This window comes from Somniosus microcephalus, chromosome 9 (genome assembly GCF_052327205.1).
Source record: "Somniosus microcephalus isolate GS21.2 chromosome 9, FLI_Smic_1.0, whole genome shotgun sequence".
Taxonomy (NCBI): Eukaryota; Metazoa; Chordata; class Chondrichthyes; order Squaliformes; family Somniosidae; genus Somniosus; species Somniosus microcephalus.
In genome coordinates this window covers 132,201,683-132,273,771 of record NC_140995.1, presented here as the reverse complement: position 1 = coordinate 132,273,771, position 72,089 = coordinate 132,201,683, and positions in this window count along the sequence as shown.

The following is a 72,089-nucleotide window of genomic DNA, read 5'->3' as shown; positions in this document are numbered from 1 at the left end:
ATCATTGGTTCTTTGGGGTCCTGAGGACATATTGCTGGCAGTCATTATTTTACATAATAGTTTCAAAATGGAGCATCATAAAATCTTATTTGCAATGCTCAGCAAACTTTTTATTCTGTTACGTTTTTGGGGGTAGTTTCTGTCCCTCTTCCGCTACTTTGGCTTCTGCATGTTAGATTACTTTTTAAAACAAAGTATTTTTGACTAGTTCTTGTCAAAAATAGCTACCAGTCATACACATAACTGAGCAAATCACACAGTGTGGGGGGAATTTTAACATGGGTGAGCGGGTAGAGGGTTAAATCGGGAAAAATTCCGTGCGTGCGGGAAGCCGGCTCCAACCTGCCGACTTACAGGTTTTACAGAGGTGGGACAAGGGACGGGCAGCCAACCTGCTCCCAGGAGATGGATTGGCATTTTAAATATGTTAATGAGGCTGGCAGCCTCTGATTTAACCTGTTTTACAGTGGGCGGCCAGGTCTTCCAGGCCTCGGGAAACCTGGCAGCTGAAGGGAGGTGAGAACAGCTTCAGAGAGTCTTTACCGCACTGCTTGTGGGTCAGGAGGAGCAGGAGTACTTCCCCTGACCCCCCCCAATCAGACACCCCCCATCCAAAGGTCCTTGGGGTGAGGGATTGGACCTACCTGCTCCTGCAGCCTGCTCCAGAGTGCTCCCCTTCGACTAGAAGCTAAGTCTGTTGACCAGGCTGACTTCCGGGGGGGAACCTGTCAGGGCCAAAAGACGCACAACTCCACATCATGCAGGGAAACCCACTTCCAGGTTTCCCGTCCGAAGCGCTGCCCCCTTTCCCCATCTACGTAACCCACCCCGTTACTATCCAGGCCTGTGTGTTTGTCTGAATGTGGCTCGGATCCTCCCTGAAGATTGCTGTCATTTTGCAGACAGTTGACAAACACTGACATTTGTGTTGAGTTTTCCTGGGGGTGTGATGTGCCTCAATTATTCCGAGACTCGAAGTTAGCAGAACAAAAGTAAGGCTTTTATTAACTCAGAACATAACACGTAAAATAGAGAGATGTCTACCTTCAGGAGGCTGATGCCGGACTGAAGTTAGATTACAAAGGAGCCAGGTATGGGCGGAGCCCTGCACACAACCAGTTCCAGCACATTCCAATACATAATACATGAGGACTGGGGGAAGGGAAAAGACACAGAAAGCAGGCAGTTACAAGACACAGAAAACAGGCAGTGATGAATGGAATATATTTCATCACAGGGTGTTTCTAGTTGCAGCCAGTTTTAAACTCTTTGGCCCCGATATTTACTGGGGCGGGATTTCTAAGCTGGGGGAGGAGTTCTGGTCCTCCGGGTTGCCTGAAAACCATAGGGTTTGTTTGTTTTAACAGGTTCCCCATCCGGAAGCCAGCATGATTGACAGGCTTGTCTCGCTGTTGGGCGGGGAACGTTGCAGAACAGTCCAGGAGCAGTTGGGTTTCTGACCCAAACCCACCCGTTTTTGGGGGGGTTAAAATTACCCCCTTTGGGCCCGAATACCCGTGATTCCATTCACCACAGTAACTATGGAGATAGCGGGAGTTCCGACCCAATGGTGACTCAATTGTCTGACTGACCCTGTCAAATTTCCCAGGGTCAGGCAATCTTGGCGGGTGTTTGCGCCAGTATCAGCACACCTTGGTGCAGCAGCATACGGCACTGGCCGTCACTGGTGGGCAAAGCTGACAGGCTCAGCTGAAGAAGCAAATAAATACGAGAAATCAGCCCCTTTTCAGAGGCGGCCGACCCCATTGAAAGAAGAATCTTCTGAATGTCCCAGGCCATGGGCTCTTGTCGACCCCACTTCTGCTGCAGAAATATACAGTGCACCTGCATCGTGGGGCAGTACGCTGAGAGCACAAGAGGCGGAGCGAGTGGAAATTCTAGCGGGTGATTGCCTCCGCCAGTCCTGCCTCCATTTGTTATGCCAGCCTGCAAGGGGGCGGACACAACAGCCAGCCGCCTACCCCTGCACCCACAGGGCAACTGCCAATGGGATAGAAACCCAGTGTAGCTGGGTGCTGCCGCAATACCTGCCTCTGAAACTCTCCTCCCTGGATCCATCGTCAATCTTCTAGTGATTTTAGTGGCCCTTATGTCTTGTGACTAGGTTAAAGTTAAGACTACAAAATATACTTTATTTTTGTCATGTTATACAGTGATACATTACTGTTTACATTTCACAAGATCACTCAGATTTGAAATGAATTGCAGATAGTTTTAGAAAGACACTTGCAATCCCAAAGGCTTAGTGGGTAACTGCACCACCTAGTGTGGTATAAAGACATGCAGATCAAGAACGTGCCATTCTCAAACTCTGTGCTGAGTTAGCTGATCTTTGATGGGCTAGTGGGGGAAAGGGGAGGAGCTGAATGATTATACTCAGTGTCCCCAGTCTAGGGCAAGGAAAATCAGCCCCAGTTGCCCCTCACCCCATCTCTTGAAGCTATCCAGTGAACCCCTCCTACTGGAAGTGTGGTTACCGACTGAGGAGAAGGTCAGGCTGTAATGCCATGAACAGTACAATAGCCTACCAACACTCTGTCTAGGCTACTGGACTGCTGAGAGAGATGAAAATCAATGGCCAAGTCAACCTAGGGCACATCTGCAGCCGGTGACTCAGTGGTGACATAGCATGATACAGCATTATATGGAATTACACCATAGAAACATGCCATTTGACCTAACCAGGCCATGTTGGTGTTTATCCTCCACACAAGCAGCAGTCCTAATCCCATGTGCCCACCCTGTTCCCATATTGCCGCATTACCTCCCTTTCCTTAAACTACGTATCTAACCTATTCTTAATTGTTGACATGCTTCAATTGCGAACTCCAATAGTGCATATCACAGCCTCACAACCATGTGTGTAAAAAATGTTCTCCCGCTCGCTGTCCTAAATCTCTTACATTTCATCTTATTGTGCCCTCTTTCTAATTTTAAACACCGCTATCGGATCAGCTCGTAACCTCCTCTAACAAAAACAGTCCCAAATTTCAAGAAAGACCACCATCTCAAATCTACACTATATCTGAGGAGCGAAAGAGAAGATGACAATTATAAAAGAAGAAAAATATGATTCCTGTGAATCCAGTAGATATATATTAGCAACAAAAAACATGAGTTCAATTTTTATTAAAGGTAGCTATTGTGTAATAAATAGATTTGCACATGCAAGGTGGACTATTCTATTGTGTGAGGGGAGTATTTTATTTTTTAATAACAAATTTCAGGCTGAAAGAGTTCTGGAAATATTCTCTGTTCACATGCTACAGTAATCAAAGCTTGGATTTTACAGATTGAATAAAATAAATAGGTGTAAGCTTCACCTCGAGCTTTACAAGTTATATGTGCTGCTTATTTGTCACACCTATAACTGATTGGTATGGGCAGATTTATCGCTGTGAGGAACTTTATTATCATAATCAATTATTTACTGTCTGCCCTGCCATAGGGTGCTGGACTTGAAACATTCTTGGGCATTGTGGTGATTTGTATTGCAGCCAAGAGACCTTGCCATATTTACACATAGTGGAGGGCACAATGACACGATCACATGAAGTTGTGGTAAAACCACCAAGGAACTCCTGTACAAGTGAATAACTGTCTTTAAAGCAATGTTACAGCACCTAGGTCCGTTTGCTGAGAGTAAACAAGCTTTCTGTAAAAACCCTGAAATAACGCGATGACGTCATCACGTTGGTCACGTGGTGCCCTGAGTGGCGGGAAACGTGACGACGTCATGACGTCAGAGGTGGGCGGTTCTAAGTTCAGTCCTCATGGAACTAGCTACTGTACAGACCTGTTTGTGATTTCTCCTGCATATTTTGTTTTGTTCATCAGTTTAATTAAATTCGGTTAATTTACTGAACTGACTCGACCTCAGTGATTTAGATAGGAATCCGCAGATTCCTACAAGGTAATCATGTCACATTCGTGCAACCCAACAGACTTATTGTTTTACCTTAACTTTACAGGAACCAAATAAAACTTTTTTTTTAAAACATGCCCAAGCAGCCTGCGCCTACTCCGTAAGGTGAACCTGCCGTGTCTAACCTGCAGGCTAGGCTGAGGAGTTTTGTGACCCTTGGTGATGCAACCACTCCACCCTGTGACTTAGGAAGACCACTCATTACAATCCTAGTCATGAAGCTCTTTGAAAATGCAAATGGACCTGTGGTTGGGTTGGGTACAGATGCTATAGGAGATGTTGCATTATTGTCACTGTCATGGGAAATTGTTTATACTCCTGCACCTTTGAAGCTGCAGTCGGACAGGAGGTTTTTTCCCAAAATAGTTACATGAAGTAAGCAGAGTTTGATTCTTGTGCGAGTTTGGTGCTCATGGGAGTTCAGACTCACACTATCTATGTTTTAAGTTAGACAGTGCAATGAACCCTTGTGATGTGTGTAGTGTATGATATATGGGATATCAGTGGATCCTCAATGTATCCAGAGGTAACACATTTACACTAAGTGTTTGAAAATTGAGTCTCTCGACCAGAGGATCTTTATGCTTGAGCAGCAAGTAATCGCACTCTGCAGAATTGGAGAGGATGAGGAGTTTCTGGATCATAGGGCTGGATTTTGCCAATGGGGAGCTTTTGGAGGTGGGACTCCCACTTGTCGGGTTTTAGTCTCGCCCCCATCAACTTGTGGCCAACCCACGCTATTTTCCCTTGATTGACCTTGTTAAGCCCATCCAGTGGGCTTAGCAGGCCAATTAAGGGAAAGCCGGTTATAGAGAACGTCAACTATTGACGTTTCACCTGTCAAAAAGTGTTGACAGATGAATTGTCATCGTTTGACAGCTCTGTGAAGCTGTCAAACACTGACATTCTCTGTAGTTTGATGAGTTCTTGAATTCAAGACTCATCAAACCTCTTTCTTTAGCATAAATTAGATGGTTGCTGCATTGGAGAATGCAGCGGCCATCTGTCATCGCTGCTGCGGAGGTGCGAGACTCTCCACATCCCCAACTCGTGAAGCCTGCAGGAAGAAACAAAGGTAAGTAAACTTTTTCTAACACTTTCCACTCACCTCACACACTCACCTCTCCACACTTGCACCCATCACTTACCTTCACAGCGCACTTTTGCACCCCGCAGACCCCCGCTGACCCACTACTCACCTCGGTGACCTTGGCGGGGTTTGGAGCCTTCGGGAAGCCCGCACTTGTGTGGGTAAAATGGGGATAATCCTCTTATCTGCCTGTTAACTACCTGTTAACAGGCAGATAAGTGGCACTAATCCCATTTCCACCTCCAAGGAGATGGGACCCGGCGCGGGTCGGCTACCCGCCTCCTGGCAAGATGGCACAGAGGCGGGTTGGGGGCGGGTTGGACACCCACCCCCAAATTCTGCCATTTTCCCAGCAGTCCGGCCACTATACCCGACTCCCCAAGGCTGGCAAGATCACGCCCATACTCTCCAGAATGTAGTTGTTCAAGAGGGAGTGCCAGACAGCTCAGGATGCAGGTATAATGTAGAGAGAGAGAAGTGACACAGGGCAGCAGAGCGACACAGGACTCCCAGGTGCAGGGAGTTGCTGCTCCCGAGTTAGTGGAACTGTCCACAGATACAAAGGGTAATTTTCACTTTCAGAGGGGGTGAAAACTGGGTGGGTAGGCTTAAAATCAGCCCTTGAGAATCTAAAATGTGAGAGAGAATTAGCAAACGTTTATAAATGCCTGGGTTGATTGAGGACAGCCAGTATGGATTTGTTAAAAGAAAATCATTTTGTCAAATTTAATGTTTCTTTTGGAAAAAGTGACTGATTGGATACTGGTAATATAATGGTGCATATGAATTTTCAGAGGCTTTTGATAAGGTATCTCATAAGAGGAGAGAAGTTAGCAGAAATTTCTTTTCATAGCAGGTTATTGGGGTTTTGCCACAGGGAGTGGTTGAGGCAGAGATTAAAGAAAGAAAGACAAACTTGCTACAAATAAAAAGATTGCGACTCTAATCTGTAGCTCCTTCCATGGCCACCGGATGTCCCGAAGCAATTTCCAGCCAATTAAGTACTTTTTGAAGTGTAGCCACTGTTGTAATGTAGGAAACACGGCAGCCAATTTGTGCACAGCAAGCTCCCACAAACAGCAATGTGATAATGACCGGATAATGTTTTTATTTTAGTGATGTTGATTGAGTGATTAATATTGGCTTGGACACCAGGGATAACTCCCCAGCTCGTCTTCGGAATAGTGCCATGGGATCTGTTACATATTGTAAAGGAAAATTGGATGTATTTGAAGCAGAGCAAGATATAGGGCTATGGGGAGAGAACAGGGAGACAAGCAGAATAAAGCATGAGCTTCGAAGTGTGAAGACCCACAAAACAACCAGATAACAGGGTGCTTTGTTTTTGAGATTTTTCTAACTTTCTTACTGTAGATTATTTCAGCTCTAATTTCTTAGATCACTCCTTGATCCATCCTTGTTTTGACATCCAGGTTAGCTTCTGGTAAAGTGCACAGGAGTATGAACAGTAGGCCCTGTCTGGTCTGTGCTTTCAGCTACTAGACTTATCTTTAGTCTCAATCGAGTCTTCAAAAGCAGTAGAGCATTGTTATGTATTTTGTGTTCTCCTCCCACCTGTGGTGGCGCTGTCACAGGAGATAAATGGTTGGGTGTTCTCTGTTAAGTTTAGCTCTCTTTGTTCGGAACTTACCAGAACTTCCTTTCCTTCCAATAAAGCACTTCATGTTTGAATCTCTGAGTTCTGAGTCCTAAATTGTGTCTAGGTAGAAAGGTACCGACACAACAAGTGGCAACGACGAGCGGATGAATCTGTGTACGTTACGGGTGCAGTGAGTAAACAGAAATTTTAATTTGAAACGTGAGATGGCTACTATATTAGGAAACATTGGTGATTTTGATGAAAATGTGGAGCAATGGAGCGCTTATACGGAACGTTTTGACTATTTTGTATTGGCGAATGCGGTGGCAAATGAAAAGGTCGTGCCTACCTTTTTGAGTGTAATCGGGCCAAAGACATTCAATTTACTTCGCAGCCTCGTGCAGCCAGATAAGCCAGGAACTAAAACATATAAGCAACTAGTGGAAATTCTTGGAGCGCATTTTTCACCAAAACCTCTGGTTATTGCTGAGAGATTTAGATTTCACAAACGGAATCAAGAGGAGGGGGAATCAGTGACGATGTTTATTGCTGCTTTAAAAAGGTTATCAGAACACTGCGAGTTCAAGGAGGTGCTGAAGGACACCATTAGAGACCGACTCATGTGTGGTCTGCAAAATGCAGCCACACAGAAGCGCCTTCTTACTGAGGACAACCTTACTCTTGAAAAGGCCATTGAAGTTAGTGTCTCCATGGAGATGGCGGAAAAGGAGGCTCACCAGTTGAGTTCAACAGGGAGAGTTCACAAGGTGTCGTCTGAGCCTAAAGGTGCGCGGAACGGCACATGTTACCATTGTGGGAAAACGTGCCATCACGCTAATGACTGCTGGTGTACGGAGCTGGAATGCCGAAATTGTGGCAAAAAGGGTCACATTGAACGCGCCTGTAGAGGTAAAAAAAAGAACAGACAGAGCTGGGAAGCATGGAAGCAAAATGTCTGTATTTGGACAAGAGAGGAAAAAGAGTGTTCATTCAGTGCAGTATGATGGAACAAGCAAAACAGAGGGGAGCGACACCTCTGAGGAGGAAGAGGTGCACATACTGACGGTTGCAGGTTATTCAAATGGCTACTGGGTGTCACCACTGGTGGAGGGACAATCAGTGCGGATGGAGGTGGACACAGGCGCAGCTGTGTCCCTTGTTTCAGACACTGTCTACAACAAAATGCTAAAGCATCTTACCCTTCAGCCAACAAACATTGTGCTAAAGACGTATACCGGTGAACCTGTGGCCATGAGAGGCGTCATTGAGGTGACAGTTAAATTGAACGGACAGACTGCAAAACTGCCACTATATGTGGTAAAGGGAAATTACCCATCGCTACTGGGACGTGCGTGGCTAGAGAAAATCACGCTGGACTGGCCTGCAGTCCGCATGATGTCAAAAGGGGAGTCAGGTCTGACTGCAGTGTTAAACAAACATGCAGAACTCTTCAATGGGGAACTTGGGAGCATGAAAAAGATCAGTGTGAGACTGGACATTAAACCTGACAGCAAGCCGAAGTTTCACAAAGCCCGACCTGTACCCTATGCAACTAGGCCAAAAGTTGAGGCTAACTTGGAGGCCTTAGTCGAGAATGGAGTCCTGGAGCCTGTGAGCATGAGCAAATGGGCCACACCCATTGTTCCTGTCCTGAAAAAGGATGGATCTGTTCGAATCTGCGGGGATTTTAAAGTGACTATTAACCCGGTGCTGTCTGCGGAACAGTACCCTCTTCCCCTCATTGATGATCTTTTTACGGGCCTGGCCGGAGGGCAAAAGTTCAGCAAAATAGACTTATGCCAGGCTTATCTACAAATGCATGTCGATGACAAATCAAAGGAGCTGCTGACAATTGTGACACACAAGGGGCTATACAGGTACTGTCGCCTTCCGTTTGGAATTATGTCAGCCCCTGCTCTATTCCAAAGGGCAATGGATCAGATTTTGAGTGGACTGCCAGGAGTCCAGTGCTACCTGGACGACATCCTTGTCACTGGGACAAATGAGGAGGATCATCTTCTGAACTTGGATGCGACATTACAACGACTGAAAGAGTACGGACTCCGAGTTCGTAAAGACAAATGTGAATTCTTTCAGTCTTCAGTTGAGTACCTGGGGCATGTGATTGACGCTACTGGCCTGCATAAGGTGCCGTCAAAGGTCAAGGCGATCGTGGAGGCCTCGGCACCCCAGAATGTGAGCCAGTTACGTTCATTTCTGGGGCTACTTAACTACTATGGGAAGTTTATTCCAGACTTAGCAACATTGCTGAAGCCGTTACATCAGTTGCTATGTCAAGGCAAAACATGGAAATGGACTGAACTGTGCAACGAAGCTTTCGCCCAAGCAAAGAAAGCATTGCTGAAATCGGAGGTCCTGACACACTTCGACCCAAAGCTACCCATGCAGCTAGCATGTGATGCATCACCATATGGTGTGGGAGCAGTCATATCCCACATCATGCCTTCGGGTGAAGAGAAACCTATCGCCTTCGCATCACGTACCTTGAACAAGGCCGAGAGTAACTATGCGCAGATCGAGCGCGAGGCCTTGGGAATCGTTTTTGGAATTCGAAAATTTCATCAGTACCTGTTTGGGAGAAGGTTCACACTCCTGACAGACCACCGTCCATTGACTTCAATCTTTGGGCCCCACACCGGAATTCCGTCTCTCGCTGCAAGCAGGATGCAAAGGTAGGCTTTACTGTTGTCAGGACACACATATGACATCAAATATCGCAAATCAGACTTGCACGGCAAAGCAGACGGTCTCTCGAGTCTACCCTTGCCTTTTACTCTCCCAGAGCCTCGTCAGATAGACATCTTCTACTTTAGACAAGTGGAGGGAGCACCTGTCACTGCAGTTCAGGTGCGAAGGTACACCCGCAACGATCCAGTCCTGTCTGAGGTAATGGACGATGTCATTCGAGGGAGAGCTATAGGAGATTCTCCTAGTTTGAAACCTTACGTTTCAAAAAGAAATGAGCTCTCCGTCCAGGCAGGTTGTCTTCTTTGGGGACGCCGTGTCATCATTCCGCCACCTCTGAGGGAACCTATACTGCAACAACTTCATACAGGCCACAGTGGGATGGTTCGGATGAAGGAAATGGCAAGAAGCTACTTCTGGTGGCCAGGTCTCGATGGGAATATTGAGGAGAAAGCCAAAACATGTTCCCCATGTCAAAGGGTCCGGAATGTTCCACAGCTGGCAACCCTACACCCCTGGGATTGGCCTGCAGAAGTGTGGCAGCGAGTACATGTGGACTTCGCTGGTCCTTTCGAAGAGAAGATGTTTATGGTGGTTGTGGACGCTCGTAGCAAGTGGCCGGAGGTCGCTGTGATGAGGTCTACCACGGCAGAGAAAACAATTGAGAAACTTGGTGAGATGTTCAGCCGTTATGGCTCACCGGAACAACTCGTAAGTGACAACGGTCCACAATTTGTATCACAGGAGTTTGCAACCTTCCTGCATGTGAATGGTGTCCAACACATCAGGTTTGCGCCCTATCATCCCTCTACTAACGGCCAGGCAGAAAGGTTTGTGCAAACTTTGAAGCACGCCTTGAAGGCATCGCAAGGTGAGGGCTCAATCCACCAATGTCTGAACAGCTTCCTGTTGTCCTACAGGAACGAGCCGCATGCCACAGCCAAAACTTCCCCCGCTTCGCTCATGATGAAGAGGCAGTTGCGGACAAGTTTTGACTTACTCAAACCTCCAAGGGCAGAACAGGTTGTCCATTGTCAACAACAAGCTCAAGTTGAAAAGAGTGAGAAAAGAGCCAAGGAGAGACGGTTTCATCCGGGAGAGCACGTCCTAGCTCGAAACTACAACACTGGACCAAAATGGGTTCCTGCTACGGTGATCGCGCAGACGGGCCCTGTGTCTTACACGGTTGAGACTGCTGAGGACGTCGTCTGGAGAAGACACACAGATCAACTGTTGCTAGGAGTAGAGACAGCCACATAGGCTCCAACAGCTGGTTGGCCTGAACTGTTTCCGGATGATACCGCAAACCAGCATCCTTTGCCACAGTGCTCTTCTCCAACACAGGAAGTCAAAGAGACTGTTCCACCTGTGCAAACTCCTGACTTTCGACTGACACAGGCACCTTCTCCATCCAGGCCTGTGTCAATGCCTACTGCTGTGGAAGCCAGCGATGACCGCCGGTATCCTGTCAGAGAGCGGCGGCCTCCAAGACGCTTGGATCTGTAGGCTTAGTGACTTACCCACAAGACTGGGACAGAATAAACCCCAGGGTAAAGTCAGGGGATGAGACAGTCTACCTCTACCCTAGGTTCGTTGAGTGCATTGAAAGTAACTTACCTGTTGAGGAATAATGTGGACCTTCCATTTAAGAGGGGAGGAAATGTTATGTATTTTGTGTTCTCCTCCCACCTGTGGTGGCGCTGTCACAGGAGATAAATGGTTGGGTGTTCTCTGTTAAGTTTAACTCTCTTTGTTCGGAACTTGTGTGGTAAACCACTTTTATCGTTCACTATCGTTACACTATAGTTATCACTGTTCACACTGTTGTATCACTATACGAGGTCGCCTCTTGTCACGCTGCTATACCTGGGCTGACCACTGCTGACTCCGCCCATGACTCCACCTACCTGCCCAGGTATAAAGGTAGTCGACTGGTTGGCATTCCTCCTTGTTGTATCCGATCACCCACGAGGGTGGGCTCTGTTATTTAGCCAATAAAAACCTATAGTTACTTTCTTAACTCGTCGCTTTTCATTGGATGAATTGATAGGTATATCAATTTTATTGGCTAAATTTTAAAATGTCGACACCTGAGCAGTCAAACGACCAGCCAAGCGACCAGCCAGACGCCCAGCTACAACAGCCACAGCAGCCGGCCTGGCTGCGAGCCCTCAGACCACCGTACCTGGATCTAAACCCACAGGCAGCAAACTCAGCCCTCGACTTCGAACACTGGCTGAGCTGCTTCGAAGCCTACCTGGGAGAATCCGGCGTGCCTCAGAAATCCATGCTAAGAGTTCTGAACGCCCAAGTGAGCCCTAAAGTATTCGCACTCATCCGGGACCTTAAAACATACGAGGACGCCATCAACCGGCTGAAAAGACAGTACCAAACCCCGGTAAATTCCATGTATGCCAGACACCTCCTAAGATCCCGCCCGCAACAGCCAGGAGAGCCCGTGGAGGAATTTTTACGGGTGCTACAAGCACTCGGCAGAGACTGTAACTTTAAAGCGGTAACGGCGGCAGAAAATACTGAAGACAATGTCCGCGATGCCTTCGTGAAAGGCCTGCGGTCCGACTACTCACGGCAAAGACTACTGGAAGCAAGGGACCTCGACCTGGACAAAGCTGCAGCCCTCGCTCTCTCTCTAGAGGTGGCCCATCGGGACCTCGAGGCATACTCAAGGTACTGTAACTCGCAACCCTGGGACTTGGGACCGACCCCGACCGCGATACCCCCCGCAGCAACCCCCCTGGGACCTACCTCAGCGTCGGCGTCCCGGACCCGATCGAGACCGCCACCCCCGGTACCGGCTCCGACATCGGACCCCCGCGATCGGGCCGCCGGCTGCTTCTTCTGCGGCCAGGCGAAACACCCGAGGTCGCGCTGCCCAGCCAGGAACTCTACCTGCTCAAACTGCATGAAGAAAGGCCACTTCGCTAAGGCCTGCAGAGGTGGATCATCAGAGGCCAGCAGTGCCTCATGCGAGCTGTGGGGGCGGCCATCTTCCTTCAAGGCAACAGAGGCCAGCATCCCCACATGTGAGTCATGGGGCGGCCATCTTTGATACAGGCAACCGACACCAGCAGTGCCTCATGTGAGTTATGGGGGCAGCCATCTTCTCCGCCATTTTGTCCAACCTCGTGGGAGACGCCATTTTACCCACCACGCCCGACCGCCACCGTGCCTCTAGACCCGACTACCGCCTCAACCGCAGACTACAACAACTCGCTCAGCTATACACTAGCCTCCGTCACACTGGACCAGGCCCGCCCGCATCACCTGTCCAAGTCGATGATGGACATCAAAGTAAACGGCCACGCCACGACCTGCCTGTTCGACAGCGGAAGCACGGAGAGCTTCATCCACCCAGACACGGTGAGCCACTACTCCCTCCCTGTCCTGCCAACGCGCAACCGGATCTCGATGCCATCGAGGTCACACGCCACAGACATCAGCGGCTACTGTGTTGTGACCCTGTCGGTTAAGGGTACGGAGTATAAAAATTTTAAACTCCTCGTCCTGCCCCAGCTATGCGCTGCCGTCCTACTAGGCCTAGACTTCCAATCCCACCTCCAAAGCGTCACGCTAGCATACGGCGGACCCCTCCCCCCACTCACAGTCGACAACCAGCAGATTTTAAACCGCCCACCGCGTAACACCTGCGGCCTATCCACCCTCAAGGTCCCGCCACCTTCCCTGTTCGCTAACCTCACCCCCGACTGCAAACCCGTCGCTACCAAGAGCAGGCGGTACAGCGCCGGGGACAGAGCTTTCATTAGCTCTGAGGTGCAGCGTCTCCTGAAGGAGGGCATCATCGAGGGGAGCACCAGCCCCTGGCGTGCCCAGGTCGTGGTCGTTAAGACCGGCAATAAAAACCGCCTGGTCATCGACTACAGCCAGACCATAAACAGGTACACCCAGCTGGACGCATACCCCCTTCCCTGCGTATCTGATATGGTCAATCAGATTGCGCAGTACCGGGTATTCTCCACCATCGACCTTAAGTCGGCCTATCACCAACTCCCTATCCGCCCTGAGGACCGCCAGTATACAGCCTTCGAGGCGAACGGCCGCCTCTACCACTTCCTTAGGGTTCCCTTCGGCGTCACCAACGGGGTTTCGGTCTTCCAAAGGGAGATGGACCGGATGGTTGACCAGAACGGGCTGCATGCCACGTTCCCCTATCTAGATAATGTCACCATCTGCGGCCGCGACCGGCAGGACCACGATGTTAATCTGGAGAGATTCCTCCGTACGGCCCAACGGCTGAACCTCACCGACAATAAGGATAAATGTGTGTTTAACACCTCGCGCCTTGCCATCCTCGGCTGTGTAGTAGAGAACGGAGTCATCGGCCCCGACCCCGAAAGAATGCGCCCCCTCATGGAGCTACCCCTCCCCCACTGTCCAAAGGCACTGAAGAGAACCCTGGGGCTCTTCGCCTACTATGCCCAATGGGTGCCCAATTATGCGGACAAAGCCAGACCCCTCATGAAGTCCACATCCTTCCCCCTTACGGAGGAAGCGTGCGCAGCCTTCTCCCTCATTAAGGGAGACATTGCCAAGGCCACTATGCACGCAGTGGATGAGTCCATCCCCTTCCAAGTCGAGAGCGATGCATCCGACTTCGCCCTAGCCGCCACCCTTAACCAGGAGGGGAGACCGGTGGCCTTCTTCTCAAGGACCCTACAGGGCCCTGAGATCCGACACTCGTCGGTCGAGAAGGAGGCCCAGGCGATTGTGGAGGCGGTACGACGCTGGAGGCACTACCTGGCAGGCAAACGATTTACCCTCCTTACCGACCAACGTTCGGTCGCTTTTATGTTTAATAACAAGCTGAGGGGCAAAATCAAGAATGACAAGATCTTGAGGTGGAGAATCGAGCTCTCCACCTACGATTATGATATCTTGTACCGGCCAGGTAAGCTGAACGAACCCCCCAATGCTCTGTCACGAATTACATGCGCCAGCGCGCAAAGTGATAGACTTCAGACCCTCCACAACAACCTCTGCCACCCCGGGGTCACCAGACTTTACCACTTCATTAAGGCCCGCAACCTGCCCTACTCCATCGAGGAGGTCAGGACCATGACCAGGAACTGCCAGACCTGTGCCAAGTGCAAACCGCACTTCTTTAGGCCGGACAGAGCAAGCCTGATCAAGGCCACCCGCCCCTTCGAGCGCCTGAGCATCGACTTTAAGGGGCCCCTCCCGTCCTCTGACCGTAATGTGTACTTCCTCAACATTGTTGATGAGTACTCCCGTTTCCCCTTTGCCTTCCCCTGCCCAGACATGACCAGTACCACGGTCATTAAATGCCTGAACGACCTCTTCGCCTTGTTCGGGTTCCCAAACTATATACATAGTGACCGGGGCTCCTCCTTCATGAGCGAGGAACTCCGTCAGTTCCTACTAGCGAGAGGTATTGCTGCAAGCAGGACCACCAGCTACAACCCCCGAGGGAACGGCCAGGTAGAAAGAGAGAACGCGACGGTATGGAAGGCCGTCCTCTTAGCCTTAAAGTCTAAGGGCCTCCCAACCTCCCGCTGGCAGGAAGTCCTCCCGGCAGCGCTGCATTCCACCCGGTCACTACTTTGCACTGCCATCAACGCCACCCCCCATGAACGAATGTTTGCTTTCCCCAGGAAGTCGACTACGGGAACCACGCTACCAGCCTGGCTGACCTCTCCGGGGCCCGTCTTGCTGCGAAAGCACGTGAGGGCCCATAAAACGGACCCCCTGGTCGAGAGGGTGGACCTCCTGCACGCCAACCCCCAGTACGCCTATGTGGCATACCCAGACGGGCGGGAGGACACAGTCTCCTTACGAGACCTCGCACCCTCGGGCACTCCGGAGACACCACCTTCACCACCCCCCCACCACCCCCCCCAATTCCAGACCAGGTAGACGGCATGCCGGAACCCCACGAGCCTTCGCCGACCACGCAGACACCAGCATTAACACCGGATAATGCAACACCGCCGCTGCGACGATCAGAAAGGCTTACGAGGCCTCCGGACAGACTGACATACCAGAACTGGTAGTACACTTCACCCCGCCGGACTCAAATCTAAACAAGGGGTGAATGTGGTAAACCACTTTTATCGTTCACTATCGTTACACTATAGTTATCACTGTTCACACTGTTGTATCACTATATACGAGGTCGCCTCTTGTCACGCTGCTATACCTGGGCTGACCACTGCTGACTCCGCCCATGACTCCACCTACCTGCCCAGGTATAAAGGTAGTCGACTGGCTGGCATTCCTCCTTGTTGTATCCGATCACCCACGAGGGTGGGCTCTGTTATTTAGCCAATAAAAACCTATAGTTACTTTCTTAACTCGTCGCTTTTCATTGGATGAATTGATAGGTATATCAACTTGCCAGAACTTCCTTTCCTTTCCTTCCAATAAAGCACTTCATGTTTGAATCTCTGAGTTCTGAGTCCTAAATTGTGTCTAGGTAGAAAGGTACCGACACAACAAGCATCACATCAAACCTTGTTTTAAGTTTAAAGTGCCAAGCAACTTTATTTTACAAAAGATAAACCGGCGCATAAATATCAATCATTTAATAAAGTAAAACATCTTTCAATCCTCACTCATCAAGTGGACAAAATAATAAAAAGATTGTGACTCTCTAATCTGTAGCTTTGTAAATAACTTTTAAATAAGTGTTTATTTTCCATGAATTTCTTACGACTATGGAAGCCTAATTAATCTATACCATTGCTTTGAAATTCAAACCAATTTTTCTCTATTTCTGGCAGTTTTCAACTGATCAGTTCTTTTCTAATTGAGATTTCGAACAGACTCCCAATTCAAACATAATCAAGGGGGAATTTTACCTCCGCCCAGCAGTAACTGGGAGGAACAGATCTTAAAATCGAGCAGCTCTACTTGTTGCTCCATTCCCACCTCGCAGCAGCTTTAACCTTTAACCCGGCTGTTGTTGCCGGCAGCTGAGGCGTCCACCTGGTTGCCTGCTCAATAAACCTATCGGGGAAGAGGCGGAGGCTTTAAAAGGTAAGCTTTAAACTTACCTTTGTGGATGCAGGACGAGTGGGAATGCTCCTCTGGGACTCTGCTGCCCAGCACTCCCCCACCCTTCCCGCCCATGTGACCCAGTCGAATTTTTCCCCCTTCAAGACACCTGAATGCCAGCGGGTGGTCTTCAGGCTGCCCGATCTTTGTTTGGCAGAAGCTGGTCAGCTGCCGCATTACGCCTGTCTCTAGGATGTAAATGTGACCCAGCAGTTAATATTGGCAGAGCTCCCCATGGAAACTCCCACGTCCCACCAGCTTTCTGACTGGGAGTTACAACTTCCCCTTTAGTCCTTTTTATTTTCAAGAAAAGCATTACCAGGACTTCCTGAATTTTGAATATCTGATCAGTCAAAATGAAAAAGGAGCTATCAGTTATATAAAAACTGAACCAATCACAAGGCATTATTTAATTTTGAATTATAGCTCTCTCCAAATTGTAACCACCAAAGTTTGCAACACTGTATTCATACAGGGTTGGTATCGGAATCCGAACTGTACTATTTTTAAAATGCTTATATAAAAGAAAGAATTTGTATTTATATAGAGCCTTTCACAACCTCAGGACATTTTACAGTCAATGTACCTTTGAAGTGTAGTCACTGTTGTAATGCAAGCAGCCAATTTGTGTATAGCAAGGTCCCACAAACAGCAATGTGATAATGACCAGATAATTTGTTTAATTAGCGATGCTGGTTGAGGGATAAAGATTGGCCAGGCCACTGGGGAGAACTTCCCTGCTCTTCTTCAAAATATTGCCATGGGATCTTTTACGCCCACCTGAGAGAGCAGACGGGACCTCGGTTTAACATCACATCCGAACGACAGCACCTCCGACAGTGCAGCACTCCCTCAACACTGCACTAGAGTGTCAGCCTAGATTTTGTGCTCATGTCTCTGGGTGAGACTTGAACCCACAACCTTTGCTATCACTGAACCACGGCTGACACATCATGTACTGTGACTGGATTTAAAAGGATAGCAACTAAATCAAAATTACCTAATTTAGGTCACGCAGGGATTTCAGTTTCTTCCAGGCAAAACTCCAAAAATTATTATGTATATAGTACAGAGTGTATTAAATAATAATTGATGATAATGATACAATGGTAACAGGACTTCACATCTCTCTCTCTCTCGGGGTAATTTTGACTTTGGGTGATGGTGTAAAATGGGCGAATCAGCTGCCCATTAAACATCTCTCCTGATTTTCATTTCCATTGAAATAATTCATTCATAAAGCTCTAATTTATCCACTCTCATTGTAAGTCTCAAGGGACTATCATTTTTATTTCCTGTCATGGTAGCTGAGGTTAGTTCTCTTGTCCTGCAAGCTGCTTCACATTGTACTATACCTGTGTGTTGGGGGGATTAGCACTGTTTGATTTAAACTGTATGTTACCGCTGTATATGCCTTCTGAGTTGGACGTCAGCTTATGAACGAGTTTTACCATTTCAGGCCTGCTCTCAATCCCTTTTCATGCCATCTGGTCCTAATGTTGTGCAACCTATTACAATACGCCACGGCAGCCTTTGGCTACAGTGGATTTCACTGAAAAATGTTGTTGGCTTTGGCCTGATATTATCTAATGAGTTGGTGAGCTCTGTTCCATGGTAGTCCAATTAGTCACAAAAACAGATGGCCCTTTACCAGGGGCTGAGATGATTGGCCTCTAATAACTACAACCTCTTCCTTTGTGCCAGGTATGACTCCAGCCACTGGAGAATTTTCTTCTTGATCTCTATTGACCTCAGTTTTACTAGGATTCCTTGGTTCCACACTTGGTCGAATGCTGCCTTTATGTCAAGGGTAGCCACTCTCACCTCACCTCACCTCTGGAATTCAGCTCTTGTATCCATGTTTGGACCAAGGCTGTAATGAGGTCTGGAATTGCGTGGTCCTGGTGGAACCCAAATTGAGTACCGATGAGCAGGTTATTGGTGAGTAAGTACCATTTGTTAGCACTGTCAACGACTCTTTCCATCACTTTAGTGATGATTGAGAGTAGGCTGATGGGGCGGTAATTGGCTGGGTTGGATTTATGCTGCCTTTTGTGGACAGAACATATCTGGGCAATTTTCCACTTTGTTGGGTAGGTGCCAGTGTTGCAACTGTACTGGAATAGCTTGGTTAGAGGTGTGGCCATTTCTGGAGCACAAGTCTTCAGCAATACAGCCAGGATGTTGTCAGGGCCCACAGCCTTTGCTGTATCCAGTGCTGCCAGACCCCAACATTGTGGAAAATTGGAATGGGTCTTTGACCAGTGGCGATTCAGCACTAGGCCTCCCCAACCCATTTTCCTTCATGGTCAACCCTGAATCTACCACAAAACAAGCAGCAAATGATAGGGAAATCTAGGGCCCTGATTTTAATTCTGGACAAGTGGGTGGCAGCTTAGTTAGAAACTCCACCAGAGAAAACAGGCCCAGGCTATTTTAACTCATAGGCCTCATTAACATATCGCCAGTCCACTTCCAGGAACAGGTGGGAAATGGGTGGGAAGCAGCTGCCAGCCTCTGTAAAATGGGGCAGCACTCCGGTAAGTGTAGTTCTGGGGTGGGGGGGGGGGGTGGTCTGGCGGTAGGGAAAGGAGGGGGGTGGAGTCTGGGGTAGAGAATGTGACGGACATGCCTGCTTCTCCTGGCCCCACAAGGGAAAGTGTAAAACTTACTTTTTATGGCCTTTACTTCTTCCCAGCAGGTCCTGACTGTCTGTCACCAGGTGGGAAAGCTTAGGCATCTTCACTGCTCAGGCCAGAATTAAAATTGCAGTCAGGGCTCGATGATGTCATTAGACCCCAACCTGCACATTTAAAGAAGGACTCCAAAGGAAAAAAAAATCAGGGATGCTGTAAAACGGGCTGCCGATTTGCTACCGTATATTTTGTGCTTTCACCAAAGACTAATTTCACCCAAGGGAGTGAGGCCACTTATGAGAGTAGCCTGAGATACAGAAGCCAAAATTATATCACGAGGATTAAAAGGCAAAAAGACCTAAAAATGTGATGGAAGAGCACCAGTTTGAATTGAGGGAGAAGAGTGCCTGTGTGAATTAGGAGGAGTGGAGGAGAAGAGAGAGAGAGTCTCTGTGAAAGGGTGGGGAGTTGGTTGAGGAGTTGCATAGGGTGCAATGTCTCTGTGATACCTCAGAGAGTGACTGTTGAGGTAACTTTTGGGGAAGTGATGGTCTGGTTAGTCTGTGAAAATTCAACATGTCTGTTATTTTCCTACATTAGAAGTAAAGGAATGTTGGGTATACCTACAGCTTGGGTTACAAATGCATTGTAACTACTTGTTCTATAGGTTTATAAACAGAGCCATTCATGAGTTGTCATATTTTAGGGGTGTGTGTCATTTTATTTTTGAAAGGGTTGGTCAGCTTTCGCTAATTTTCTAGGCTGGCACGGATGCCCACACACCATTAATCCAAACTCGTCTACTCACTCCTGCTTTCGTTCAGTTTCTTCTGGATGATCTCAGGGCTGATTCCTATAGGTTGGAGCTAGTTTCAATCAATACCCCTCTATTTTCAACATGCAGTACATGTCATAGCAGCAGCTTCAGAAACAATTGAAGAGCATCAGATTCAATGACAGTTAGTCCCCTGAATAATGCGTAATGGAAGTTTTGGCAATTTCATATAAAGATATTGGCCTTAAGAATCCACAGGCCTTTGATCCCAGCGTAAATGCCAGAATTTGCCCACTGGTGACCCTCGGCACTGACAACCCCAAGGTTTTCAGGTTCAGGGTGAGGTCACCCAATTTAAATAACAGTGGTGGGCACCTAAGCCACTAGGGGGTGCATCTCAGACACTCACCTGCCAAAAGATGCTGGGAATGCTGGCAGAACATGTCAGCTCCAAAAGGACCTTTGCAGGTGTGTGCCCATCACCCACCTTTATAAGGGGGCCAATATATCCTAAGTGAACTTTCAACCCTTCGGGAGTCCATGCTATGATCCAGGATCCCAAGGTGAGCCCCACTTCCGAAATTGGCAGGCACTTGCTTTTTCTACTCGTGTAAGCCTGCTGATGTCCAGCCAGACTGAGGACACAGAATACCTCTCTCCTGGGGATCCCCGCCCCATCTTACATAGGTGTCCTTGTTTGGGGCAAAGGAGGGCTCCAACCCCCGCCAACCCTCACCAGAAGCTGTCAGGGAAGGCAAGAGCCCGGCATATTCAGTCCCAGTTTAATTAATGGTTGTTCCACTGCACTCCTGCCTAACTTACGGTGAAAGTGCACAGGATGGACTGCCGATTTTTGGCCCTATTGTATTTAACAATTAAGGCTGAAGGATTCAAAGTATCTACCTCATAAGGCATCACAAAGTGTAAGACTGCCCACGCCACCACCACCCAACCCCACCTCCCCACCCCAGTTACTGTCACTTCCCTCCTAGAGCAACATTGAAAGGAAAATTAGACATCAAGATAGTGAAAGGACACATCACTCATTTTAATTAAAAAATGTAACCTATTTTGTCTTCAAAATTTATTTTTGTCTTAAAATACTCCTGTGAAGCACCTTGGCACGTTTTACTACGTTAAAGGCCCTATATAAATACAAGTTGTTGGTGTTGTTGTAAAATAAACATTAGTTCAAAGGGTAAATTAAACAATCTCACACTCCCAGCAGGAAGCTGCACTGGAAGGGATTGAGAGTTGGAGAATCGGCACTACAGTGTTGTAGCCCTGCAGTCTTCACACTCATTCCATTCACCTCCCCCCCCCCCACCGCTCACGCCTCAAATACTGAAATGCTGTGATGTATGAGCGTGCCTGGGGATATGCAGCAGATATATCCAGCTTGCTAACAATTTACTCGCAGCCATATACATGAGTAATTACTGGTTACATTCAAAGAATGGTTTGTTTTAGATTACACATCATCACCAACAAGTGGCTAAGCCTCAGCAGATCAAGACAATTATGTGTCTGTGTCAAACATTGTTAACGTAAAGCAGGTAGAAGAACCTACAGGTCTTGTCAACTTTACACAACACCAGTTGTGACATTATCAGCTCCCAGTAATGCAATGGACCTGTTATCAATGTAAGACCAGGACATAAGCCCCACCTTAGAAAGAAAGAAAAAAGACTTGCATTTATATAGCGCCTTTCACGACCACCGGACGTCTCAAAGCGCTTTACAGCCAATGAAGCACTTTTGAAGTGGAGTCACTGTTGTAATGTAGAAAATGAAAGTTCCAATGAAAGGTCTCTACCTGAAACTTAATCCATCTTTTGTCTTTTTCAGGTGCTGAAGGACCTGCTGTGCATTTCCAGCATTTTTATTTTTATTTCCCATCTTAGTTTACTGGAGACTGTTACATTTTTTTGAAAATAACTAACACCTTGCTATCATCTTCCGCTCTGTGTCTGTGGATTATCTGTTAGTGTGGAGAAAAATGTTGTCAACTCTGCAGATGTCAAGTCCTAGTTTGAATATACTTCATGCATGCCTTCATGCTCTCATCACCTTTACTCGCATTCTGCTCCATTGGGGATTTGGGTCCATGTCCGTCTTGATTTCTCCATCAGACATAATCGTGAATTGAAGGCATAACTGCTCCACCCTTACTTCCTGTGTGGAATGGACTTATTGACGGAATAATGTTGCCAGCACTTGACATGCCACACATGTTTGAATGGCAGTGCCACCTCCACTGTGCGGATCCACAGTTGCATTTCTAAAAGCCAGAATTAGAATAGGTTCCCTGGAGGAAATCTTGCATCTGAACTACATGCTGCTATGGTTACCTGGCAGCCAGCACCCTTTCAGTTCTGTTCATAAAGTTATTGGAGCTGTACCTCTCACTTTAAACTTACTTCAGCAACACTTCATAATGGATACAACATTGTCCATACCAGAAAGTGCCAACAAGTGTGAGTCTATTAATGATTAAAAGTCTCCTAAAGTAACATTTTTATTGAAGAATTTGCTTGATGTGTATTCAGAAAGATTTAAATAAAAAAATGGTCTCATGCTTAAAACATTAGACAGCGTTCAAACAGACACATTCCCATTGGCTAGAATAATAGAACAAAATAAGGTGTTAAGAGAATATTTCTCTTCCAACTGGCAAGCTGTGAGCTTCTATAATTTCAATTTAAACATGGGAGGTAATTTTCACTTTCGCTAGGGCCAGAAAACTGATAGTAGCATATCAGCTGCCTGTTACACACCCCTAGTCGGTATGGTGATGGCCAGCAAATATGACAGCGCGATCACTTTTAACTTCCCTCAAGGAAAACATACAGGGTAATTTTGACTTTGTGCGATAGTGTAAAACAGGTGATAGCAAATCAGCAGCCTGTTTTACATCTCTTATGAAGTCAATGGAAATAAAAATCGGGAGGGATGTAAAACGGGCTGCCGATTCACGATCACCCATTTTACACTATTCCACAAAGTCAGCATTGAGACTGTTTGTTGCTGGGAGGTTTGAGTGTCAGGCAGCTCTGAGGCTGAAACTCATAACAATAGAGTGATGCATCAAGTGGTTTATCTGGTATGTTGCAGAGTTCATCTGCTCTTTGCTAGCATTTGAAACAAATAGTAGTTTCATCCTCCCAGTAGGAGCTCTAATGTCTGGACAACAGGCTGCTATGGTTACCTGGCAGCTAAGGTCGGTTTAGCTTTGTCTTAAAGCTCATTGGCAGAACATCTATTACTGCAGCTTTAAAATTACTAGTTGCTTCATTGCGGGGCATGAATGATTTCAAAAGCAGGATGTGGAAAATATTTGTGGCACAAAGAGAAAAATGTTTACGAGCGGGCCTGAAAGTTGACAAAAATCAAATAGTGAAACAATCAGGATGGGATCATTCACCAGAAGGCAAAACCTCTCCCTTGTATGGTGTGTTTTTGGGTTTGTTATCAATATACAGTCTTGTTATAGACATCAGATCATACTTCAGCAGTACAAGAACCCACAGCAGCTTTATTTGTACATTTGCTTGGGTTTAATGTAATTATTGACGTCCACCATAATTCACTAATTCAGCCTTGGACATCAGCAAAATAATTTTACAATGAATGCTGTGAAAGAAAAAGTAAGTAGAAAGATAATATGGAGTAACGAGAGCAAGAGCGATCCTGGAGGAGATGAGACTGTGGAATGGCTAAGACAAAGCATGTGAGGCAGATAGGGAGATAGGTATGGAGAGTTCTGACAGAGAGAATGAACTGTTGTGTCAGAGAAAATCATCACTTTACTAATCTAGCTCTCTACCTATAACATTAGCCCATAAATTGCTGTCAAAATAACAGCGAGGCTAATGGCACTCGCCATTATTTATGTGCAAAGGCTACAGCAACTTGAGGTGAGGGCAGATGTGTGGGTAAATGTGGAAATCCAAACGCTGCTGTGCAAGATGCACCGCTCTGCCGTTAGCTTCGCGAAAATGGCATCTCACTGTCTGCCTCACCATTGAAATGCATTGAATGGTGTGAAGTTGCTGTATTCGCGTGTTAGATACAAACTAAACTTGCCGCAGACAGTGAGGACTTGTCCATTTCAGTCTAAGTGCCCTTTTAATGACATGATAAGTATTAATTACTGCTAGTCAACCTCTCTTGCACTGAAAATTAACTATTACAAACATGGAGCCTCATTCCTTCAGGTAATGATTGTTGTTGGCGAAAAATTTTAAATGTTACCTTTTTTTAACTTTCACTTTGTTTCTTTTTTCTCTCTAAATCCAATCTTTCTTTCCCTCTCTTTAGTTCCCTTTCTGTACCTCATTTGACATTGAATTCACCCACTCTAATTTACACTTCCTTTTCAATCCTTGCACTATTTATTTCTCAATCCTTCAATCTGAGTGGTTAAGGAAATACCCTGTTGCTTTCCCTGTTCACTCAGGTCCCAGATGCTCGGTTTCCCTCGCTGCAACATTATCAGCTCGCAATTTTAGCAATTTGCCACGCAAATTTTTTTAACTTTCTAACACTGCGCTACCCTAACTTCATACTTCTTGCGAATACTGGGAATTGTACTCTGTATTGATACTGGCCACCATTTAACAAGATTTCCGACACACTCCTGACAAAGCCACGGTGGCGCAGGACAGAAAGTCCAAGGAAATTCAGGGGCATTGTACGGTGGCATAGTGGTTAGCACTGTTGTCTCACAGCGCCAGGGACCCGGGTTCGAATCCGGCCTCGGGCGACTGTCTGTGTGGCGTTTGCACATTCTCCCTGTGTTTGCGTGGGTTTCCTCCGGGTGCTCCGGTTTCCTCCCTGATATACCTATCAATTCCTCCAATAAAAGGCGAAGAGTTACGAAGGTGACTAAAGGTTTTTATTGACTAAATAACAGAGCCCACTCTCGTGGGTGATCCGATCCAAGCAGGAGGAATACCAGTCAGTCGCTCACCTTTATACCTGGCCTGGTGGGTGGAGCCAAGGCGGAGTCGGCGGTGGTCATCCCAGGTATAGCAGTGTGGCAAGAGGCGACCTCGTACCGTGATACAATAGTGGTCAGTGATACAGTTATAACGAACAGTGGTGAACAGTGCTAACTACTAACAGTGATACGATAGTGAACGTGGTTTACCACATTCACCCCTTGTTTAGAATTAAGTCCGGCGGGGTGAAGTGTACTACCAATTCTGGTAGGTCAGTCTGTCCGGAGGCTTCGTAAGCCTCTCCGATCGCCGCAGCGGTGGTGTTGCCTTATCCGGTGCTGGTGCCTTATCCGGTGTTGATGCTGGTGTTTGCGTGGTCGGCGAGGGCTCGTGGGGTTCCGGCATGCCGTCTACCTGGGCTGGGGTTGGGGGGGGTGGTGGCGGTGTTTCCGGATCGGCTGAGGGTGCGAGGTCTCGTAGGGAGACAGTGTCCTCCCGCCCGTCTGGGTACGCCACGTAGGCGTACTGGGGGTTGGCGTGCAGGAGGTTCACCCTCTCGACCAGGGGGTCCGTTTTATGGGCCCTCACGTGTTTCCGCAGCCAGACCGGCCCCGGGGCGGTCAGCCAGGTTGGTAGAGTGGTTCCCGTAGTCGACTTCCTGGGGAAAACGAACATTCGTTCATGGGGGGTGGTGTTAGTGGCCGTGCAAAGTAATGACCGGATGGAGTGCAGCGCTGTCGGGAGGACTTCTTGCCAGCGGGAGGTTGGGAGGCCCTTAGACTTTAAGGCTAAGAGGACGGCCTTCCATACCGTCGCGTTCTCTCTTTCCACCTGACCGTTACCTCTGGGGTTGTAGCTGGTGGTCCTGCTTGCTGCAATACCTCTCTCTAGGAGGAATTGCCGGAGTTCCTCGCTCATGAAGGAGGAACCCCGGTCACTGTGTATATAGTTCGGGAACCCGAACAAGGCGAAGAGGGCATTCAGGCACTTGATGACCGTGCTACTGGTCATGTCGGGGCAGGGGAAGGCAAAGGGGAAACGGGAGTACTCATCAACGATGTTGAGGAAGTACACATTACGGTCAGAGGACGGGAGGGGCCCCTTAAAGTCGATGCTCAGGCGCTCGAAGGGGCGGGTGGCCTTGATCAGGCTTGCTCGGTCCGGCCTATAGAAGTGCGGTTTGCACCCCGCACAGGTCTGGCAGTTCCTGGTCATGGTCCTGACCTCCTCGATGGAGTAGGTCAGGTTGCGGGCCTTAATGAAATGGTAGAGTCTGGTGACTCCGGGGTGGCAGAGCTGGTCGTGGAGGGTCTGAAGCCTATCGATATGCGCGCTGGCGCATGTCATTCGTGAAAGGGCATCAGGGGATTCGTTCAGCTTGCCTGGCCGGTACAAGATCTCATAATCGTAGGTGGAGAGCTCGATTCTCCATCTCAAAATCTTGTCATTCTTGATTTTGCCCTTCAGCTTGTTATTAAACATGAAAGCCACCGAACGCTGGTCGGTGAGGAGGGTAAATCGTTTGCCTGCCAGGTAGTGCCTCCAGCGCCGTACTGCCTCCACGATCGCCTGGGCCTCTTTCTCGACCGACGAATGTCGGATCTCGGGGCCCTGTAGGGTCCTTGAGAAGAAGGCCACTGGCCTCCCCTCCTGGTTTAGGGTGGCGGCTAAGGCGAAGTCGGATGCGTCGCTCTCCACCTGGAAGGGGATGGACTCGTCCACTGCGTGCATCGTGGCCTTGGCTATGTCTCCCTTAATGAGGGAGAAGGCCGCGCACGCCTCCTCCGTGAGGGGGAAGGAAGTGGCTTTCAGGAGGGGTCTGGCTTTGTCCGCGTAATTGGGTACCCATTGGGCATAGTAGGCGAAAAGCCCCAGGGTTCTCCTAAGTGCTTTAGGGCAGTGGGGGAGGGGTAGCTCCATGAGGGGGCGCATTCTTTCTGGGTCGGGGCCGATGATTCCGTTCTCCACTACGCAGCCGAGGATGGCAAGGCGTGTGGTGTTAAACACGCATTTCTCCTTATTGTAGGTGAGGTTCAGCCGTTGGGCCGTACGGAGGAATTTCTCCAGATTCGCGTCATGTTCCTGCCGGTCGCGGCCGCAGATAGTGACGTTATCTAGGTAGGGGAATGTAGCCTGCAGTTCGTTCTGGTCAACCATCTGGTCCATCTCCCTTTGGAAGACCGAGACCCCATTAGTGACACCGAAGGGGACCCTAAGGAAGTGGTATAGGCGCCCATTCGCCTCGAAGGCGGTATACTGGCGGTCCTCAGGGTGGATAGGGAGTTGGTGGTAGGCCGACTTCAGGTCGATGGTCGAGAATACTTTATACTGTGCAATCTGATTGACCATGTCAGATATGCGGGGGAGGGGGTATGCGTCCAGCTGGGTATATCTGTTTATGGTCTGGCTGTAGTCGATGACCAGGCGGTTTTTATCGCCGGTCTTTACGACTACGACCTGGGCACGCCAGGGGCTGCTGCTCCCCTCGATAATGCCCTCTTTCAGGAGGCGCCGCACCTCAGAGCTAATGAAGGCTCTGTCCCCGGCGCTATACCGCCTGCTCTTGGTAGCGACGGGTTTGCAGTCAGGGGTAAGGTTAGCAAACAGAGAGGGTGGCGGGACCTTGAGGGTGGAGAGGCTGCAGGTGTTACGCGGTGGGCGGTTTAACGTTTGCTGGTTGTTGACTGTGAGTGGGGGGAGGGGTCCACCGTATGCTAGGGTTACGCTTTGGAGGTGGGATTGGAAGTCCAGCCCTAGTAGGACGGCAGCGCAGAGATGGGGGAGGACGAGGAGTTTAAAGTTTTTATACTCCGTGCCCTTAACCGACAGGGTCACGACACAGTAGCCGCTGATGTCCGTGGCGTGGGACCTCGATGCCATCGAGATTCTGCTGCGCGTTGGTAGGACAGAGAGGGAGTAGTGGCTCACCGTGTCTGGGTGGATGAAGCTCTCCGTGCTTCCGCTGTCGAACAGGCAGGTCGTGGCGTGGCCGTTCACTTTGATGTCCATCATTGACTTGGACAGATGGTGCGGGCGGGCTTGGTCCAGGGTGACGGAAGCTAGTGTGTAGCTGAGCGAGTCGTTGTCATCTGCGGGCGAGGCGGTCGGGCGTGGTGAGTAAAATGGCGTCTCCCACGAGGTAGGGCAAAATGACGGAGAAGATGGCTGCCCCCGTAGCTCACATGAGGCACTATTGGGGTCGGTTGCCTTAATCAAAGATGGCCGCCCCCATGACTCATGTGTGGGGATGCTGGCCTCAGTTGCCCTAAACAAAGATGGCCACCCCCATGACTCATGTGTGGGGATGCTGGCCTCAGTTGCCCTAAACGAAGATGGCCGCCCCCATAGTTCGCATGCGGCACTGCTGGCCTCTGAGGATCCGCTCCTGCAGGCCTTGGAGAAGTGGCCTTTCTTCAGGCAGGTTCTGCATGTGGAGTTCTTGGCTGGGCAGCGCGACCTCGGGTGCTTCTCCTGGCCACAAAAAAAACAGCCGGCGGCCCGATCGCGGATGCCCGATGTCGGGGCCGGTGCCGGGGGTGGCGGGGCCGGTCGGGTCCGGGACGCCGACGCAGAGGTAGGTCCCGGGGGCGGCGCTGGGAAGGGTGCTGTGGTAGGGGTCGGGCCCGAGTCCCAGGGTCGCGAGCAGTACCTGGTGAATGCTTCCTGATCTTGGTGGGCCACTTCCAGGGAGATAGCGAGGGCTTCAGCTTTTTCCATGCTGAGGTCTTTAGCTTCCAGCAGTCTTTGCCGTGAGTACTCGGACCGTAGGCCTTTCAGGAATGCGTCGCGGATATTATCTTCAGTATTTTCGGCTGCCGACACCGATTTAAAGTCACAGTTCCTGGCGAGTGCATATAGCGCCTGTGAGAATTCGGCTACTGATTCTCCTGGCTGTTGCGGCCGTGATCTTAGGAGGTGCCTAGCGTACATGTAGTTTACCGGGGTCCGGTACTTCTGTTTCAGCAGGTTGATGGCGGTCTCGTAGGTAGTCATGTCCTCGATGAGAGTGTATACTCTCGGGCTCAGTTGCGCCTGCAGGACACTTAGTTTGGATGCCTGAGGGACGCTGGATTCTCTCAGGTATGATTCGAAGCAGACCAGCCAGTGTTTAAAGTCTGCGGCTGAGTTTGCTGCTCGTGGGTTCAGGTCCAGGTACGGCGGTCTGAGGGCTCGCAGCCAAGCTGGCTGGTGTGGCTGTGCTCCTGGGAGCTGCGCTGGTGGCTCCTCCGCCGGTTGTGACTCGTTGTCGGACATCATTAAATTTAGTCAATAAAATTGATATACCTATCAATTCCTCCAATAAAAGGCGAAGAGTTACGAAGGTGACTAAAGGTTTTTATTGACTAAATAACAGAGCCCACTCTCGTGGGTGATCCGATCCAAGCAGGAGGAATACCAGTCAGTCGCTCACCTTTATACCTGGCCTGGTGGGTGGAGCCAAGGCGGAGTCGGCGGTGGTCATCCCAGGTATAGCAGTGTGGCAAGAGGCGACCTCGTACCGTGATACAATAGTGGTCAGTGATACAGTTATAACGAACAGTGGTGAACAGTGCTAACTACTAACAGTGATACGATAGTGAACGTGGTTTACCACACTCCCACAGTCCAACGATGTGCGAGTTAGGTTGATTGGCTATGATAAATTGACCCTTAGTGTTAGGGGGATTAAATACGTGGGGTTACGGGGATAGGGTGGGATATGTGTTGGTGTAGGGGTTACGGGGATCGGGTGGGATATGTGTCGGTGCAGGCACGATGGGCCGAAATGGCCTCTATCTGCACTGTGGGGTTTCTGTGATTCTGTGATTGTATGTTCTTAAGTGGGAAGAGGTTTTCATCCCAATAGGTGCTATTCACTGGCATGAGCAAAGTGCTGGTAAAATAGATAAGGGAGAACCAGTGGATGTGGTGTATTTGGACTTTCAGAAGGCTTTCGATAAGGTCCCGCATAAGAGATTAGCGTGTAAAGTTAAGGCACATGGGATTGGGGGCAAGGTATTGACTTGGATAAAGAACTGGTTAGCAGACAGAAAGCAAAGAGTTGGAATAAATGGGTCTTTTTCCGAGTGGCAGGCAGTGACTAGTGGGGTACCGCAGGGATCAGTCCTAGGACCCCAGGAATTCACAATATATATTAATGATCTAGACGAGGGAACTAGATGTAATATCTCCAAGTTTGCAGACGACACAAAGCTGGGTGGGCATGTATGCTGTGAGGAGGATGCCGAGAAACTCCAGTATGATTTGGACAGGTTGGGTGATTGGGCAGAAGTATGGTAGATGCAATATAATGTGAATAAATGCGAGGTTATCCACTTTGGTGTCAAAAACAGGAAGGCAGATTATTATCTGAATGGCAATAGATTGGGAGAAGGGGAAGTGCAACGAGACCTGGGTGTCCTTGTGCACCAGTCGCTGAAGGTAAGCATGCAGGTGCAGCAGGCAGTTAAGAAGGCAAATGGTATGTTGGCCTTCGTAGCAAGAGGGTTTGAGTACAGGAACAAGGATGTCCTGCTGCAGTTCTACAGGGCCTTGGTGAGACCACACCTTGAGTATTGTGTGCAGTTTTGGTCACCTTATCTGAGGAAGGATGTTCTTGCCATGGAGGGAGTGCAGCGAAGATTCACCAGGCTGATACCTGGGATGGCAGGAATGACGTATGAGGAGAGATTGGGTCGATTGGGCTTATACTCGCTGGAGTTTAGAAGAATGAGAGGGGATCTCATTGAAACTTATAAAATTCTAACAGGACTAGATAGACTGGATGCAGGAAGGAGGTTCCCGATGGTCGGGGAGTCCAGAACCAGGGGTCACAGTCTAAGGATAATGGGTAAGCCATTTAGTACTGAGATGAGAAGGAATTTCTTTACCCAGAGAGTGGTGAACCTGTGGAATTCTCTACCACAGAAGGCAGTGGAGGCCAATTCATTAGCTATATTCAAGAAGGAGTTGGATATATTTCTTAAGGCTAAAGGGATCAAGGGATATGGGGAGAAGGCAGGGACAGGGTACTGAATTTGGATGATCAGCCATGATCTCATTGAATGGCGGAGCAGGCTCGAGGGGCCGAATGGCCTACTCCTGCTCCTATCTTCTATATATCTATATATGCTCTTGTTATTCTTCAGTGGAAAGCAGATCAGATACCTTTCATGTTTAGTAGCTCTAATTTACTGGTCACCACAGATATGCAAAGGAGAATGAGGCATATCAGAATTCCAGCTATAACCGCTAGCATTCCTGATGTTCTTTGAGCGTGTACAGGTGTGCTTAGTGGCCAGTATCAATCCAAATTCCAATTCCCAGTGTGCAGAAGAAGCGAGAGATAATCAGAGTTACGCTGGTGTATTCAACCACACCTCCGAGTTGCTGGCTTGAGAGCAGCATCGCAAAAGAGCTGGGAACACTTCCTCTGCCTGGCCTTTCACCTTACAGCCAGGTTTAGGGTATGTGAGACAGACAGATTTATACAGAGAGATGGGGCAAAATATCTTCTATTTTTCCAGCTCTGGAATATTATTTCTTGGAGATTAAAGGATGATTCTGCAATCCTGCACACCCAGCAGGGAAGCTGCGTTTGCAGTGAGCGCAGGTAAGAGATAGGGCTGCAACATTGTGTTTGATTCCAGACCCATGCTCCCACCTTACATTGGAGCATCGGAGCCTGGGGTTGCAGATTCACTCCGTAAATAAAGTAAAGCTTTAATAATTATAAGCAAGCCCACTCGTCTGTGGTATTCACAAAAATGGAGAGAATTGGGAAATAGGATCCCTAAACATCATTAAAAATCCTGGAATTCCATGTAATAAAAATGGAATTTGACTTATTCAGCCATCATAAACCAATGGCCCTGATTATAAGAGTTCACTTAAGAGTTCTGAAAATAAAAAGATATAGAGAAAATATAAACCATTAACACATTTGCTTCTGTAAAACTGTCCTTGCAGTTTCTTTTGGCTCAGGACATTTCCCAGAATATGGTTCCAATAGACCAGACTGGAAGGCATTTGCAAAACCCATCAATCTACTTTACTGATGGCCTAATTACTCATTTTCCTAGAATGTCAAGAATTGGAATCGTCGTCAAATTTTGCTCCGTTTTATTTAGTAAATATTAAGAAGCTGTAGACTCTCAGAACTGAATAGGTCATAGCTATTGCATCAAAGAATAAAGCATGTGGAATGTTTAGTTTAGGCTACATACTGTTAATATTATGTAGGCAACAGCTCCATTATAGAAACATAGACATAGAAGATAGGAGCAGGAGTAGGCTATTCGGCCCCTCGAGCCTGTTCTGCCATTGAATGAGATCATGGCTGATCATCCAAATTCAGTACCCTGTCCCTGCTTTCTCCCCATATCCCTTGATCCCATTAGACTTAAGAAATATATCTAACTCCTTCTTGAATACATTTAATAAGTTGGCCTCAACTGCCTTCTGTGGTAGAGAATTCCACAGGTTCACCACTCTCTGTATGAATAAATTCCTCCTCATCTCAGTCCTAAATGGCTTACCCCTTATCCTTAGACTGTGACCCCGGTTCTGGACTCCCCCGTCATTGGGAACATCCTTCCTGCATCTAGTCTGTCTAGTCCTGTTGGAATTTTATAAGTTTCAATGAGATCCCCTCTCATTCTTCTAAACTCTAGCAAATATAAGCCTAATCGACCCAATCTCTCTTCATACATCATTCCTGCCATCCCAGGTATCAGTCTGGTGAATCTTTGCTGCATTCCCTCTATGGCAAGTACATCCTTCCTCAGATAATGTGACCAAAACTGCGCACAATACTCAAGTTGTGGTCTCACCAAGGCCCTGTACAACTGCAGCAAGACATCCTTGCTCCTGTACTTGAATCCTCTCGCTATGAAGGCCAACATACCATTTTCCTTCTTAACCGCCTGCTGCACCTGCATGCTTACCTTCAACGACTGGTGCACAAGGACACCCAGGTCTCGTTGCACTTCCCCTTTTCCCAATCTATTGCCGTTCAGATAATAATTTGTCTTCCTGTTTTTGCCACCAAAGTGGATAACCTCGCATTTATCCACATTATACTGCATCTGCCATGCATCTGCCCAAACACCCAACCTGTCCAAATCATACTGGAGTTTCTCTGCATCCTCCTCACAGTACACACGCCCACCCAGCTTTGTGTCGTCTGCAAACTTGGAGATATTACATCTAGTTCCCTCATATAGATCATTAATATATATTGTGAATAGCTGGGGTCCTAGCACGATCCCTGTGGTACCCCACTAGTCACTGCCTGCCACTCGGGAAAAAAAAACGTTTATTCCAATTCTTTGTTTCCTGTCTGCCAACCAGTTCTCTATCTAAGTCAGTACCTTACCCCCAATCCCATGTGCTTTAACTTTGCATGCCAATCTCTTATGCGGGACCTTATCGAAAGCCTTCTGAAAGTCCAAATACACCACATCCACTGGTTCTCCCTTATCTATTCTACCAGTTACATCTTCAAAAAATTCCAGTTGATTAGTCAAGCATGATTTACCTTTTGTAAATCCATGTTGACTTTGTCCGATCCTGTCACTGTTTTCCAAGTGCTCTGCTATTACATCTTTTATAATGGACTCTAGCATTTTCCCCACTACTGATGCCAGGCTTACTGGTCTATAATTCCCCGTTTTCTCTCTACCACGTTTTTTAAATAGAGGGGTTACATTAGCTACCCTCCAATCCATGGGAACTATTCCAGAGCCTATATAATTTTGCAAGATGACCAGCAATGCATCTACTATTTCTAGGGCCACTTCCTTAAATACCCTAGGATGTAGATTATCAGGCCCTGGGGATTTATCGGCCTTCAATGCCATCAATTTCCCTAACACCATTTCCCTACAAATACTGATTTCATTCAATTCCTCCCTCTCACTAGACCCTATGGGGGTGATTTTCATTCAGAAGTCGGGAAGGAGGCAGGACTACAACTTTCAGGGTTGTAATTCCGCTTCCATCGAGATGCGGCCAATCCACGTGATTTTAACTTGATTGACCTTGTTGAGCCCGCCCAGCGGGCTCCGCAGACCAATTAAGGGCCACCCGGCAACAGGTGACATCACAGACTGAAATTTCATCTGTCAAGGTGTTTGACAGATGAACTATCAGTGTTTCACAGCTGTTTGAAGCTGTCAAACACTGACAGTCTTACTTCTAACCTGAGTCCTTCTACACAGACTCAGTTTGAAATCTCACCAACACAGAAAGCTGCAGGCTGTCACTTTTGACGGTTCACAGCCATTCTGCTTTCTGTGCCGGTTAGATGATGGACTCCCGAAACCTAGAGAAAGGAAGGCTGAAAAGGTAAGTACAGGTAATTTAAACTTCTTTACACACTTTAGACACACCAAACGCACTTACCTTTGCACTCATGCACCCATCACTCACCTGAACACCGACATCTCGACCCCTCCAAGTCCTTCAACCTGATGGCCCGACTCCTCCAACTTGGCGTGGTTTGGAGCCGTCGGGAATCCCACACTTCAAACTTTAAAATGGGAATTAGGCTAAAAACTGCCTGTTAACTATCTGTTAACAGGCAGTTAATTGGCACTAATCCCTTCCCGCCTCGGGCAGGCGGGTCCCAGTGCGGGGTAGGTACCCGCCTCCTTTGAAACTTACATGGAGGCGGGTTGGGGGCGGGATGGTGTCGGGACCCCCGAATTCGGGACTTTAACCCCCCGCACACCTCCAATCCCAACTCCACGGGTCAATGAAAATCAACCCCTATGTTCCCCGGCATCTTTGGAAGGCTATTTGTGTCCTCCTTTGTGAAGACAGAACCAAAGTATGTATTTAATTGGCCTGCCATTTCTTTGTTCCCCATTATAAATTCCCCTGATTCTGACCGCAAGGGACCTACGCTTGACTTCACCAATCTATTATTGTATCATGCAACTACCAGGATGGTAGAAGGCAAACTAGATGGACCATGGTCTTTTTTCGTCTAGCAATTCCTACGTCCCTAATATATTCATCTTGGCTGACATTCCAAGGATGATGTTGTCAACATTTCAAAGAAAACTGTTGGAATTGTTTCTGATATGAAAACTTCTTTTTGAACAATGTGTGTCTGACATTACATACCTTTTTCTGTTATATGCAGATTTATGCATTTTTCAATCTTTTTGGTATAGTGAGTTCTATTCCAATCAAGCAATCCCATTACATTGTTTCCCAAATGCTCATCAAGGTGAGGAATATTAGTGCTGAGGAATAGAAGCCTTTCCAGTGTCAGTATTTGTGGTGTATGTAACTGTTCCACCTTTAAGAGAACTATTTTAAGAGATGCACTACTTTATTTTGGCGGCTGTATACTGTAATACCGGTGGTGACCACACCGGTATATAAGTGTTGTGTAATGATTTATTGGGCAGTTCAGCCCGGACCTTCGACTAGTAAAGACCTGTTAAAAGTTACTCTTGTGGTCTGTGTAGTAATTCTCATTATAACACACAGACTTAACAGTGGCGACGAGTATGATCTTACCCTGCGGCAGAGATACATCCAAGGCAGTTGGCGGGCGTTGAGAGGAGGCATCCGCCCTCATCATCCTGCTGAGAAAAGACGCAGGTCTGAAGAGCAAAGGAAGAATCCTGACACGAAGTCTTCCATCAGCAACAGGCAGTGATCATCCCTTCTATCACAGTGGTGGGTAAGCCGATCAGCGATGAGCAGCAAGTCGGCCACGTTGGCTGTGAAGTAGGGGAGGGAAAAACGGAGGATATAAGGGCGGAGAACTCGACCACGGCCGGGGAAAAGAACCGGACAGAAGTCGGGGCCAGAGGCGCTCAGATTGGGGCAGCGTAAGGCACGGGAGCCGCGGTGAATGCAAACGCAGCCGGTGTAAGAGACCGGGCTGGGAGACGCAACAGCGTCGAGAGAGAGCTCGACCGCGACCGGTGAAAAAGGCCGGGCAGCTACCGAGGCCGCGAGGCGCAGCGACCGGGTCAGCGTAAGGCGCGGGAGAAATTTTTTTTTTTAAAAACCGCGGAGAACTCAGCCGCAGCCGGGGGGACAGGACCGGACTGCAAGAGGGGCTGGGAGGCACGATTTGAAAACCGCTGGGGAGGGCGAACGCAGCAATACGGCAATCGCCATTACAGCCAGCGGGGGAGAAAAGCAAACGCGGGAAGCCACCATTTTCATAGGCGGGGGAAGAAGACAAGCGCTGGAAACAGCCATTTTGAAAAAAAAATAAAAGAAAAATTTCTTTTTGTTTCTCAAGAAGATTGCGAGGATGCCTAAGCGTGGTAACATCAACGATTTCGATCCCGATGTTGAAGATTGGGCCACGTATGTAGAACGCATAGAGATATATTGTAAGGCAAATAAAATATCAGATGAAGATAAAGCACTAACCTTACTAAACTCAATGGGTGCGAAGACATACGGGCTATTGAAGCATCTTCTATCACCAGCTAAACCGGCGGATCAGACTTTCGCTAATATTGTTGCTGTCCTGAAGAATCATTTGAACCCCACACCGCTGATGTTAGCGGAACGATTTAAATTTTATGCGAGAACGCAACGGAAAGAGGAAAGCAACGCGGAGTATTTAATTGAACTGCGTAAGCTAGCGAAATACTGTCAGTTTGGGGAAAGACTGACAGAGGCACTGAGAGACAAATTCGTGTGTGGATTGTCGAAGGAAGGAACACAAAAGCGGCTGCTTGAAGAGAATGATCTTACACTTGATAAGGCTGTCACTATTGCAGCATCGCACGAAGCCGCAGCGAGAGGCACTGCGGAAATGCAGCTGAAGGCAGCAGTACTCAGCGTAGATCAAATGGCTTTGGGTACAACGAAATGTTATCGTTGTGGAAAGACAACACACGATCAGAACCAATGCTGGTTTAAAAACCAGGAATGTAGAAAATGTGGCAAGCTTGGTCACATAGCTAAAGTATGCCGGTCAGGAAAGAAGACCAGCAACAAAAAGTCACCGCAGGAAAAGTGCAGAAAGGTACATAAGGTGGCTGAGAAGAGTTCGGATGAACAGAATTCGGATTCAGACTCCAACAGCAAGGAACTGGGTAGTCTGAGAATTCACAATGTGAGTAAGGAAGCTGACCGACAAACTATCTGGGTCACACTGCAGATAGCAGGAGTCCAAGTGAGGATGGAATTGGACACCGGATCGGCGTTGACGGTCATCAATAAGCAAGATTACAAAAGGTTATTCACACATATTCCCCTACGGGATACGGAGATAGTATTGCAGACATACACGGGGCAAAGAGTATACCCCATCGGAAAGATAAAAGTCAAGGTGATACACAAGGGCAAAGAACACCAAGGAATGGACATATATGTACTACCTGAGGGAGGTCCACCACTTCTGGGACGGGAGTGGATCAGGAAAATAAATATGGACTGGCACTCCCTAAAAGCAATAACGGTAGATTCCGGAAAAAAAGATGTCAAACCTGAACGATTGTCCAGAATATTGGATGAGGCTAAAGAGGTGTTCCAACAGGGACTGGGAACACTGAGAGGAATTAAGGCAAAAATCAAGATTGCAGAACATGCAAACCCAAAATTTTTCAAAGCCAGACTGGCACCTTATGCGATACGACCTGCTGTGGAAGCTGAGCTGGAAGGGCTAGAACGTTCAGGAGTACTGTCAAAGGTGGACTGGAGTGAGTGGGCCATGCCCATTGTTCCCGTCATGAAGCGTTCATCGAGTAACAAGCCAGGGGAACCGGGGAAGGTCCGCATCTGTGGAGACTTCAAGATCACAGTTAATCCGGTGCTTCACACGGTGCAATATCCGCTTCCGCGGATTGAGGATATCTTTGCTTCATTGTCTGGCGGGAAACACTTCACCAAGATAGACCTGGCGCAAGCGTACTTACAGATGGAGGTTGAGGAAGAGTCGCGCCAGTATCTCACAATCAACATGCACAGAGGCTTGTATCGATATAATAGACTGGTTTTTGGAGTGGCTTCGGCTCCAGCAATTTGGCAGAGGGCCATGGAGCAGGTATTACAGGGAATTCCAAACACTCAATGTTACTTGGACGATATCCTGATTACAGGAGATGACGATGAGGAACACCTTGCAAATTTGAAACTGGTGCTCACCAGATTGAAGGAATATGGACTTCGAGTTAATCGCCAGAAATGTGAGTTCTTTCAGAAATGGATCTCGTACTGTGGTCATGTCATTGACCAGGAGGGGCTGCACAAGTCACCTGACAAGATCGAAGCTGTTGTGAAGGCTCCCGCTCCGGAAAATGTGTCCCAGTTGAGGTCGTTCCTAGGGTTGATTAACTATTACCATAAGTTTCTGCCAAATCTATCCACGGTGCTGCACCCGCTGAATGCTCTTTTGCAGAAAGAAGTGCCATGGAAGTGGAGCGAGGACTGTAAGAAGGCCTTTCGCAAAAGCAAGGCATTGATCACCTCAGAGGAAGTGTTGGCTCATTTCAACCCAACGCTACCTATTCGTTTAGCTTGTGATGCTTCTCCTTATGGTATTGGAGCAGTACTCTCACACAAGTTGCCAAATGGCTTGGAAAGGCCAGTCGCATTTGTATCCAGATCATTGACCTCCGCTGAGTGCAACTATGCTCAGATAGATAGGGAGGCTCTCCGCCTGGTGTGGGGAGTAAAGAAGTTTAATCATTACCTGCAGGGCCAGAAGTTTACACTGCTGACAGACCACCAGCCGTTGGTATCAATATTCAACCCTAAAAAGGGCGTTTCCATTATGACAGCGCAAAGGCTACAGAGGTGGTCCCTTTTCCTAGGGGCACACCAATATGACATAGAATACAAAGGATCAAAACAGCATGGGAATGCTGATGGTTTATCGCGCCTACCGTTGCCAACGGTAGAAGAGGCGCCTACAGTGGACCCAGTGGAGATGTTCCACTCAACCATAGTGGAATGTCTACCAGTAACAAATTCTACCATTGAAAAGGAAACGAGAAATGACCCGACTCTCTCACGAGTCTACGATTTAACGGTGAAGGGATGGCCAGCACATGGCGAACCACTGTTGCCAGCATTCTCGCAAAGAAGAGAACAGCTGTCAGTGTGCCGAGGAACCTTGATGTGTGGATCCAGAGTGGTGATTCCACCCAAACTTCAGCATAAAGTGCTAAAGGAGCTTCATGAGGGGCATCTGGGTGGAGTGAAAATGAAGAACCTAGCCAGAGCGTTTGTGTGGTGGCCAGGTATCGATGGAGACATTGAAGAAATGACCAAGAGCTGTCTAGGATGCCAGAAGGTCCAAAACGCCCCACCACAAGCCCCTCTACATCCATGGGAGTGGCCATCATCTCCATGGCAAAGGGTACATATCGACTTTGCTGGTCCATTTATGGACTCAATGTTCTTAATCGCGGTGGATGCACACTCCAAGTGGCCGGAGGTAATAAAGATGTCCTCCACCACCACGGAAAAAACCATCACAGTATTAAGGACTATATTTGCCAGGAATGGGCTGCCGGAACAGATCTGTTCTGATAATGGACCGCAATTTGTGTCCGAAGAATTCAGGAATTTCTTAAAAAACAATGGGGTTAAGCACTACACGTCCGCCCCATACCATCCCGCCACCAATGGATTAGCTGAAAGGTTTGTCCAGACCTTCAAGAAGGCCATAAAGGCCATGGGTAATGAAGACATAAATCTACAACATAAGGTAGATAACTTCTTGTTGGCGTACAGGAATGCAACATATGCGGTTACAAACCAAACTCCCGCCATGATGTTTTTCAATAGAAGCCTAAGATGTCGGCTGGATTTGATCAAGCCAAACATCAGAAGGGACGTAGAGAACCGACAATTTCAAGGCATGAATGAAAGGCCAACTAGAACCTTCCAGATAGGTCAACAAGTTTTGGCCCGGGACTACCGTACCGAGAAATGGCAGCCTGGAACTATTTGCACACGACTAGGACCGCTGATGTATACCGTGGACATTGGTGAAAGCATAATAAGGCGCCATGCTGACCAGATCATAGAGTCATCCGAAAAGGGACAACCTACACCACAACTTTATACGCCTAATAATGAAGCAGAGATACCCATAGTATCTACCTCCGATCCGGTGATACTGGAACCAGATGAATCCGACACTGGTATTCAAGCCGAATCGACCTTGCCAAAAGAACCTACTACACCACTGAAAACTACTACACCACCGAGGCGTTATCCGGACCGAGTCAGGAAGCCTCCAGAGAGACTGAATCTGTGAACTGTTTTTACAGGAAGTTGTGTATATATGTTATTATGTTATGTTTAATGGGGAATATATACTGTTTAGCTAAAAAGGGAGGATTGTGGTGTATGTAACCGTTCCACCTTTAAGAGAACTATTTTAAGAGATGCACTACTTTATCTTGGCTGCTGTATACTGTAATACCGGTGGTGACCACACCGGTATATAAGTGTTGTGTAATGATTTATTGGGCAGTTCAGCCCGGACCTTCGACTAGTAAAGACCTGTTAAAAGTTACTCTTGTGGTCTGTGTAGTAATTCTCATTATAACACACAGACTTAACAGTATTAAACACTCACAGACCAGATGTAGCACAACCAGATGCAGGGTAAATCTCTCTCTACTCTCCCCAATAGTATGCCTCAGTCCCCAATCTCAAGAGAACTCCACACTACACCTGTGCAACATTTTCCCGTTTCTCATACCAGCCTCGCTGAGTGAAACTGCCAAATTAGTGCCAGTTTTGTGCTGTAGGCCCAAACCAACTAGGAGCTCGATTGAAACTGACCAAACTCATTTCATGTTGGAAACTGACAGCCAGCAGACCAGGGAAGACTTTCATCTCAACAGTCTGGACTGGATTTGAACCCAGGTCTGAGAGGTGAAAGGCCAATGTTACTGCTAATTGTTTATTTTTGAGACTTAAGAATAATGAAACATTTTTTAGTACGTTTAAGTCACCCAAGCAGCTGCTGGCTAAATGAAGAAGTGACCTGAATGGTGTGACACTGGCCCATCCAAGCCACAAAAGAGTTTAGTTTGTGATGTGTTGGTTGATTTTAAGTGAAGACTGTAGTAAGAGAGCTACAGTTGGCCTCAATGACCAAGATAGGGAGAAGAAAAATCAGCCTGTGTTTCCACTCCTGATTGTTAACCATTGACTCCTGTTAGTGTGTGTGTGTGTGTGGTTTGTGTGAATGTGTGTGTATTGTGATGAGTTGCGTGTGTGATGTGTTGTGGGTGTGTGCGTATTGTGTTTGTGTGTGTGTGTGTTTTGTGTGTGTGATGTGTTGTGGGCGTGTGTGTGTGTTTTGTGATATGTGTGATGTGTTGTGGGCGTGTGTGTGTGATGTGTTGTGGGTGTGTGTGTATTTGGGCGTGTGTGACGTGTTGTGGGCGTGTGTGTATGTGTGTGGGTGTGTTTTGTGGGTGTGGGTGTCATCGGTGCCGTGAGCAGGATCAAGGTCAGTTCTGTACTCACCATGGTTGAGTCACCTACTGACACTCATTGTCCAGGCTCATACATGGAGCAAGTGCTGGAGGGCTGCCAGTGTGTGTGAAGCTGTGCTTCAGCAAAGGAGGGCTAAAGAGAGAAAATTGGAGGGAAAATGCCACAAATGCAAAACTACCGTAACCCTTTTGCAGTACGTAATTGAAATGTTTTACCTTTGTAGTATCAAAAGTTGCTTCTAAAAAAAAACTGGGAGCATGTTTCTTCTTCCTGTGAAGGCAAAGGTTTTAAGAGGATCACCAGTGCAATAACATTCCTTTGACTGATGCAGAAGTCCTGATGACAGTTATTTTCCAGGGCAGCACTGCGGCAATCAGTGCTCTGAGAGGTTTCCCACGTGAAGTGTTTGTAAGAGTGGTCAAAGTGTCAATGATCCCTAGAGTGCAGCGCCTGGCCTGTCAAAGAAGGCTGATGCTGAGAAGTGATAAGTTCCAAGCTGTTGTCACATCCCAGCAATGATTAGATACCCTTGTCTTAGATTATCATGCAAACACTGTAGTAGTGAAGAGTGCATGGGTTTAAGTTTGGGCAGAATGACAGTGTACAATCGGAGCACTTGGAGCTCTTTGAATTCCTTATGATTGAGTAACTATGTGTTTTATTTAAACACTCCATTTATGTGGAACCATTTGAACTATATCAGGGGTCAATTTGGGCACAACTATGTTGTGTAAAAAGTCATGACACTCTTAAATCATTTAATTCAAATAAAAGGAACAACATGTCTTGTTACAGACCCGCTTAGACCTAATGTGCAACTATAAATTACCAAATTTATTACCTTTTTAAAAAAGCTCCAAGTTCATTATAGCTTCTTTAAGCACTCAGTTAGAACTTCAAGCTCATTTTTAAAGAGCTGTCAGTGTCAGTAATTGATTCATTACTTTTATTCCATTATTTAAGACAAAGTGGAGAAATTTAAATAAGGTTTTATGCTTATATCAATTTAATTTGTCTTACTTTACTTAGTGGGAGCTGGAGCTTTCCATTGATTTATTCAAGTATTTGATCAAAATAAATACAGCAATATGTTATTTTTTTAAATAAAGGTTACTATTTTCTCTCTGTCCCTCTTTTCATTCCATACCATGCACTTACCATGACTGAACAGAGAGACAGGAGCCTTGAAATTCTGCAATCTTTTTGGGGAAAATAGCCGATTTCCAGCAGAAGGGTGGGGTGGGGTGGGGGGATCAGGATTTGGAGCAGGACTCGGGTACACGAGAGTTCCTCCCTTTCTGAAATACACCATGGGCCAGAATTCACCCTCATACCATCTTTGAAATGGACCGCAAGTTCGGGTATCTAAATCCCGAACTTGCGATCTGTCAAGTTCCGACTTCAAAGATCAATTCTCCAAATATATGTTGCTTCTGTTTCCTGACTGGAGCACTGGCTCACGTGATCCCAGGTACGCTTCCGCACATGCTGCGCCCCTGGGATCCATGGACCATTACGCTGCCCTCGAGTAAGCAGCATCAATCAGCAAGTTCGCAAAGGAGGGTCCCCATCAGGTAAGTGTGCATTCTGGTCAGATACCGGCGGCGCACTCCGTAAGTACGCCACCGACCGCAAAATCCAGGCCCATGAATTCCTGCAGAAGTGGAGTGGATGGAAGTCATGCCCATCCCGAAAGTGGCGATGTATGCAAACAATGGGATACGGAGGACATAACCTGTTCAGTCATAAATGTCATCATTTAAGCTAATATTGCACCTAACTTATCTCAAGCCTGTAAAAAGAGGCATGAGTTACCTGCAGGACTTGTTAAACCGCGATGTGTCTGATAGCGCAGACTCAAAGGCCTTTTGTCTTTAACAGGTCACCCACGGCTTCCACTCTGCTCCTGGACCCCGTCTGTTAATCTGAGGTGGAAGCTGAGTGGCCATTGAATCAGCTGATGAGTGACAGCTTGAAATTTAGTATAAAAGCTCCCACTTCACACCTCTTCACTTTACAAGTGCAGAGGCTGTTGCTTTCTCCCTTTGGAACACAGATTGAGGTTTATGCAGGCTGCAAGTGTTTGGAGCAAACTCTCCAGCCCGTGTCACCTCATTGCAGCAACCTCTCTCGCCATTGACAGATTGCTTCTGTCATCTCAACTACAACTGCTATCTACTCCATCAGCATGGGTACCATTTACATTCTCTCACCTTGGTCCTCAGAATCTGACCATGATGAGCCCCAACACCAGCAGCAACAACACCACCAACCTTCTCCTTAACCACCCGATGCTGCACAGGACAGAAGGCATCAGTGCAGGGCTGCACGGCACCGGAGGCGATACCCCCAGCACAGGATGTACAAGCAGAGGATCAACTTCCTCAACATGACTGAGCAGTAGTGTCAAAGGAGGCTCAGGATATCACACCAGATGGTTGCAGACATTTGCAAATTGCTGGACCAAGACCTGCAGCCCAGAGGAGCAGGTGGACACGCCTTACTAGTCGCTGTCAAAGTCACCAACGCCCTCAACTTCTTTGCCTCAGGCTCCTTCAAGGGATCTGTAGCAGACATTTGCGGCATCTTGCAGTCGGCCACCCACAGATGCATCGCACAGGTCATCGATGCCCTCTTTGACAAGTCAGCCAATTACATCAACTTTGCTACTGATGAAGCTCAGCTTTGCCGCTCTAGCTGGCTTCCCAAGGGTGCAGGGCATCATCGACTGCACACATGTGGCCATCAGGGCATCCCATTACAACCCAGCAGTCTTTGTCAACTGCAAGGGCTTCCATTCCCTCAATGTCTAGCTCGTCTCCAACCATAGGAAGATCATCATGCATGTGTGTGCCACATTCCCTGGTAGCTGCTATGACTCTTTTGTCTTGCTCCAGTCCACCATCCCTCAGCTCTTCTCACCTCCACTTTCTGGCTGGCTGCTTGGAGACAAGGGCTATCCATTGAAGACATGGCTCATGACACCCTTAAGGAGGCCAAGTACTGATGCCGAGGAGCACTACAATCAAAGCCACATCTCCACCAGAAGTATCATTGAACAGACAATAGGCATCCTGAAAATGCACTTTTGATGCCTTGACAGATCTGGAGGAGCCCTTCAGTATGCACCAGCCAGGGTCTCCAGCATCGTTGTGGTCTGCTGCGTCCTGCACAACATGGCGCTGCAGCAGGGATTAGCCCTTAATGAAGAGCAAGGTGCAGAGCGCAGACCCTCTTCAGAGGAGGAGGAGCAGCATGAGGTGGAAGAGGTGGAGGAGGAGATGGAGGAAGCTGCGGCCCATATCCCACCACCACACTAACACATTACTACCCATGAGGCCAGTCTCATCATGGCCAGATTCACTTAAGCTAACTCATTACACCCATATGGCTGCCACATGCCTTGCCAGGTTGCCAACACTCCACAGCCACACCATAAAGCATCGCTGCATTTACCAATCCATTCCTTTCACAGTCAGCACCATTGCTGGAAAGAAGAAAGAAAGACTTGCATTTATATAGCACCTTTCACGACCACTGGATGTCTCAAAGCACTTTACAGCCAATGAAGTACTTTTTGAAGTGGAGTCACTGTTGTAACCATTAGGTCTGACACTCCACTCCAACTAACTAAAGCACCTGCACACAAATGTCTCCAAGACTGGAAAGGTTCCAAAATAAATAACTTTATACAACAAATGAAATGAAGACAAACTTGACATTATCTTGTCCAAAACACCCAAGTGGTTACCCTTGTGAAATTACTTGTGTGGCTTCTTTCTTTTCCGTGTGCTTCTACAAAGTGCTACCCCTGTGGCTTCAGCAGAGGTGGAGGCATTCTGCTCACTTCCCTGCTGCGCCTGCTTAGACGCCTTTGGCGGATGTCCTCTGGGTTTTGGAGCCTCTGAGGGCTCGCGAAAGTCTGCTCCTCCTGCAACTGTACAGGGGCAGACTCTGCCATCACTGTCCGGGGTGGCATCTGGGGCTCTGTGCAAGAGGTTGGCATGGAGGAGAAGTGTGAGCGCTTGGAGAGGAGCCCCCACTTCCATGTCCCCTCCCACCATCATCCCTCTCATGGGCCACCCACACTTCCCTGCTAGCAAGGAGCTGGAGAGCACCTTGCTGCACATCAGTGGGGCCATGAGGACTCACATCTATCCTGACATCCCTCCTAGAAAGGATGACTCTGAGCCTTTGGCTTCTATCCTTCATAGATAGCCATCTCTCCTTCATAGATGACCATTTATTTCCCATAGATAGCCATCTATCTTCCATAGATGCTCATCTATTTTGCATAAACACTATGTGCTCTTGCGACTGGCAGGTTAGGTCCTCCATGCAGGTCCATCCTAACGATGTCACGAGTGCAGGCACCACAATGGTGGTCATGTTTGAGATGGACTCATCCATTCTCTGCACACTCGCAGTCACCGCGGTTGCAAACCTTGTCAGTGCCTCCTGCACTTGTTCCTGGAGCTTCAGGATCGCCCTCTTCTTGGATGGCCCCCGAGGCTCAGCGTCTGCATGCAGCTAAGTAGAGCTAGGAGACTCCTGCGCCCTCCGATGACGAGTCTCCACTGCTGTCCCTGTCTCCACCATCTGCTGTTGCTCACTTGCGTTGTGTGAGACACCAGGTGACACTACTCTATCTCGCAATGGACCCACCGGGGTGTGCGTAGCTGCGTTGGTGCAGGATGCGCGTCTATCTGGTGTCGTTGCATCCTCAGAGGCTGGAGGCTCCTCTGAGGAGTTGTCCTCTTCTCAGATCTCAAAACTGGACTGGGGGGGCGGGTGCTCTTGATGGATCTTTGGGAGAGTAAAGAGATCAGTTGGATATAGCTATGTACATTGCATGCAGATACCATTATGCACATTATGAGCATTCAATGGGCTGGATTTTCATTGAGGAGTCGGGTAGGAGATGGGACTACAACTTTCAGGGTTGTAGTCCCGCCTCCATCGAGTTCTAGCCAACCCACGCGATTTTCACTTGATTGACCTTGTTGAGCCCGCCCAGCGAGCTCAGCAGGCCAATTAAGGGCCACCCGGCAACAGGTGACGTCACAGATTGATATTTCATCTGTCAAGACCTTTTGACAGATGAAATATCTGCGTTTCACAGCTGTTTGAAGCTGTCAAACACTGACAATCTGTATTCTAAGTTAATTCCTTCCTCTCAGGATGATTTAGAGATCTCACTGGAACAGAAAGCTGAATGCTGCAATTTTTGACAGCTCGCAGCCATTCTGCTTTCTGTGCCGGTGAGATGAAGGACTCCTGAGACCTGAAGGAAGGAAGGCTGTAAAGGTAAGTAAAGGTATGTAAAACTTTTTTAAACACTTTACACACACCAAACACACTTACCTTTGCACTCATGCACCCATCACTCACCTGAACATCGGACATCTCGACCCCTCCAAGCCCTTCATCCCGACGGTCCGCCTCCTCTAACTTGGCGTGGTTTGGAGCCGTCGGGAATCCCACACTTCAACATTAAAAATAGGGATTAGGCTAAAAACTGCCTGTTAACTACCTGTTAACAGACAGTTAATTGGCACGAATCCCCTTCCCGCCTCGGGGAGGTGGGTCCCAGTGTGGGGCGGGTACCCGCCTCCTTTGAAACTGGCACGGAGGCGGGTTGGGGGCAGGATGGGTCCGTGCCCCCCGATTTTGGGATTTTAACCCCCCACATGCCTCCAATCCCGCCTCCACGGCCCAATGAAAATCCTGCCCAATGTCTCCTGGCATCAGCCCCCATATGAGTGAGTGATGAATGCCATGTTGCTGATAGGAAACTGAATCTGTCACCAGGTTGTCGTGCTGAGCCCCTCTCTCTGTCCCACACTTCCGTCTGCTCCCCTGCTCCTAAGACCTCCAGGGCATTCTCCTCTGCACTTGTTAATGTGGCCAATTGTGGAGGGCCTGCTCCCATTCTTTGTCCTTGTCTGTTATTGAGGGCTCTCTTCTCCTGCAAGGAGGGAAAGAAGAGGTTGAGTGAGAGTGATGGAATGAGTACAAGAACTGGAAAGGTTACATGTGTACAGCGTGACTATGAGGGAGTGGGGTGGTAATACCAAGTGGCCTCCTTGTGTGTTGTTGGTTGATATGATTAGACTAGGATGAGGGTGAGTGTGTGGGGTAGCCAGTGAAATGGGGATGTGATAATGTAAATAGAGAGAGAGTGATGGGTGGAGGTGCAAGGGATGTTGGTGTGAGGAAGGATGTGGAGGAGTGGGGCTGGGAAGGCAGTGTGATGGGGATGTGATGAGAGGCACAGCAGGATGAAGGTGAGTGTGGCTTTGTGCTCACCTTTCTTGATCTCAGAAGATCATTAAAATGTTTTCAGCACTGCACCCAGGTCCTTCTTACAACTGCCCTGCTAGTAACCTCCTCAGCAATCTCTAACTAGGCCCTCTTGGTCTCCTGGGGAGGTCTCTTCCGCCCCCTGGCAGGGAAGAGGACCTCCCTGCATACCCGGACTCCCTCCACAAGCACATGGAGGGAGTGGTCGGAGAACCTGGGTGCAGCGCTCTGCCTTGTTCCAGCCATCACTGTAGCCCTACAAATCTCAACTGTCCTGAATAGGATTCCAGATACAGCTTCAAATGCAATGTGGCCATGGTCCCTTTAAATATACCGACACCAAACACGTCAGTGATGACGTCACCAGACCCACTCCTTCTAATTGGGGCCGGGTCACACGCTGGGCGGGCTTAACAAGGCCCATTAAGGGAAAGTCTTCTTTTGCAGTGGGATGAAGGCAGCAGCGGCCTCGCGGCCCACCACGGTCCCTAACGCCATCGGAAGCACCCAGGTTGGGAAAATAGCAGCCTAACTGCCTACAAAGTTTGTCTGACATCGCAGCTACTGGAGCGATGAGTTTTTTTTTTAGCAGTGCTGCTCAGAAAATACTCGATGAACTGTCTTTCAGTAGTGTCAGGGTGAGAAATCTATTTCTTCCCAGCTATCTGTTATGGAGCCCTTATCATAGGGCTCATTGTGGCCATTCCCATATATGTTCTTATGGAGGCAAAACAGGAGCAGAATGAAGAGCAAATTAGTGAGGCACACAGGATAAGGCTACACCAAAAGAGAAGAAGGAAGAATCCTTCCGCCAGAGTTTACAGACCAAACTGCACCTTTGCGGATGGATCAGAAGAGACCTGCTTAAGGAGGCAACGGTTCAGTAGGAGTCATTGAAGGAACTCTGTGATCTGTTGCAACTAAACCTCCAAACATCTTCTCAAACACAAAACCAAACAAAGAACACACTTCTCAACATTGGACTTCATATCCCAAAATGCTTTTACTGTGCACTTTAATATTTACAGTAAATACTTCCTTTCTCATTGTGTTTCCCTGGTGCCTCTCTATGTCATTCTTAATCCTATACTGGTATTTCATCTAGGTGCTATCCAAGGGCCAGTGGTGTGTGGCTATGCTGTGATATCATGAGTCTTTTGAGATTGGGGTGTCCCTGATCTCAGGGCTTTTGAGTCCCAGGAGGATTCTACAGCAGGCTGTGTTGCCACTGCATTTTTGTGGGAAGCCAGCATCTGTATCCTTCCACTTACATGAATGGGCATCTGAGGGGGCTGACTGGAAAGATCATGCGAGCTGTCATCAGGGAGAACATCATTGGGGCAGCGTCTTGCCAAACCATTTCTGCTGGCTCCTGGACCTGCCCTACTCATTGATCAGTAACTGGGCAGAGCTGATGGTTGCATTTAGACTGTGAAGATTCTGAAAGATGGCAGCCACTTGCTCTAGGTAGTGCTGCATCATTTTGAATCCATGTAAGTGCAATGCTCAATCAGCATTCTGTGGGGTCACAATCTAAGGATAAGGGGTAAGCCATTTAGGGCTGGGATGAGGAGGAATTTCTTCACCCAGAGAGTGGAGAACCTGTGGAATTTTCTACCACAGAAGACAGTTGAGGCCAATTCATTAAAAATATTCAAGAAGGAGTTAGAAATATTTCTTAAGGCTAAGGGGATCAAGGGATATGGGGAGAAAGCAGGGACAGGGTACTGAATTTGGATGATCAGCCATGATCTCATTAAATGGCGGAGCAGGCTCGAGGGGGTCGAATGGCCTACTCCTGCTCCTATCTTCCATGTTTCTATGTTTCTTTTTAGAGCAGGGCCTCTGAGAGCTGAATCCTGAGGTTGATGTCTGCAGAGACCCCACTGAAAACCATCAGACCCCACTGTCACCTCTGATTTCCAGCACCCTTGTGCTCTGTGACTCACCCAGTGACAAACCATCATCAGAACTATCCGTATTACACTCCCCACTCCCCCCTCGCCGCCCCCCGCCCCCCGTGGATTTCTCTGGGCTGGTGAACGAGATAGAAAGAGTGAATTATGACGTGGGGGATGAGAGGGTTAATAGAGCAGAGCTGGAAGGCTCTGTATTCATTTTCCTCCTCCATGACATTTTGCTGCGACTCATCTGAGGAGGAAAGCAAAGGAACTGATATTAGAAGTGTCGGCTGTTTAGTGGCATCTCAACAGTTGCATTTACATGATGCCAATCAGGTTTCTTGCACAGGTGATCTGGTCCACAAGCAACATTTATGGCAAACTCCTGACAGGTCTGACAAACCTGCAGCTGCCACAGTCCTTCCCATTTCATCAGCGGCAGCAGTGCTTGCTGACTGCTTCCCCAGGATCTGCAGCACTCCTGTGGCATCAAAGGTCGACTGGTGGACGATCTGCCTGTAGCCTGTGACTGGTAATTATTGTGGGCAATCTTCTCCTGTCATGGAGGATAAAAGAAAATAGGATATTTGTTGATAGTAGGGTGGTGCATCTCCTTCTGAATTTACTCTCGAGCCCCACCCCCAAAATCATTTTCAGAGAGGGGTTGAGGCCTGCATAGCTGAGTGCTGGCATTTGGGAGACCTACTGTTGTGTGTCATTCCAAGAGGGATGGTTAATCTTAATGTTGACATTTCTACTGTTTCTGATAATGATGGATGGGTAACATGTTATCCATTAATCACAGTAAGGGCCAATACTGTGGGTGCCACCAACATTTAAATACAGCTCACTTAAAAAAACATGTACACTGACTGCAGGGAAGGGTTATAGGTCACATGTACCTTACCTTTTCTGTTCTGGTGAGATCATTAACTTTCTTTTGGCATTGGAAAGGATTCCTAGCTGTCACCAATGAGGCACTGAGTGCCAATGCAATCTCCCTCCACATTGCCTTAGATTCCTGGTGAAGACGCCCTCCTGCCACTGACTCCGAACTGCCGGTTGCTCCTTCTTCTAACCTCTTCTAATGAAACATTAACTTCAGACTCCCTGAAGTCAAAATCTCTTCTTTTCTCTGCCGTGACTGCTCCCAGTTCTGTTCCTTCGCAGTGCTGTCATTGCTCCTTTAAACAGCAGCAGGTTTTATATCCTTTGCTGCACCCCATCTCTGCCTCTCCCAAACTGATTTTCTGCCTCCCGCCCAGTGTTCCAATCATTCAGGGCAGATTTCTGACTCAACTCCCACCTTCCACCACCGCCCAGCACATAATTCTACCATTGCAGGCTGACTTTACACAGACTGCACACCACGGAATACTTGCCCCTGAGAATTCTGGTGGAGACAACGCCATTGCAAAATGCTGGGCCGAAATCCTCCCCCACAATACTTCCGCCGACACAACTGCTTGCCTGGAATTTCTAAAGTAGGATCTCTGCTAGTGGAATGCTATGATAACCAATGATTCGGAGGTGCCAAGGAGCAGCACACATGGTGACTGGCAGTCTGATGTTAGCTGTCTCTTAACGGGGAAATCCCTGATTTCGGCTTAATACCTCCACTTAAAAGCACTGCTGATGCTTGTCTTAGCACTCCATGGAGCAGTTCCATGCCACACAAACACAACAGCAAGAAAACAAGATTTTCACAAGTATGCAATTAAAGTGAAGTATTTAAGTAAACAAAGAAACATGGGTGCACTTTGAAACAATAAAAAGTACCCCCCTGAGCATTTTCTACATTATTAAAATTAATTGTAGAATAAAAGTTGTTAATAAATATCTCATCTTTTACAGAGGAGGCTGTGAAAGTCCACCGGATCTCTGGGATAATTGGGAGAAGGAATGCCACAGAAGATAAATGTAGGTGATGAAAAAGAGAAAGGAACAATAGAAAAATTAAAGGAAACACCAGAGTTATATCAACAGCATATCTAGACCAAGGGAGAGTCAGGAATTCAACTGGCCGTTGAGATCCAAGAGATAACCAATGCCATAAAGAAGAAGATAAGAAAGCACAGAACACGAGAAGGCCACTTGAGCCATCATGTCTGTTTCTTCCACAGAGCAAGTATGATTTAATCTTCTGAGGCAAATTTCTGCATCCCATGCACCAAGTATCTCTTGAAGATAACCAGATCTTTAGAGTCACAAGAATCCTGCAGTGGGCAATTCCTGGTGGTACTCCAGGAATGGAATCCCCTCTTGGGTGAGGCACACCAGATTTATAGGGAAAGAAAACTTAATTTCAGACTGGGTTATTTTCCAGAGTCTGGTGCCGGGTGGATCATAACAGCAGCCACGTTTGCTGTCACATGGTTGGAATACATCTACAAGCATTTAGAAAACAACTTTGTTTAAAAAATAATTATCTTTATCCAAAATAACCACAGGGAACAGTGGATTTACATAATTTACATTGCGCTGCATTCAACAGTTAGATTGCATGTTATTCCCCGCCAATGCAGCAAACAAAAGAATGCTGCTTTATTATTTAGGTGTGAATGAACAGAAGAGTGTGTTTAAAATGTGGCTTACTCTAAAACTCATATTGTGCCTCAGTGTGAGATGTGCCTCAGTAAATGAGCACTCAAGTGTGGGCAAATAAAATTGGACTGAACAGCGAACGTGTGGTCTCCACTGTCCTGCACACAGCTGAAACTTAGGCTACCTCCGAGGCCTCTCACAAGTAAAAAAAAAGCTAGGATACATTCACAATAAATGTCTCAGCAAAGTAAGACAAAGTCATGCACGCATCCAACAGCTCCACACACACTCGCCGAGCCGTCTGAAGCATTGTACTTTCCATTCAGGCATCATTTGTGAAATAAAAGAAAGTCTCCCTCTGTGTAGATTGTGGCTGGGTGTTGTGGAGACAGTGGTTTAACAGTGGAACAGGCGCAGGGTCACTAGCAGATCACTAACGACCATGTCAGCCTGCAGTGCTTTTTTGACTGATATGTCTGGAGGTTTTCCAGTCCTTTACCACGGGATCTTTACTCAAGTCTCATACCCATGCCAAGCAGCAGGTCATAGGAAGGAAAAGGGCAACAGAAGGCCAACAGAAATCATTTGCTTCTCACCTTCTCCTTCCAATTAGCTGCACCTTATCATTTCCTGTAGTACGATAACTTACAACCTCATTCTTAACTTTAATAAAATATGCTAATAATAATATTTGCCCTATTAATGATTCAAAAAGAATTGTGCAAGCTGTACGACAGCTGTCTGTTACTAAAGGGACCTCAAACTAAATTAAATCCCTGGAGTTATATTTTACAACTGAGAGTGATAGAATGTCACTTATGTTCAATAGAAAGTTAAATTAACTTTGCATCATTCTGATTTGAATGATGGAAATAAAAAACAGAAAATGCTGGAAATGTACAGCAAGTCATGCAATAGCTGGAGGAGAAAAATAAGTCAATATTTTGGGTGAGACCATTCATCAGAACTCAATTGTAATTAAATGTTATCACTTGGAATTGAGTCAAACCTGCAAGCAAATGCTTGAGAATCAGATTTAGCAATTAATTTTTTGGGGAAAATACAAGAAGGGGCAAGCATAACATCAACAGTAAACAAGACAAAAGAGAAACATAAATTAATAAAGGGAGGAACAGTACTTGTTCAGATCTGAGAGAGAAGTGGCAATAAATCAAATAGTGAAGGTAAAATTATCTGTGATTTTGATAAGCACCTAATTATTGGAATGATTGGACTGCCTGATATGTAAGCAGGCCTGCTACTGATTGGATGCCTTATCCATTTTAAACCCAATTTTATTACATATAAGTTGGTGAAGTATCAATGGAAATAATTATATTTATGTTGGAATTACAGCACCCTGATAAAGTAACATCACAAAGTAGTTTCAACTGATTTTCCTGGGCTACAAAAAATATTTTTTAAATGCTCATTAAAATTATTCACTTTTAGCTGAAAACTCCCTGGAATTTCAATTGCAGAGAGCCAATTCATTTGAATCAGGTGATACCATTTTCCCAACGCCTTCCCTCCACACCTACCTTTCGCCGCCCCCCCCCCCCCCCCCCCCCAACAATAGACGCCTCACTTTCACTTTGACTCCTTCAAGTGATCCAGTCATGGAGTAACAAAACGGAAACCCTGAGATCTGAACTCATGACCATTTGGTGGGGAGTTGAACAAAGCCCATTCGACATCTAATTCATTCATTTTCACATCTAAACTATGTCCGGTAAATTTTGACATGATAATTATAAAACTTTCCGATATTTCTTTCTGCTGTTGCGTTTAACTAGAGGCTGATATTTTGCTATGTTTGCAAGTAGAATAGTTTGATCAGTTGTGCACAGTTCAGGTCAACTTGACACAGCAACACACAGTATTACACATTTCAAGAAATACTATTTAGAGAAATCTGGACTTTATTCAGTGGAAAATTAAAAAAACAATAAAGGTGTGAAGCCCAATATGATTTTTGAAATATTTTTTAAAAGATACAATTAAAATGAGAAATACTTCTATTGGAAATACGTTTTTAAAATGTCCGGGTACATTTTACGATCCTGGTGCTGAAGCATTGGATCTGGAGGGTTGTGAGTTGTCCTGAGTTAGGAACAACTGACCCCACCGAATCTTCCAGGGTCATCCTCATTATATATTCACTGCGAGCGCCTAGCCTGGATCAGGCTGGCCACTGGGAGCTTTCAAAAGGCAGCAGGGATTGGGGAGAGGAGGGGGGAGAGATTGGGGAGGAGGAGGAGGAGGGGGGAGGGATTGGGGAGGAGGAGGAGGGGGGAGGATTGGGGGGGAGGAGGAGGGGGGAGGGATTGGGGAGGAGGGGGGAGGATTGGGGAGGAGGAGGCGGGGAGGGATTGGGGCAGGAGGAGGAGAGGGGGAGGGATTGGGGGGGAGGAGGAGGGGGGAGGGATTGGGGAGGAGGAGGAGGGGGGAGGGATTGAGGAGGAGGAGGGGGGAGGGATTGGGGAGGAGGAGGAGGGGAGGGATTGGGGAGGAGGAGGAGGGGGGTGGATTGGGGAGGAGGAGGAGGGGGGAGGGATTGGGGAGGAGGAGGAGGGGGGAGGGATTGGGGAGGAGGAGGAGGGGGGAGGGATTGGGGAGGAGGAGGAGGAGGGGGAGGAAGAGGGGGTGGGATTGGGAGGAGGAGGAGGGGGGAGGGATTGGGAGGAGGAGGAGGGGGAGGGGGGTGGGATTGGGGAGGAGGAGGAGGGGGGAGGGATTGGGGAGGAGGAGGAGGAGGGGGAGGGATTGGGGAGGAGGAGGAGGGGGAGGAAGAGGGGGTGGGATTGGGGAGGAGGAGGAGGGGGAGGAGGAAGGGGGAGGGATTGGGGAGGAGGGATGGAGGAGGAGGAAGAGGGGAAGGATTTGGGAGAGGAGGGAGGAGGGTTTGGGGAGGGATTGGGGAGGAGGGATGGAAGTGGAGGAGGGATTGGGAGGAGAGACCTCTCCTGGACCCTCAATACCTCCTCTCTGGTGAAGAAGGCCCAGCAGCGCCTATATTTCCTAAGGAGGCTGAAGGGATGTAACCTGTCACCCCTGATCCTCTCTAACTTTTACCGCTGCACAATAGAGAGCATCCTGACGAACTGTATCACAGTATGGTATGGCAGCTGTAGCTACTATGACCGGAAAGCCCTGCAGCGGGTAGTCAAAACTGCCCAACGCATTACCGGCACCCGGCTACCGACCATAGAGCACATATACTAGAAACGCTGTTTACGGAGGTCACGGTCCATCATCAAAGACCCTACCCACCCCAGCCACAGTCTGTTCGCCCTCCTGCCACCTGGGAGACGCTACAGATGCATTCGCACCCGTACGACCAGATTTAGGAACAGCTTCTTTCCCAGGGCTGTCATCCTACTGAACTCCACAAATAAACTCTAAAGCCTGCACATCTGCCAATGCACTTTATTATGGTTATGTTTATGTTAATGTATTACAAGCCAAATGTATGTTGAATGTTTAAATGTCTTAATCTAAATGCACACTCTCGGGAGCCGCAAGCCTACATTTCGTTGTACTGCACTTGTGCACTAACAATGACAATAAAAGTTGATTTGATTGATTTGATTTGATTTGATTTGAGGGGAAGGATTTGGGAGAGGAGGGAGGAGGGTTTGGGCAGGAGGATGGGGGAGGGATTGGTGAGGAGGAGGGGGTGGGATTGGGGAGAGGGAGGGATTGGGGAGGAGGAGGAGGGAGGGGGATTGGGGAGAGGAGGGGGAGGGATTAGGGAAGAGGGGGGGAGGGATTGGGTAGGGGGGAGGGTTTGGGGAGGAGGAGAGATTGGGGAGGAGGAGGGGGAGGGATTGGGGAGGAGGTTGGGGGAGGGATTGGGGAGGAGGAGGAGGGGGAGGGAGGTGGAGGAGGTGGAAGGAGGAGGAGCGAGGAGTAGGAGGAGGGAGGAGGAGGAGGTGGGAGGAGGAGGAGGAGGGAGGCAGAGGAGGAGGGGGAGGGAGGAGGTGGAGGGGGAGGGGAGAGGAGGAGGAAGAGGAGGAGGGAGGAGGAGTGGGTGGAGGGAGGAGGAGGAGGGAGGAGGAGGAGAGGGAGGAGGATGGGGAGGGAGGAGATGGGGAGGGAGGGGGGAAGTCTCACACAGCTAAAACTTGTAATGGGGCTGTAGCTACCATTCATTCTGTTGGCAGTAAGAGTATCACAATGAACAAGTGGATCACAGGTAGTAAGTGCGCATCGCGAGAAAGCAATGATGGATAGCTGACAGATAACGCCAACATTCAGCAATATAACTGTGGAGCTGCTGCTTCAAGAAGTGGGCCAAGGGACATTACTCTTGCTCCCTTTTAGTTTTATTGTTTTATTTTAGGAGTCTGTTTTGATTTTACATCTGGTATAATGTTCCCTTTTAATTATTACTTCCTTGAGTATTGCTATTTACTTTTAACTATCCCATTTCCCTCACAGCTGCTCCCTTTTGATTCTACCTATGCTCTCCATTTTTTACTTTGGTGGTCCCTCTTTAGTTCTTTCACTCCCATTGTTTTACCTGCTCTCCCAGAAGGTCCATGCTGTGCCCTGCACTTTTTTTTATTTGTTCATGGGATGTGGGCATCGCTGGCAAGGCCAGCATTTATTGCCCATCCCTAGTCACCGTTGAGAAGGTGGGGATGAGCCGTCTTCTTGAACCGCTGCAGTCCTTGTGGTGAAGGTACTTGCACAGTCCTGTTAGGGATGGAGTTCCAGGATTTTGACCCAGCGACGATGAAGGAACGACGATATACTTCCAAGTCAGGATGGTGTGTGACTTGGAGGGGAATGTGGAGGGGGTGGTGTTCCCATGCGCCTGCTGCCCTTGTCCTTCTAGGTGGTAGAGGTCATGGGTTTGGGAGGTGCTGCCGAAGAATCCTTGGCGAGTTGCTGCAGTGCATCTTGTAGATGGTACACACTGCAGCCACGGTACGCCGGTGGTGGTTTAAGATGGTGGATGGGGTGCCAATCAAGCGAGCTGTTTTGTCCTGGATGCTGTCGAACTTCTTGAGTATTGTTGGAGCAGCACTCAATCAGGCAAGTGGAGAGTATTCCATTACACTCCTTACTTGAGCCTTGTAGATGGTGGAAAGGCTTTGGGGAGTCAGGAGGTGAGACACTCGCAGCAGAATACCCAGCCTGTGACCTGCTCTTGTTGCCACAGTATTTGTGTGGTTGGTCCAGTTAAGTTTCTGGTCAATGGTGACCCCCAGGATGTTGATGGTGGGGGCTTCGGCGATGGTAATGCCGTTGAACGTCAAAGGGCGGTGGTTAGACTCTCGCTTGTTGGAGATTGTCATTGCCTGGCACTTGTGTGGCGCGAATGTTACCTGCCACTTATCAGTCCAAGCCTGAACGTCATCCAGGTCTTGTTGCATGCGGGCATGGATTGCTTCATTATCTGAGGAGTTGTGAATGGCACTGAACACTGTGCAGTCATCAGCGAACATCCCCATTTCTGAACTTATGTTGGAAGGAAGGTCATTGATGAAGCAGCTGAAGATGGTTGGGCCTAGGACATGTAGGGTTCTCAAAATTCCCACATTCCCCAAAGGTTATGGATAAAGGGACCCTGCATGGACAAGTTGTTAAAAAAGGTACCCAAAGTGGCTTCTGCAGCCTCGTGACCAAAAGTACAGGATTTTAAAAGCAAGACCCTGCAAACAGGCAGGCACCTTTTTCAATAGCCTGAAACGAAACCTAAAATGCATAAATCTGTGAAGAGACTTTGTGGAGACAGACAGCTAAAGAAAACACAGAATATACATTTCATTCACCTTGAAACAGACCAGGTTAGAATGGGCCTAAATCGAGGCCATTAGGTTTCTGCTTAATTAATCGGTAACAGCTCACAGTAGCCATCAAGTCAGGAAACCCGATTAAGTTTCATAAATAACAAACAGCCAGGACATCGAAACCATTAAACACGGGGACAACCATTCCAGAAGTCGTTAAAGTAAATGGCTGTAATAATTTTAAACGAGCCCGCCAAAAGTTAGACAAAGGACTGACCTGATTTGGCGCGCAGATAAGGAAAGAAGAATCGGATATAATTGTAGGCCCATCGGTAGTGATCAAGGTCTTATCGCTTGGGGGTAGCGCTCTTGCTCTGGCCGCTTATCGTTTGGCTTTCGACCTGCTGTCTCTCGCTCTCGTGCCCTGGCCTCGTGGCGGGCTCTCTTCTCGCTCCCCGCGCCGCTCAACACCAAGGACGCCCATTACTACACCGAGGGCCCAACGCAGGAGGAGAACGCGACCCGAGTTCAAGACCACACAGGACACACAGGCCACAAACGGGCAGACGAGACGAGACGAGCCGAAGAATACGGTAAACCGATAAAGGCAGAGAAGGGCAGCGGAAAGACGCGTTGGGGGACAAACGCCTAGTTATAAGCTGGCGTTTGGTGAATAAGTTGGCGTTACATGCATGGACAGTAAAACCCCAATTGAAGAATAAGCTGGTGTTCGAAGCTTGGGTAGGAAAATCATTAAACGGTAAAGACCGCCAACTGACTCCCGACCGCAGCAATACCGTCGGCGACCGCCCGAAGAAGAAGAAGGCCCATCGCGACGAAGTACTCGACGAAGACGTTAACGGAGAAAAAGGGAGGGTGCCTCGCACAAACAACTTCAGCGCCGCACCCTGTGACCACATGGCGACGAGATACCCCAAAGGACAGAAAGAGCGAACCTCAAAACCTCACCATCTAAAGCAACAGGTTTCGAATTGGTGAGCATGAATTCCTGGCCCCTCATAGCTTAATCTAGTTAGGTATAGGGGGTGGGATAAGGAAAAGGGGGATTTTGTTTAATGTATTTGTTTCCCTCGATGTGCCGTGTGTTCCCCATTCCCATGTGAGTGTATTAACTGTTTATGCCTGTAACTATACCAGTAATTCTCAGTAGTATTGTGTTTTATTCAGCCTTTTAATAAAATTTGGTTTCCTTGCACTAAGCCACTTGTCTACTCGATTTTCTGTATCGCCGCCTGTACCTAAGTCCAGTGTCTAGAACCCAGGGGATGTGGAGCGATTCGAACCGCTCAGAGACAGTCAGGGGCAGAGCTGACTGGGCACACGCCACACACCAAACCCCCTACAGACACTGCCCTGTGGAATTCCTGCAGCAATGTCCCGGGGCTGTGATGATTGACCTCCAACCACCACAACCATCTTTTTACTTATGTTAGGTATGACTCCAGCCAGTGGAGAGTTTTCCCCCCGATTCCCATTGACTTCCGTTTTACTAGGGCTCCTTGATGCCACGCTCGGTCAAATGCTGCCTTGATGTCAAGGGCAGTCACTCTCACCTCACCTCTGGAATTCAGCTCCTTTGCCCATGTTTGGACCAAGGCTGTAATGAAGTCGGGAGCTGAGTGGTCTTGGCGGAACCCAAACTGGGCATCAGTGAGCAGGTTATTGCTGAGTAAGTGCTGCTTGATAGCACTGTCGATGACACCTTCCATCACTTTGCTGATGATTGAGAGTAGACTGATGGGGTGGTAATTGGCCGGATTGGATTTGTGTGGACAGGACATACCTGGGCAGTTTTCCACATTGTCGGGTAGATGCCAGTGTTGTAGCCATACTGGAACAGCTTGGCTAGAGACGCAGCTAGTTCTGGAGCACAAGTCTTCAGCACGACAGCCGAGATGTTGTCAGGGCCCATAGCCTTTGTTGTATCCAGTGCACTCAGCCGTTTCTTCATATCACGTGGAGTGAACCGAATTGGCTGAAGACTGGCTTCTGTGATGGTGGGGACATCAGGTGTAGGCCGATATGGATCGTCCACCCGGCACTTCTGGCTGAAGATGGTTGCAAACGCTCCAGCCTTGTCTTTTGCACTCGCGTGCTGGGCTCCACCATCATTGAGGATGGGGATATTCATGGGCCTCCTCCTCCCTTTAGTTGTTTAATGGTCCACCAGCATTCACGACTGGATGTGGCAGGACTGCAGAGCTTTGATCTGATCCGGTGATTGTGGAATCGCTTAGCTCTGTCTATAGCATGCTTCTTCCGCTTTTTAGCATGCATGTAGTCCTGTGTTGCAGCTTCCCCAGGTTGACACCTCATTTTTAGGTACGCCTGGTGCTGCTCCTGGCATGTTCTTCTACACTCCTTATTGAACCAGGGTTAGTCCCCTGGTTTGATGGTAATGGAAGACTGAGGAATATGCCGGGCCATGAGGTTACAGATTGTGGTGGAATATAATTCTGCTGCTGCCCCACAGCGCCTCATAGATGCTCAGTTTTGAGCTGCTAGATTGGTGAGGACAAGGTCAATAGGTTGTCCCCTCCTGTTGGTTCACTCACCACCTGTCGCAGGCCCAGACTAGCAGCTATGTCCTTCAGGACTCGGCCAGTAGTGGTGCTACCGAGCCACTCTTGATGATGGACATAGTGCTTCTTCCAAGTGGTGTTCAACATGGAGGAGCACTGATTCATCAGCTGAGGGAGGGATGTAGGTGGTAATCAGCAGGAGGTTTCCTTGCCCAAGCTTGACCTGAAGCCATGAGACATCATGGGGTCTGGAGTCGCTGTTGAGGTCTCCCAGGGCCACTCCTTCCCGACTGTATACCACTGTGGCACCACCCCCTGCTGGTGGGACAGGACATACCCAGGGATGGTGATGGAGGAGTTTGGGACACTGGCTGAAAGATATGATTCTGTCAGGCTGTTGCTTGACAAGTCTGTGGGACAGCTCTCCCACTTTTTGGCACAAGTCCCCAGATGTTGGTGAGGAGGACTTTGCAGGGTCAACTGGGCTGGGTGTGCTGTTGTCGTGTCTGTAGCCGGTGGCAAGGTTGATCCGTCCGGTTTTATTCTTATTGTTTTTCATAGCAGTTTGTTACAACTGAGTGGCTTGCTAGGCCATTTCAGAGGGCAGTTAAGAGTCAACCACATTGCTGTGGGTCTGGAGTCACATATAGGCCAGACCAGGTAAGGACGGCAGATTTCCTTCCCTAAAAGACATTAGTGAACCAGATGGGTTTTTACAACAATCCGATATTTTCATGGTTACCATTACTAATCGTAGCTTTTTATTCCAGATTTATTTAATTAACTGAATTTAAATTCCCCCAGCTGCCGTGGTGGGATTTGAATTCACGTCTCCAGATCATTAGTCCAAGCCTTTGAGCTTACTAGCCCAGTGACCTTACCACTATGCTACCATTCCCAAATGTTTGGAGCATTTAAATTACTTTAGCAGGATTTTTTCCCCCCTGATGCTGATAGCTCCCAACGGAGTTTTCTTACCTTAATCCACAACAACAACAACAACAACATGCACCTATATAACACCTTCAACATAGCAAACTGTCTCAAGGCACTTCACAGAAGCGTTATCAGACAAAATTTGACACCGAACCGCATAAGGAGATATTAGGACAGGTGACCAAAAGTTTAGTCAAAGAGATCGTTTTTAAGGAGCGTCTTAAAGGAGGAGAGAGAGGTAAAGAGGCGGAAAGGTTTAGAGAGGGAATTCCAGAGCTTCGGGCCAAGACAGCTGAAGGCACGGCCGCTAGTACAGGGGCGAAGGAAATCGGGGATGCGCAAGAAGCCAGAATTGGAGGAACTCAGAGTTCTCGGAGGGTCGTAGGACTGGAGGAGGTTACAGATATAGGGAGGGGCGAGGCCATATATATCCTCAATATAAAGATTAACAGTCTTTGGTGTCACTCTTCCTCAATGTATTAGGATTAATAATTTCAGAGCACTAGAGTTCTCTTGAGATGCCCAGTTCGGCAGCAAAGGGAACTTTCTCCACCAGGAAAGCCATTTGGATTGCTTGGGAGGACGTGGCACAAAAGCTCCAGATGGTATCCCACAGTCAGAGGACTTGGCAGTAGATAAGGCAGAGGTTTGCTAGTCTCAGAAAATCTGCCATGGTCAGACTACCAAGCATTTCTCTATAAAATTAGATAGGCAAACTACGCATGGCACAAAGGGTTCCTCTGAACCTATTAAACATTGATTGCATCCTTATGCAAACCAGTTAAACAACCTTACAGTTCTCTTCTAACTTCACATACTACAAAAAGTCAAACTCCTTAGTTGCAACTTCAAACTGAAAGTATTGTTGCAAGAGGATCTGTGAAGCTGACCTGATAACGCAAGTTTTCAACAAACTCTAGCTGCATGCTGCATTTTTTTTAACCGCAAATGCTAGGATGCAACATGGGTGTCATATATGTACTTTTACAACATCTCAAAGCTACTTCTCTGCTTGCAGAATAAGGTGGCACCCACACAAAAGGAGGGCACAGAACTTTCTTCCCTTAAATAAATATGAGGAGACCACGAGAAATCCTGAGGCTTGTGCTTATAGAGGGAATGAGTCAGAGTGAAGTTGAACATTTGATCCAAGTTCTGGGCTATTACTATCCTATACCAATCCTCTTTCATTCCTATTCATTCACTAACTCACTCTCACACAGGCATATACTTAAGCATAACACTGACACACAGTATATTATCATACCACTAATATTTGAAGAAACGTTTTGCATCCAACATTCTATATCCCACTTCTGTTTCTATAGGAATTCCCAAGAACTAGCCACAGCTTTCAATGTCCCAAAAGAATTCAGCACTTCACCTGCTGCAAGCATCAGCACAGGTCTATCCATCCTGAGGGATTTAAGTAGATAGGTTGAGGGAACACTGGGTGAAGCACAAAGTAACCAGGAGTCTATGGTGGCAGCAGGGGAGGAAACAGAAACCTGTTGGCCTAAGGGTCAGCTCATGCTTTTCCTCAGCTACAGGGCCCTGGGACTCAGATCTCACATGGTTTGCATATAAAAGATGTCTGAGCATCAACATTATCTGTAGCCATTTGGGTCTGTCCAAAACACCTTGCAAATCTTACTGACATCTGAAGAAATCCATGACCCACATCTGTACACCGTTACACATCACCTTATCAGAACTTGAGTCCACCATGCTGCGCTTTGCAACCTCAGGGGCATCTACGGTCCGACAGTGAAAGGACACTTTTGTACACTGGTAATATCTTTCATGAATGCTCAAACTGTTGGCATGGAGACCTTGGGCTTTAATGTACAACAGGCTCTCTTTCCAGCTTCAACATGCTGAAGGATCAGATGGGTTTCACTGATCTCATTGCTGCCCAGAGGTCTGTTCCGACACAGTGTGGTGAGCATGGTGAGGGAAAGCCCAACAGCAGAGGTTTCATTCATAAGGCAGGAATCCTAGATGTGCTTCTAATAGCATTAAGCGTGTCTGCTTAATTTCCCATTTGCAAGGAAATTATGGAACCGCACCTGACATCGAAAAGTTTACCGGGGTCAGTATGGAGATTCCTGGTGTACACAATCCTGGTGCAAGATTTGGAATCAGGGCCACTGTGTTTTATTTAAACATTATTTACAAACGAATAGTTTTGTTCTTAGATTGTAATCTTTTTATTATTTTGTCCATTTAAGATTGCTTGAAGGATGTTTGCTGTAAATATATTACTATATTACATGAATGTTAATTATGTACTTGTCCATGAAAGAAATTCATTTAATATTTTAAACTTAGAATGAGATATAAAGTGATGTTCTATTGCTTTCACAAACTGGTGTGAGAACTTATGGAGGCATAAGATAGGGTTTGCAGTTCATTTCCCAGACACATTACAAAAAGCTTACCAAGATCTCAAGGCCAGGATAGACATTTTTGTAGGTATGTGGAGATGGGACTCGCCCATGAGTGTGATCTAAGATAAGAGAGCCTAATTAATCAGATAAGAAAGTTAGAAAAGACCCCAAAACATAACAATTCTCAATAATGATTCTGGTGACTGTGTACACCTTGTTATGTCTGCACTCACCTGGTGTTCCTGACAGTCGCAAAGTTGTTGTGAGCCAGACTGAAGAGGGTAGCCTTTGCCTCCTTGAAGCAATCCTTCGAATGTGATTTCTCTTTCAATTAATTCAGGCATACAGGATTGCTGTAAAATAAAGGGATCATGACTGCATTGTATGGTGCATGATTCCAGTCATTGCTCACTGAACATTTGCACGTTGATGAATTCGAACATCTTACATTTCATTAAAGCCATGAATTGCCTGTAGTGTTCAGAAGGCAACAGTGGGGCAATAATAATGCCCTGAATTCTGAGGAATCCTGTGATGTGGAAAAATTGGAACCTCCTCTTATTCTGCTACTGATTTTCTGTGGGGAATGTGATAACATATAAACATAGTAAAAATGGAAGCCAGAATAGGCCATTCGGCCCTGCGGGCATGCTCCACCATTCAATATGATCATGGCTGATCCTCTATCTCAATACCATATTCCCACTCTCTCCCCATACCCCTTGATGTCTTTTGTGTCTAGAAATCTATCTATCTCCTTCTTAAATATATTCAGTGACTTGGTCTCCACAGCCTTCTGTGGTAGAGAATCCCACAGGTTCACCACCCTCTGAGTGAAGAAATTTCTCCTCATCTCAGTCCTAAATATCCTACCCTGAATCCTGAGACTGTGACCCCTCGTTCTAGACCCCCAGCCAGGGAAACATCCTCCCTGCATCCAGTCTGTCTAGCCCTGTCAGAATTTTATACGTTTCAATGAGATTGACTCTCATTCTTCTAAACTCTGGTGAATACAGGCCTAGTCGACCCAATCTCTCCTCATACGACAGTCCTGCCATCCCAGGAATCAGTCTGGTGAACCTTCGCTGCACTCCCTCTATGGCAAGTATATCCTTTCTTAGGTAAGGAGGCCAAAACTGCACACAGTACTCCAGGTGTGGTCTCACCAAGGCCTTGTACAACTGTAGTAAGACATCCTTGCTCCTGCACTCAAATGCTCTTGCAATGAAGGCCAACATACCATTTGCCTTCCTAACTGCTTGCTGCACCTGCATGTTTGCTTTCAGTGACTGGTGTACAAGGACACCCAGGTCCCTTTGTGCATCAACATTTCCCAATCTATCACCATTTAAATAATACTCTGCCTTTCTGTTTTTCCTACCGAAGTGGATAACTTCACATTTATCCATGTTATACTGCATCTGCCATGTATTTGCCCACTCACTCAACTTGTCTAAATCGCATTGAAGCCTCTTTGCATCCTCCTCACAACTCACAATCCCACCCAGTTTCGTGTCATCAGCAAACTTGGAAATATTACATTTGGTTCCCTCATCCAAATCATTGATATATATTGTGAATAGCTGGGGCCCAAGCACTGATTCCTGCGGTACCTCACTAGTCACCGCCTGCCACCCCAAAAAAGACCCATTTATTCCTGCTCTCTGTTTCCTGTCTGTTAACCAATGGTGTTTGCTTGGATATACAATGCATCGGTGACTTGCTTTATGCATATATGTGCTGTGGATTGATTAATGTTGTGAATGTCTTCACTTGAACAATAAAAATCCAGGGTTCTGATGACTTTGACTACCACTAGTGGTACTGGAGGTCAAATCATACTCCAGATGATGGCACAACTCTGTCATCCCTTATAAAGTGGAACCTGCAAAGTGTCTCTGGGTCAAAAGGTTGTGGATGCAAGTCCCACTCCAGGGACCTGAGCACAAAAATCTAGGCTGACACTCCAGTGCAGTACTGAGGGAGTGCTGCACTGTCGGAGGTGCCGTCTTTCGGATGAGACGTTAAACCAAAGCCTCGTCTACTCTCTTAGGAGGACATAAAAGATCCCATGGTACTATTTCGAAGAAGAGTAGGGGAGTTATCCCCTGACCAATATTTATCCCTCAATTTACATCACTAAAGCAGATTATCTGGTCATTATCACATTACTATTTGTGGGAGCTTGCTGTGTACAAATTGGCTGCTGCATTTCCTACATTACAACAGTGACTACAGTTCAAAAAGTACTTTATTGGCTGTAACACGCTTTGGGACATCCAGTGGTTATGAAAGGCGCCACATAGGGAGTGAACAGCCAGTTGTCGTGGTGCATATAGGTACCAACGATATGGGTAAAAACCGGGATGAGGTCCTAAAAGCTGAACATAGGGAGTTAGGAGGTAAATTAAAAAATAGGACCTCAAAGGTAGTAATCTCAGGATTGCTACCAGTGCCATGTGCTAGTCAGAGTAGAAATAGAAGGATATTTCAGATGAATACGTGGCTAGAGGAATGGTGCAAGGGGGAGGGATTCAAATTCCTGGGACATTGGAACCGGTTCTGGCGGAGGTGAGACCAGTACAAAACGGACGGTTTGCACCTGGGCAGGGCCGGGACCGATGTCCTAGGGGGAGTGTTTGCTAATGCTCTGGAGGAGGGTTTAAACTAAAAAGGCAGGGGGTTGGGAACCTGAACGGGGAGACAGAGGAAAGGGAAACAAGGATAAAAGCAAAAGACAGGAAGGAGAAAAACAAAAGTGGCAGGCAGAGAAATCAAGGGTTTAAATCAAACATGTCCACAGTAAATAATAATTCTAAAAGATCTAAGAGCATTAAAAAAACAAGCCTGAAGGCTTTGTGTCTTAATGCAAGGACCATTTGTAATAAGGTGGATGAATTAGCTGCGCAAATAGAGGTAAATGAATATGATATGATTGGGATTACAGAAACATGGCTCCAGGGTGGCCAAGGCTGGGAACTCAATATCCAAAGGTATTCAATATTCAGGAAAGATAGGCAAAAAGGAAAAGGAGGTGGGGTAGCATTGCTGGTTAAAGAGGGGATTAACACAATTGAAAGGAAGGATATTAGCTCTGATGATGTGGAATCTGTATGGGTAGAACTGAGAAATACCAAGGGGCAGAAAACGTTAGTGGGAGTGGTATATAGACCTCCAAAGAGTAATGCGGAGGTCGGGGATGGCATTAAACAGGAAATTAGAGAAGCGTGCAATAAGGGCACAGCAGTTATCATGAGTGACTTTAATCTACATATAGATTGGGCTAACCAAATTAGTAACAATACTGTGGAGGAGGAATTCCTGGAGTGTATACGGGATGGTTTCCTGGACCAATATGTCGAGGAACCAACTAGAGATCAGGCCATCTTAGACTGGGTATTATGTAATGAGAAAGGATTAATTAGCAATCTTGTTGTGCGAGGCCCCTTGGGTCAGAGCGATCATAATATGATAGAATTCTTCATTAAGATGGAGAGTGAAATAGTTGACTCAGAGACTAGGGTCCTGAATTTAAATAAAGGAGACTACGATGGTATGAGGTGCGAGTTGGGTAGGATTGATTGGGGAATGACACTCAAAGGGTTGACGGTGGATGGGCAATGGCAAACATTCAAAGATCGCATGGATGAACTACAGAATTTGTTCATCCCAATTTGGCATAAAAATAAAACAAAAAAGGTGACTCAACCGTGGCTAACAAGGGAAATTAGGGATCGCATAAGATCCAAGGAGAGGACATATAAATTGGCCAGAAAAAGCAGCAAACCTGAAGATTGGGAGCAGTTTAGGATTCAACAAAGGAGGACAAAGGGATTAATTAAGAGGGGGGAAATAGAATATGAGAGTAAGCTTGCAGGGAACATAAAAACTGACTGTAAAAGCTTTTATAGATATGTGAAGAGAAAAAGATTGGTGAAGTCAAGCGTAGGTCCCATGCAGTCAGAATCAGGAGAATTTATAATGGGGAACAAAGAAATGGCAGACCAATTAAATACATGCTTTGGTTCTGTCTTCACAAAGGAGGACACAAATAACCTCCCAAAGATGTCGGGGAACATAGGGTCTAATGACAGGGAGGAACTGATAGAAACCAGTATTTGTAGGGAAATGGTGTTAGGGAAATTGATGGGATTGAGGGCCGATAAATCCCCAGGGCCTGATAATCTACATCCTAGGGTACTTAAGGAAGTGGCCCTAGAAATAGTAGATGCATTGCTGGTCATCTTCCAAAATTCGATAGACTCTGGAACAGTACCCATGGATTGGCAGGTAGCTAATGTTACCCCACTGTTCAAAAAGGGTGGTAGAGAGAAAACGGGGAATTACAGACTGGTAAGCCTGACATCGGTAGTGGGGAAAATGCTAGAGTCCATTATAAAGGATGTAATAGCAGAGCACTTGGAAAAAAGTGACAGGATCAGAAAAAGTCAACATGGATTTACAAAAGGTATATTGTGCTTGACTAATCTGGAATTTTTTGAGGATGTAACTGGTAAAATAGATAAGGGAGAACCAGTGGATGTGGTGTATTTGGATTTTCAAAAGGCTTTCGATAAGGTCCCGCATAAGAGATTAGCGTGTAAAATTAAGGCACATGGGATTGGGGGCAAGGTATTGACTTGGATAGAGAACTGGTTGGCAGACAGAAAGCAAAGAGTTGGAATAAACGCGTCTTTTTCCGAGTGGCAGGCAGTGACTAGTGGGGTACCGCAGGGATCGGTCCTTGGACCCCAGCTATTCACAATATACATTAATGATCTGGACAAGGGAACTAGATGTAATATCTCCAAGTTTGCAGATGACACAAAGCTGGGTGGGCGTGTGTGCTGTGAGGAGGATGCCGAGAAACCCCAGTATGATTTGGACAGGTTGGGTGATTGGGCAGAAGCATGGCAGATGCAATATAACGCGGATAAATGCGAGGTTATCCACTTTGGTGTCAAAAACAGGAAGGCAGATTATTATCTGAATGGCAATAGATTGGGAGAAGGGGAAGTGCAACGAGAGCTGGGCGTCCTTGTGCACCAGTCGCTGAAAGTAAGCCTGCAGGTGCAGCAGGCGGTTAAGAAGGCAAATGGTATGTTGGCCTTCGTAGCGAGAGGGTTTGAATACAGGAACAAGGATGTCTTGCTGCAGTTGTACAGGGCCTTGGTGAGACCACATCTTGAGTATTGTGTGCAGTTTTGGTCGCCTTATCTGAGGAAGGATGTTCTTGCCATGGAAGGAGTGCAGCGAAGATTCACCAGGCTGATACCTGGGATGGCAGGAATGATGTATGAGGAGAGATTGGGTCGATTGGGCTTGTACTCGCTGGAGTTTAGAAGAATGAGAGGGGGCCTCATCGAAACTTATAAAATTCTAACAGGACTAGACAGACTAGATGCTGGAAGGATGTTCCCGATGGTCGGGGAGTCCAGAACCAGGGGTCACAGTCTAAGGATAAGGGGTAAGCCATTTAGGACAGAGATGAAGAGGAATTTCTTCACCCAGAGAGTGGTGAACCTATGGAATTCTCTGCCAAAGAAGCCAGTAGAGGCCAATTCATTAAATATATTCAAGAAGGAGTTGGATATATTTCTTAAGGCTAAAGGGATCAAGGGATATGGAGAGAAGGCAGGAACAGGGTACTGAATTTGGATGATCAGCCATGATCTCATTGAAGGGCGGAGCAGGCTCGAGGGGTCGAATGGCCTACTCCTGCTCCTATCTTCTATTGTTTCTATGTTTCTATAAATGCAAGTCTTTCTTTTTCTTTCTTTAAGACAGTTGCCCTTGGATATTCCCAGGTAGGAGTCCTGAGTCTTTACACATGACTGCATGAGTAAGAGCGGGTGCATGTAATCCACCCCTGGTGCAGGTGACTCTACCTTGCATCCCTCATTTCAATCTTTTTCTCCTCCAAAAAACTCAGATTAAGAAGACTTCTCAATCTGTAGGATTCACAAAATTCCGGGACCCCCTAATCAATGGACATGTGTCTGGAATTTAAAAAGGGACTATGTTGGACCTTTTGGAGGAGAAATGTGGACATAAATATCTCACTATTAGGCGCCTTCGGACTAAACTAGGGCCTATTGGTTTAAGTTTGGACATTTTAAATTGTATGCTGGGTCTGCACAGGAAAATGGGATCCTTATAGGGCTGCTAACTCACCTGGGAGGCAGGCCCCCAGGGAGACATTAGCAGTCTAACAAAAGCCCACTTACCAGGGACCCAGATACATATATATTTTAATAGTTCTTAAAACGGCTATACAGAAAAACCCTGGCATCAGCAAAACACACAATGGACAGTATCAAGACCTGATTACATTCTAACAGCACCATTCAAAAACCCCATCAACACCTTTGGGAATCTTGTATCATGCTAATGCTCAATCAGCCCACCAAAATTCTCACAAAGGGATCACATCAGAGTTGATCAGCCTGCCAAAATCGCACAAAAGGGAGTCATCTAAAATCAATTGTGCACCCGAGTTTTGGCGCAAAAGTTTAAGCAGCCTCTCAGGCATAACTGGGGGCTTGCTAGTAGCTAAAGAGACCTCAACAGATGGGCTGAAGAGAGAGCGTGCTGGCGGGCAGCAGCAGCAGCACACCGGAGCAGAAGAAACGTACCCGAGAACACGCTGGAAAAGCACTTGGACTCTGGGCTCTTTGACTCTGGCTTTGAAACATCTAACTTGCCACACGAGGTTACAGCAACGCAACAAGAAAACCTAACAAGAAGCCTGGGAGTCACTGAAAGATCAACCATCATCCAGCGCTGACTCTAGGAAAAACTTGTTTACCATCAAAACGTCGACCAGTGCTAATACTGAAGACACCGCAACCAGCCAAGGAATCCACAAGATTGAGGAGAGAGAAAGCAGTGTGCAACTGGTCTAAACTGTGGAGAAATCCTTTGGTGAGCATAGTCCCTGTAATTTCAGTGCCTAACTTAATTAGTGTAGTGGTGGGAGATGGTTTGATTTTGTTTTTTTTTCTCTCACTGCATAACCTCTGTACCTGTTGCGTATGCGTTTTTGTTTAGTTAGTTCGTGTGGTGTGCGATTTCTAAATAAAATATTTGTTCTTGCACCAAACAGTTGTCTGCCTACATCTATCACATCCCCTAAATAATTCCAAGCCCCAGAACCAAGGAGTGGGACGATTCGAACCGCCAAGGTCAATTTAAAAGGCCGACAAACCCACCACCCTCTACAAATCCAAAGTCCATTTTAAGAACTTTGTTTACAGCAATGAAAAATCCAGCAATATATCTTTAAGTAGTCACTTCCTGAACAGCCCTTCATTGCTCTTTTTTCATATGATTGAGTTGAGGTACATCAAGGAATCATATACAGCCTCACTTCAACATACATTATATTAAAATGAAGCCGCGGTACATAATGTATAAATCCTGTAAATAAAGTGCTGCACAAGTTGGAAAAGAATCTGACGATATGGATCCCCACCTGATTTCCTGGCCCCCATTTGGTCATTACTCACTGGCACAAATCACCCTTTTGGCTGAAAAGTTCATAACGTTACTCTTACTCTCTCCTACTTTGGGTTCATGTCAGCTTACTTCCAGTCTGTTTTCAATCCTGCTCTTGAGTCAGCTGCTAGGAAATGTACAATAGTAGCTAGAGTGACTTAACCTCCCAATTTCCTTTCCTCAGTGTGGAGAATCATCATGGGCTGGATTTTCATTGAGGAAGCGAGTAGGAGGCGGGACTACAACTTTTGGGGTTGTAGTCCCGCCTCCATCAAGTTCTCGCCAACCCACGCGATTTAGACTTGATTGACCTTGTTGAGCCCGCCCAGCGGGCTCAGCAGGCCAAATAAGGGCCACCCGGCAACAGGTGACGTCACAGATTGATATTTCATCTGTCAAGACCTTTTGACAGATGAAATATCAGCGTTTCACAGCTGTTTAAAGCTGTCAAACACTGACAATCTGTACTCCAGGTTAATTCCTTCCTCTCAGGATGATTTAGAGATCTCCCCGGAACAGAAAGCAGAGGCTGCAGATTTTGACAGATCGCGGCCATTCTGCTTTCTGTGCCGGTGAGATGAGGGACTCCCGAGACCTGAAGGAAGAAGGCTGTAAAGGTAAGTAAATGTTAACAGAACTTCTTTAAACACTTTACACAGACCAAACACACTTAACTCTACACTCCATCACTCACCTGAACACCGGACATCTCGAACCCTCCAAGCCCTTCATCCCGACGGCCCGCCTCGCTAACTTGGCGTGGTTTGGAGCTATCGGGAATCCCACATTTCAACAATGAAAATAGGGATTAGGCTAAAAACTGCCTGTTAACTACCTGTTAACAGGCAGTTAATTGGCACTAATCCCCTTCCCGCCTCGGGGAGGCGGGTCCCAGTGCGGGGTGGGTACCCGTCTCATTTGAAACTGGCATGGAGGCAGGTTGGGTGTGGGATGGGGTCAGGACCCCCAATTTCGGGATTTTAAACCCCCACACGCCTCCAATCCCGACTCCACGGCCGAATGAAAATCCAGCCCCATATCTCTGCTTGGTGCCCTC